Source organism: Chenopodium quinoa, unplaced genomic scaffold, assembly GCF_001683475.1.
Source record: "Chenopodium quinoa cultivar QQ74 unplaced genomic scaffold, ASM168347v1, whole genome shotgun sequence".
Taxonomy (NCBI): Eukaryota; Viridiplantae; Streptophyta; class Magnoliopsida; order Caryophyllales; family Amaranthaceae; genus Chenopodium; species Chenopodium quinoa.
In genome coordinates, this window is record NW_018744143.1 from 1 (window position 1) to 70,965 (window position 70,965).

Sequence of the window (70,965 nt, forward strand, 5' to 3'; positions counted from 1 at the left end):
AAAAGAGAATGAGAAATAGCAAACTCAAAAGAGTACATAACAGGGGGACTGCCCCAGGCCCATTTCTCAGTTCCAAACACCCTCCCTCCCCCCCCCCCCCGCGAGAATTAAATAATTGTCCCTCCCTATGCCCTACGCTACACCACACACCCTCACATACCTAGCCCTAGTAATTTTATTTTATCAAGTTCAAAAGACTTGGAAGCCTAATGAAATAGTCAAGGCAATCAGAAAGGTGCAAAACTAGAAATTTTAGCTAAAATTGATTTGATATGCTACTGCAGCTTGATTCCCGCTAATTAATAAACGGGAGATAATTCACATGAAGTTAGCTTAGCACAAAAAAAAAAAAAAAAAAAAACAAACGTAGGCAATGAATGGATTAGGCAACAGGCACCCAAGCTATTATTAAACCAACCTGAAATCCAAAAAAAAAAAAAAAAAATCAGAGACTTCTACGAGTTATTGTGTGATGCTTAAGTCCAGATACAAACATAAGAAGATTATGCAAAACCAAGGATGACAGAGGAAGGTAGACTAATGATAGGTTAGATATAAAGTTCACCTCAGAAAAAGTCCACCAATCATAACTTGTGTCAAGTTTTTGGCTTTTTCTCCATCAGATATACTTGCCTGACATAAATAGGAACAAAATTAGCTGAAGCCACAAGAAAGTATACCAAATATTTTCAGGATACAATTTGCAATGTAAAATAAACAGGCCAGTAAACGGGGATTAATTAGAACAAAAATCTACTACGGACTTATTATACTAAGCTACTCTTGATTTAGAACTACTACAAACAGAGTGCAAGAATCCATTCAAGCTGTAAGTCTGTTTCTAATGTCATTATTCCAACCTGTGAGGGTATAAAATGGAGAAGACGCTTGAATGGCGGGAAATATATGCAAGGCGTCAAAAAACGTGGCAGAGAAAGAAGCAAAGTATAGAAGAAAATCCAACTGACTAAGTGATGAAGCGGGAGACAAACAGAATAGAATTTGCAGAAATTTAGATAGAGAATTTTTTTACAAAGTTGATCATTAACAGACTAAGCTGAAGTATATACTTCCTCCATTTCTTTATTAGTGCAACATGAATTTAACCTTAAATATCCCACATGACTTTAACCTTAAAAATACTTCCTCCAAAGCATGAATTTAACCTTAAATATCTTTAATTATCTATGAATATTTTTAATTGATATTCGGAAAAATACAGATCAAGAAGAATCTAAAAATATCCCACATGACTATTTTCCTTGCATATAAATCATAGTTAATTGTCAAACTGTCAAGGAGAGTGTGTAAAAAGTGCAAAAGTTTCATAGTTGTAGTAATAAAAGAACATAGGAAGTGTTTACCAAGTCTTCCAGGTTTTTTACTATGGTTATGAGATGTTTGATATAAAATTATAAATATGTTCAAATCCCCAATCCTATGATTTAGAAGCCCAATTTAGAAATGTCTAATCAATGTGCAATATTAAACGAAGCGCGACGTATCCAAGACTCAGTGTATTCAAATATCACAACAATGCTACTGCAAATCAAAAGTAGTTTCACATGGTAGTTGGCTTCTCCCTTTTTCACCAGAACTAGCTTCAACAAAAAGGTCACAAATTCTGTTCACAACCAACTTACCCAACTCACATAAACTAATAGTCCCTTACTCCCTAATCCCGGTAGATCCACAATTGAAGACAAACATATATAAGAAAGTCAGGAATTCCCATAGAGCAGAGGTGGGCTAGGTATACCAGTACTAAACATATGCAACTTTGATGTCCCCTTCTGAATTCGCATGTGCATTAAAAAGCATTAATCCCTATAGGTATAGGATTTCCGGATGACAAACTTTGAATCAAATATGGGTAAAGCCAACAAAATTTGTTGTCACTCTATAAAGAAATCAGATATTAAATCATTTAGCCAAACAAGGGAGGGAGCAGGCTTGTTATATATGGAAATAATCGATATGACTTCAGTTGCACAATCTTTATTTGCTTCCCATTCAAAAATTTCTTTATTTGGCACAAGTATAATCTTTTTATGGAAACAATACAAACCACATAATATACAGAAAGTCACACAAAAAGAAAAAGAAAAAGGAAAAAAGCAAAACAATTTGGAGATCTGAAACTTGCAATCACTTGAATATATTTTGCAAGAATTGAAGATTTGAGCCATTAGACTAAATACAGAATTCCACAAGGATACAGACTACAGAGTAAGACAAGACCATACCCGAGAAAAGCAGAGAGACTGCATCAGAAGTTCAAGCCTGAATTCTGCAAGAAAACTATATAGTCAGCAAATGCAGATAAGATCAAACAGGGGGGGATCAAGGTTTTGTATTACTAAAACACCACAACCATTATTCTACAGTTACACCAGCATTGAAAGTAGAAAATAAAGGGAAAGAAAAAGGTTAGAAAATTCTGAATGAGACTGACCCGTGTCTCTAACGCAGAGAAAAACATGGTCAACAACAATCGAGACTAATGAACGGCCAGCTGCTTCTGTAGATCGCTGAAGATACACCAAATAGCCTTAAAATCAGCTAGACACCAATAAATTATATCTAAAACAAGAGGTCAGGCATAACCTGTTGTGCCCTCGGATCCACATCTCCTCTATTAAGGCAGACATACAGTCCTGTTAAGAAGCGAAGAAGAGCTCGGAGTCCTGGTAAACAGAACAGTAGGTAACTACAGAGAACATGTCAGGATGGAATAACATCTGTGTATGTGTATCCCTAACCTGGTTCACTCAAAGCAGGACAAACAGCTTCAGTTATATGCAACCTGGCCTCAAGCCCCAAAGGGTCGTTAAGCTGTGTCCTCTGTACTGTTATCTGATGGGAAAACAAAGTAAATGATGAATTAACATTGTAGAAACACCATTTGCAGATACATGCCAAGTCAAATGAAAGATGAAACCATACATAAGCCTGTCCCGATATCCCCTCGAGAAAGCGCTCGCCGCCAAAGAATAAACGTTTAGCTCCATCATCGTCTCTCTTATTTGCCCCCTCTTGAACACGGCCATCCATAAACATGTCAGGATGAGGAAGAAGATCGATGGACAGCGATCCCCATTCAAGTTTCTGGCAGAAAAGTAAAGAGATATTGAGATAAAATCATGCATGACATATTGATACTTCCTCCATTCCAAATTAGTTGACACATTTAATTTTGGCACAAATATTAAGGAAAAGGGAGAAAGAAAAATAAATGCCCTTACCAATCCCTACCCCTTATCCAACCTAACCCACCTAAGGACCTACCTTGACATGGTGCACGCCCAGTTGACAATAAACAAGCAGCCTCTTGAGCCCACTGCAGGGACTGCATTACCACCTCCATTTACTCATCAGACACTGCCATCCACCTTCTCACCACTAATCTTCTCTCATCTTCCTTCCTTACTTAAGTCTCCCAGCCACAACCATCTAAGAAGACACCAACTAATCTACCTAAAACCACCTAACACCAGCGCGGTTGGCTACAAAATTCTGGATATTAGAAGTTTTAGTGTCTCCAGGTTCAAATGTTGTGGAAAGCATGTCCCATTTCGCTCAATGAAGAGAAAGGGGTGTTGGCTATTAAAACTAAGGTTTATCACTTCATTTCCTTCCAAGTTTTCCTCCGTTCTCAGATTTGACCACTGCAACAATGGCAGAGCTCTTGTTGTCAACCAGTTAAACAGCCAAAGGTGAGACTGTGAGAGCTTGGAAGTAGTGGGTGGAGGAGATGTTCAGGTAAAGTGCTTCGCCAGAAAATTGGGTGTGTACCAGAAAGAGAGGAGAGAAATGAAGTGGTGGTGGTGGCAATGGAGTGGGGAAGATGATAATGTAAGAGTGAAAATTCAGAGGGCCTCTTATGGTAAAGGTATGAGAGAGAAGATGAGTTAGAGAAATTAATAAGGGTAAAATTGACATTTTAACATATAAAAATTTCCTAATAAAATAGAAACGCGCCAACTAAAAAGAAACTTCCCAAAAAGGAATACACGTCAGCTAGTTTGGAAAAGAGGAAGTATTTATACATTCAAGGACAGGTGATTGATGAATTATAATAAAACAAGGACACTTTGATAGTTACCACTAAAAAGACAATTCAGGACTATTATAATGAATATAACAAGAAGTCCTAAACCTAAAGATAAAAACAGCAACACAGTTACTTTGAAAACATAGATGTAATCCTTGTTGCTCGAGAAATCCCTTGCTTCTTTAAGATTTACAACCTGCCAGAAAATAACGTATGTTTGAATATTTGCTTTAGGTAAGAAAATCGACAGAGGAAACCATTACTAGTATACAAACCTCCCAGTTTTCATTGGTGGTGTAAAGTACAAGGTTACGCATAGTAATAGATGCCATAGGAGGTGTCCTACAAAACATAATAATGACAATGACAACAATATACAGCAATCAGCTAGAATGTAAAAGTTTAATGCAGCTTGATCTTTAATATCCAATTATACTAAAGAAAAGTAATTGATGATTGTACTAGTCAAAAGGTTGACGTTACCATGTTGCTCCACCTTGGCAACGACCACCTCCTCGAGTTTCAAGTAGAAGATTTACAGTCTGTACTTCTATTGTCATCCCATCTGCAATCTGATGCAGCAAAGATAGTCAGATACGATATAAACAGCATTGTGCTTGTTGGTATGGCTAATAGGTGTTGGAATATGCCTTAACTCAGTCTATCGTTATTATGGAATATGTTTTCTGTTTAGGCTTATTTTAAGGGCCTTTTATTTTCAGTTTCAAAAGTAATATATAAACTCCCTAAATCTTAACTTGGCGTATTTTGTAATCAGCTTATCCTCAAGATCAATAAAACTTCCTCTACTCTACGCGGGTAGCTAAAGCATCATTAATAAACCGCTTACAATTTGTCTCTTTTAGTTTATTATTTTCCCTTTACCGTTTTGGCAACAAGGGATCATAGTCAATAAATTCACTATGCCACAATGACTCAATGTAGAAATTGCCCCTTAAAGAATGAGTTAATGACACAGAAAGCTTGGTCCACCAGAAGCATGCACAAAAAAGCATGATTATAGAGAAAGTTGAAGGAACAGTGGAAAAGAACCATTAAATGCAGAGACAAGAATATATAAAATTTGGGATACAAATTTTCCTGTTAACCCATTTCAATCCCTTCTCAGACAACCATCACTAGGCCTTAGAGAGAAAAGAAAGGGTAATTGAAAAACATTAGGAAGGAAAGATCCTGAGCCCAAAGGACAATGACAACCCTAACTATTATTTTACCTTGGGCACTTATTTGATATTAGGAATAAATAATAAAAGCTACGGAGTCATTTTTATCAGGACATTCCATCACTCTGTATTCCCGTTGATCCCCTATATTTTCTTGGAAAGTGTAATGACAGGTGACAGTGGATTAGGCGATGAGGGTGTCTTTCTAGTTTCATATGTTTCTTAAGTTATTAAGCTCACCAAAGTAGTACTTTAATTTCCTTGGCTGCAGCCTGAAGGCCTGCAGCTAAGTTCACCAACTAAAACAAGCACTAAAATTCAATGGAAGTAAAAAAGGAAAAATTGCCAGATGGAAGTATCCCTGTCCATTAATGTAAATAGTAGGGACTAAATTATATAAACAATATAACAATCTTGTCAATCTAAATATGGAAGTCTGAATACTGTACGGGATACCATCACTTATAGTTCCACCATTTTTTTAAAAAAATGGGTCACTATAATATGTTCCAATACTAAAAGCATGGCTAACTTTAACTTAACGCTTTTACATCAAAGTAGCTAGATTTAATTGATGAATGCAGATTTGCAGAATATATGGGCTTACTATACACAGTAATCAAACTTATGCTAAGGCCAGTTGGGTTGCCATAACACGGAATGAAGAACAAATGATTCTTTGTATTAATCAAAGATGCCTCGAAGCAACTGGCCTCCAACCAAAAAAAAAAACTCAAATAATAGCTTAAGCTTAGAATGCTCTCTCAATAACATGTAACAGGATGGGACAAAAGTCAAAAACCTAACAATTAGAATCAAGAGAAAAGCAACAATAACAAAACTCACATATAAGGGCTCCAAGAGTCTAAGCTATGTTCATATCCAACATAAGATAAAACAAACTATGGTTTTATCTTATCTCCACAACACACGTTATACTACATCTTTTTACCAGTAAAACCTCGTTTGAACTTGATTGAATTTACCTAAATTTATTTAAATATATTTAAAGTTGTCATGTTAACTCTATAGCCCTAATTTGAACTAATTTTTTGCAAAATATTCTTTTGAAATGATAATAGCAAGGCCGAAACAGAAAAGAAAAAAAAAAAAAAAAACAAGTTTACCTTATCAGCGAATCCATAACCACTCCCTCTTCCTGTACTACTAGCAGATTGAGAACTGCAAAAACACTTCCCAAATCATACTCCCAGAAATTTTACAAAAACAACCTAAATACATAGTCCATAACAAAATCAGACTCCTTTCAATTCGAATCGATAAACAATGACCATACCTGCCGGAACTCTGACTCGTATCAGCATCCGCATTCTCTTCAAGAACCAAGTCAAGTCTATCTATTTGCACAACAATTGGCTCTACTTGCACATTGCTTACCGACGGTAGCTACACTCAAAACAACGAAATCTCAAGTCTTAATCATTATAATTTGAAGGAAATCTCCACTAAATTATCACACAACCTTACTATTGTCTACATCAACCACTACTATAACTACATTCCCATCAAAATGTCCATCCAATCAACAACTATTACACATTTACATATATATGAAGCATAAGATTACTACCTCCCTATCAAAATGTCCATCTAATCAACAATTCAACCAAACAAAAACCGAGAACGAATTACGTACCACGATTTCCAATTTCCCTAATTTGGCTGTAGTAACAGTAATCGCCGGCGGCAATCCGAGGCTCGAATGTAGCGCATCTCCATCAATATCTACATTTTTAGGAATAATCATCAAAATTCAAATCCAAAAACTCCACAAATTTAATCGAAATCACGCAATAAAATCCAAAAACATCTCAAAATAAATCGCAATTCTACCTCGTAAATCATGCTACAGCATAATTCAACTAATCACAAAACCAAAATTCGATTCATTTGCTTAAAATAAATAAATCAACAGAAAAATAACAAAAATGTGAACCTAAATTGGAAAGCTGAACAGTGCGGCCTTGAAGCTTGAACTGATCTCTAGTAAAAGATTTCAACCAATATTTAAGCGTGTATTCCAACGCTCTGGCAAGAATCGACTCCATTTTCAACTCTCTAGAAAGCTCCAGAAGCTGTTTTCAAGCTGATAAGAGGTTTATCGATGCCGGAAAATCGAAAACGGAGACCGGAATACCAGAAGCGGTTTTAAAGGAGGAATAACGGTGGTATTTGTGATTGTGTTGTGTGCATGGAGAGGAGAGTTATTGGGTTATTGCAGCACACATAAAGTGCGGGTGAGGAAAAGGAAGGAGAGAGAAAATGGAAAAAGTGAGGGTGGTGGCACGTGTGGAGAGATTTAAGAGAAAGTGCGTGGCACGTGTATACGTGTGGGAGGAGAGAGGGTATTGGATCTTGGTTAAGGGGGGAAATGTCAGAGAGGTACGGGGTTTAGAGAAAACTAGCGACGTTGGCTTTCTTAAGTGTCGGAGTGTTGTGAGAAGTTTTGTCGGACTCTTCTTTTTTAAATTCTAACAACAACATGCATGCACGGTTAAAGTCAGTAGAACGGTTGCATAAAACAACCTGTTTGCAATACAGATTAATGAGCCTGTTATATTCTTAAATTTTCATATATTTTAGGTATGATAAGTTTAATTAAGTTCAATCAGGAAAAACAAATTATGATTAAATTAGGATTATCTAAGCACAATTTACAACTAAAATAAGTTTTAATAAGGTCTAATAAGTTCACACACGTTTAGGTAATTTCTAATAAGAAAAGATTAGTTTAGATTAGTGAAAATCAGATGAATAAAACATATTCTAAACGATGCATGCAGGAGATGAATACTCCAAAAATCTAAACAAATTGACTAATTTTTGTGTCCTCTCACCCGACTTAATAGCATCGGTTGTTTATATTATTATTTTTTGTTACATTTGTCCATCTTTTCCATCAAAACTATAGAGTGAATAATTTTGTAGCTTACTAGTTAGAGAATAGAATAGTTGTAGCTTAGAAGTTTGGGTTGACAAACAAAGCTACAACTTTTGTAGCTTATCGTTGTTGATGCTTTAAGGGGATCCTCAAGTCACTTCCAAAGTTGAAGTTAGATCGAGTTAATTCATGGATATTTAAAATAAATACTATATAATAATAATAATAATAATGATATGTCCTTTCATATGTTTATTATCTTCAACTAAATGATAATGTGTAAATTGTTCAAGTATGCAACAAACTATGTTTTGAGTGCATTTCGTACAAGTTGCTTGACTTTGATAAGATCGGTACTAGCCATGTAGCCAATTGATAGGCCATGATATCCATGAATGAAGACCAAATTAGAATTACGAACACAGGAAATAAGTTATGAAATATGAATTCATACTAGTCAATTGAGAGTCCATGCCATGCATGCATGAAATCCAATCTAGAATTAGTTAAATTGCGTTGCCCAATGGCTCATGATAATAAGTTAACAAGTGTAACAACAATTTTGGTTGCCGATGATAATTGATAGTGTAGGGCAAATTATGAAAATAATTGTAATGGAGTACTATGATCTGTATTTAATTAATTTGAGGAAATTAGTTGTAGTTAATAACATACATCTTTCCACAACTACTTGCCAATTTGCTATGTGTGGACCATACGGATAGCTTGTGTTGGCTGTAATATTTTACCCAGGCTAGACGAAAGGGATAGTTTGGATTCCTTTCTAGCTAGCCTAACTTTCAAAGGTGGTATAATGTATTAATTTATTAAACCAATGCAAACTTTTGTACTCCCTTTATGTTAGGAATTAGATGAGGATCGATTGATCTAGATAATGTGTTTGATATGCGCGAAACATAGATAACAGTATAAGGTAATGTGGTGGCAGCTTGAAGTCGCAGAGGCTAAGGCAATAAAATTGGCAATCAGAATGGGTCATAGGTTTGGAATTTTGGATGCGGTAATGTCATAATTGAAACTAAGTTGCTGTGAACAGGATTTCAAAGGTGCAAAACACCTCACTGATCTGGATTATGTTATGTGTGATGCTATAGCACAGGGCTATCATTACAGCAGCTTACAATGGAGCCACATGAGACAAGAAGGAAATGAAGTAGCGCATAACCTTGCTTGTTTTATTCCTTTTAATGTTGAGCTACCTCTTAATATTACACCGTATGTAATTGTGGATACTTTGGCTATTTTATAAATAAGTTTGCTCCCTAAAAAAAAACCAGAGTATAAAAAAAACGTAAATTTTGAGAAATAAAGTAGAAAAAAGATGAGATGAACACATAGATGTACGTGGTTCGCAGGTTCGGTCAAATTAAACCTACGTCCACATGGTAAGGGATATATAGTAATTTCTTATTAGCTTTCATGAAGGACAAACAAGAGAGATAACAATATTTATGTTATTTATGTTTCCATTTGGAATATTTACACAGTTACAATACTATTAATAAAATGAAAGAATTTTCTAAATGACTCTCGGTATACTAGTATAAAACATAAGTACATAGCATAGTCATCACGTTGGGTTTTATTAGATTCGTCTCAATAACCATCTTATTAATATTCAATGTGATAATATTTTTTAATATTCAACTAAAGGTATTTATAGTCAAAGTAATGCATTAGCATATGGCACAATAAAAATGGGAAAGAACTTTTTTTTTTTTTTTGAAAGAAAATGGGAAGAACTTTTAGGAATAAAGATAGTATAATATTTAAGCAATATGTTATCTTATCATAATACCTTTTAAACAAAAGGTTGGAAGTTTAAATCTTAATCGACATCTAATTTTTGTAATTTTGTCCAAGATTGTGTTCATAAAGACTTGAACTATACGTCAAAAAAAAAAAATTGAACTAACTTGGAATTTGATATTGTTTAGAAACATACCATCATCTACCCTTTTTTTATTTTATTATTTCTTTTTAACAGTAAACTACGGGGAAGGCACCCCCACCCTATCATAGGAAGGGGGCGGGCTGTGAGGAATCGAACCCCATCATTTGGGGAAACATGGAAGGATTAACCATCCCACCATCTCCTCGTTCTTCATTCCTCATCCCTCCATCTCCGTCCTCATCACTCTAGGTGGTAAATTATTAGAGTTACTTGGGCAACTATATGTACCTACATTTGTTGCTCAAGCGGTCAAGTTAGGTTATACTTTTCGAGGAAATACAAGTTTATTACCTACAATCTAGTGACAATTGGATAAATAAGTTACTTTGATAGTTGTGTCACATCAAAAAAACAAGCAAATTTCTCACTGTATACATGGATGAACCCTGATTTTCTTGCTTCACTATTAATGGAGTCATGGAGGAAGTTCACAAGCAATACAAGAAGGCAAATCTTAACTTCAGTGGAGAAATCAACGAAGGATGAAAAGCTCACTTACTTGTTGGCGTTAATCTTAGCTTTTTTCTAAATCCTTTTTTTCGTAGAGTTTTCGTTCAATTCGATCACTTCACACGCTGAGAAATGATGGTGTTAGTGTCGTTGTTTGTAAAATCTCAATTGAAGAAGGAGAAGATGGTGAGTGGGGATTGAAGGAAGAAGTATATGAAGAAGATGAACGAGGAAGAAGATGACGGTGGACGAAGATGATGGAGGAACGAGGAGTAAGAAGAAGATGATGATGAAGGTGGGTGGATTGTAGCAGTAGGAAGAAGGAGATGAAGGAAGGAGGACTTCTTTACTAATTAAAATGCCCTTTATTTTATAGCAGAAATGGCCATTTTAACTTTTATCGGATCGGTTATCCTCATATTTTTGAGAAAAGATTTTTCGAACTCTTGTTTACTTTTAATTTTTAAATTTGTAGTTAAAACATGTATATATAAATATTGTTCAAAAATGATAATATAAGCATAACAATTATAGATTATGTTCATAGTCTTTGAGCTATATGTTTATTATGGAGTGTTTTACTCCAAGTTATTTTTTTGCTCATAAGGACCATGATGCATGCCACTCAACTTGTTAATTAATATGGACAACTTGCTTTACTTAATCAAGTTGGAAACCTTGACCAAAATTTGCTAATTTCATATTATCCCGGTTTCTAAAAATATGACCCACCTACTCTTAATTTGCTTAATGTGAAATAACATTGATTGTATTTAGTTAAACAAAATTAATACTCCGTATGTAAAGATCTTATTAGATTTGTATCAATATCACTTTTTAAAAATTTCAACTTTTCATAATATCATTGATATTATATACTTCGATATTGTTGAAGATATTAATGTTTAAACATGCTCATTGTTTTATAAATAATAAATAACCAATTTAGTCGAATTCATGCCGTTCCTAATTTTCTTCCACAATATCGACGATGACGGTGGAAGTTGAGGAAGAGCCGAGGCGTTTGCCGTGTTGAACGTGGAGACCAAGAGACGTGCGGGCAAGTTTTCCTCCCTCCACACACCATATTTTATATTCCCCCTATTCATTGATTTACTTGATTAGTGGTAATGAGGTATAGCAAGAGACGTAAACGGTAAACATTGAGTCTCTTATAATTCAAAAAAATCCTCAAATAAAAAAAAACTTCCTTCTTTTAATTTCTCATCTCTAATTAATTTCCCCCACTTTCCCTAAATTTCCTCTTTCTTTGCATTATTATCCGATCATCACACACAAAATTAAAACTAATTCAACTTTCACTTTCTCTCTCTGGAACCTTCCTCAGTACGGAAACTCATCTTCTCCAAACAAAGGGGCAAAGAACCCTAATCTATCTTTTCTTCTTAAATTATGATCGAACTTTTTTTTTAGTATGATTCGATTGTAAACTACTTCATTTTTCTTAATTTTCAGTTTTGTTTAGAGGTTTTAATTGATTGATTTGTCTCTTTTTTTTTCAATCGTAAATATTGTAAATTTGTTCATATTACTTCGAAAAATCTCTTCATTTCTTTGTTTTTTTGTCAAATAATAACTTCTTTTTCAATCCATCAAATTCAGTGTTTTTATGAAAATTTTGCTTGGTTTGATTGATTAGGGTTTGGTTAATTTTTGAAAAATTGCTGGGTTTTCTAAAAAAAATTAAAAAATGGGGAATTTGTGAATTTTTCTGGGCTTCAAAAATTGGGGAAAACCATGAATTTTTTATTAAGAAAGATTAATCTGGAAGAAATCATCTCCAATTTATTATCATATTACTGGTGGGCGTTGCTCTGTTTCCTCTTTTACTGAGAGGGCTGGTTGATGAGGAATGAAGGGAAAAAAGCTCGTGGAGGAGTGGCAGCTGCTGCTTCTTCATCGGCCCGGCCCAATGGGATCATCCCGAGCTCGTTCCGGGCGATTTCGAGTTATCTGAGGATCGTTTCGTCCGGTGCTTCAACCGTTGCTTCCACTGTCCGGTCAGCGGCTTCGTCGATTGTGGTGGATAGAGATGATAATGCTCGCCATGATCAGGTACTTGTTTTAGTGTGCCCGGGTTTTATGCTGTAATTTGCAGTTTGAAATTATGATTCATTTTATTGTTATTGCTTGAAAATGATACCGTCAGTTCAAAGTGATGCATATCTGTTGTGTTTGGAATTGAGTTCAATCATCAATGTATATAGGGCAATTGAAACAAGAGTATATGATAAATTGGGAAGTTTCTGTTAGTCTTCATGTTCTGTGAATTATGAGATGAAGAAGATGGTAATGAATTGCGGTTGAAAGCTGTGTTCTTGCTGCATTGACGGAGTTTGCATTGGATTTTCGTCCAATTTTAGTTTTATAAGACTAGACTTAGATACTTGGAGTTCAACTTGACTAGACTTGGGGCTGAAGGATACTTTACTAACAGCTAGGCAGATTACGCTATCTACTGCTGCTTTTGTGTTTTGCAGCATATCAATTTGATGGGTTGTAGCCTTGTAGGGTATGCAAGGGTTTGTTGTTTTTGAGTGGAACCATTATGCATGGTGGTACTACATGCTTGTCAAGTAATCGTTTGGTTAATGGTAATATATGGATCCATTTAGTACTTTTTGGTTGCTGCTGTCATAAGTTGAAGGAAACAAGGTGCCGTAGTTCTAATTTAATAGCATAATATTATGGGATTGTATTATTGGATGGTTGGTTTGTGGCAATGGATAGTTTGATACAAGATTCTGTCACTCGGAGTACTTTTGTAAGACTGTCCGAAGTTTAGCTTTTTTTGTTAACTGTGTGATGTAGTCTGCTACTAAATGGGATGGTGCATTTGGAGTTGCATAGTTGCTAGTTTGCTTGACTGAAAGTCTATGGTTGTTGAGTATGAACTAGTTCTTAAAACAGTAACACTAGTTATGCTTTCTTAGTCTTTAAGTTGGATTTCAAATGTAAAACCAGTCAGTGATTATGTTCTGATTTATATTACAATACTCTTTTAGTCTTTTGTACCTTTATTTTACTTTTGAAGACAAGTATTTGGAGCAGAGCTATTCACTTACTGTGTGATGCTTGAGGACATTTCTGCTCGCTAACCTTTCTGGCAAGCATTGCCACACTATAGTTCATATCATGGGGATTGAGATAATTTCTGTTAAATCACTGGTCTTTGGTTATCACTCATGCCTCAATGGGAGAAATGTTGGTACAATAATTGGTGGAGCTGTCTCCAAAGATTTTTCCGTTCGAGACTTATATTGTGGATCTCTGATTTGTAGAAACATGCACATTATTTTACAGTAGTAATTGTCTATGATTTCGGATACGGTGGCTGATGAAAATATCTTTGCTCATGTTATTTTGGTAGATGCATTAAAGAAATAATGTATGCAATGAAGGATTGACTTGTGCAGAATGGGACTTCATGGACTTGTATGTTCTTGATACTCTTGCCTCTCTAGAGGCTTGATGGCGAATAACTTTTTTTGTGCTTAATTCATGTGAATTATTATTATTTTTGCCGGTTTGTGTGTCTGCACTTATCATCTTATGTAGATTCTTATCTTATATGAAGTGGTGAAAATGCCCTTTGGGGCTTCAAATTCTTGATATGGGTAGGGCTAGGGCTAGGGTTAGGGCTGAGATGGCTGCAATAAGAACATGGAGAGAGCAAAGGTGTTTCTATTTAGGACTTGTGTATTACGAGAGTTCAATACATAATGGATTATAAAAGACTTGTACACATTATATATGCATGTAAAGGAGCCAATAATTCCATATATTTTTGTCTCGGGGACGGTCGAGATTCCTCTCATTTATTGAATTTCTAATTAACTCTTTGTTCTTCTACTTTCTTGTAGAAACAATTATGGGGGCCCTTTATCTTAAGGAAGAGAAAATTTGCTATAAATTATACTCCCTCTGTTTTCTTTTGATGTACCCATTTAATTTTTCACATTTTTCAATGCACTTCTTTAATCGTCAATATCTCCTATTCCATATCATCAAAATTTATTTAAAGTTTTTGAAAACATTGAGACCATTTAACAAGATCCCACATCACTATGTTTTTCCTTGTATGTTAGGGAGTATGAACTTTCAACTATGTGTGGTATATAATACTTCGTATAAACCTGGGAGTTTGCCATCCAAGATACAAACTCGGGGCTAATTTATAGATAATGACATGGGTCTTATGGTGTTACGGTGTTACCGATGGCGGATTGCTAATATTCCATCTTTATTGAATCTCCATGAATATTCCATCGGAAATTAAGAATCAATAAAAAAATTTCTATAAATGAAAAAAACTTCATTTTTTAAATAATGAAGAAAAAAAGAAAAAAAAAACAAAAAACCCCTAAACCTCTTCTTTCTTTTCCCTTTCCCTTTCCCTTTCCCATTGACTTGTCATTTTTCGTTGCCCCAGATTCACTACCCCTAAGGCCCTTGATCAGCTGTGCTTAGCCCTTTGCAGCTGGAGGCAGTGATTAGTGTTTTTTTTAGCAAAAGTGAAGCTTTTAGCTTGAATTGAATCATCTCTGAAGGGGTTGAAGAAACGTTTAATGATTTTTTTTTTCTTGGAACGCTTAAATTAGTGGGTTGTTGATGGACATGCTGGGCCTGATGGCTTTTAAATTTTGTTATTTGTATATTTTTCACTCAATTCATGCGCTCTATCTTTCTCTTTATTATGCTGCCTGATATTTTGTTTAAATTTTGTTATTTGTATATTTTTCACTCATTATTGCGCTCTCTCTTTCTCTTTATTATGCTGCCCTGATATTTCGTTAGACATTAACATTAAGTTAAAGGTCGCTCTTTGTCCATCATATCTTAGATCCACCTATTATCTTTTCGCAAGTCTTGTAATTGACTTTAGAAATCTAGTCTCACTATTTTAGTCTCTATTAAGTAGTGGCAAACCTACTGCGTATATCTCCTAAATGTGTTATGAAATGAGTTGGATCCATTATCTTCAGTTGAGACATTATTTGGAGTGTTTTACACTATATCATGTACATATAATTTTCCTTGAACTAATTTTATTGTTGGGCCTTTAGACCTCAAATATGTTTCGCTAGGATTCATATGGGGCGTTGTTTCTTTGTGTGCATGTGGTAATCATCTTGTGATTGTTTTATGCCGTGCTTACTATTTATTTATCTTCTTTTATCTCTTGCACTTTTTGTATTAACATATTTTCTGCAGAATAGATTTTTTTAACTTATTCATTATGTTTCCTGATTGCTAGAGAATACTCCCCTGTTCCAGAATAATTGACACATTTGACATTTTTTTTCATTATTTATCTATTGACAATAGTTTTTAGTAATGTATGAAAACAAATTTAATCATGAAATATTTTGTTTAATAGGTATAAAGTTTCATAATATCAACTTTTTAATTTTTTTTTTTTTAATTCTAATATTTAGTTATATATATCTAAGTCAAACTAGTGCATTGGCATGTACCAAGTTTGACTGTGTTAATTATTATGGGACGGAGGTAGTGGATGAATTGAGCCATTATTCTGTAAAAATATTGTTAGTTTCTCTCTTTATGTAATATGGCTGTACACATTTCATATAAGAGGTTCAGGACATCAGGATGTTTTTCTTCATTTCCCCCTCCCCCATTGTAAATGTATATCATACTAATGTGTCTGTCAATCAAGAATCTCTTAAACATCACTTCATCTACCTGCTTGTGGTTTGTTCACTGAATTCTTGTAGTAACTTAATTAATGTTTACCCAAATGAAGGTGCTTTGGGCTGGGTTTGACAAGTTGGAATATGAGGGAGACAATGTACGGCAGGTTCTGCTGTTGGGTTATCGATCTGGTTTTCAGGTATGGGATGTGGAGGAAGCTCACAATGTTCATGACTTGGTGTCCAAACATGATGGTCCTGTTTCATTTTTGCAAATGCTGCCAAAACCACTGCCAACTATGGCATCTGAAGATAAATTTTCTGACAGTCGTCCTCTGCTGGTAGTGTATACAGATGGATCTCGTCTCCTGGATGGAAAAATTGCTCCTTGCAATGGAAGCATTTCCAATGGCAGTGTTCCTGGGAATGGCCTCTATGGCCCTTCTAGTATTCGATTTTATTCATTAACTTCCCAGTCTTATGTACATAGTTTAAAGTTTAGATCAGCTGTTTATTCTGTTAGGTGCAGTCCTCGGGTCGTAGCTGTTTCGCAGGCAGCTCAGGTAATTATGTCTTATATTTTGCGATTTTTCTTAGTTTTGTATAAGTTTGTGCAGAGGATAATATTCTATAATTTTAGGTGCACTGTTTGAATGCTGCTACCTTGGAGAGGGAATATACCATCCTCACGAATCCTGTTGTGACTGGCTGTCCTGGTTCTGGTGGCATAGGCTATGGTCCACTTGCATTGGGTCCTAGGTGGCTGGCGTACAGTGGTAATCCAATAGATGTTTCAAATGCAGGTCGTGTCAGTCCACAGCATCTGACACCTTCAGCAACTTTTTCCAGTTCAGAATCAAATGGTAATCGTGTGGCTCAATATGCAGTGGACTCCAGCAAGCATCTGGCTGCAGGAATTGTGACAATGGGGGATATGGGTTATAAAAAGCTGTCTCGTTATTGCTCTGAGCTATTGCCTGATTCTAATCACTCAGTTCAATCTGGACTTACTGGAAGCAAAGTCAATGGCGCTGTTAATGGGCATAATGGTCACCTGCCTAATGTAGATAGTGTTGGAATGGTATGCATATTTTACCGTCAAAATTGCTTGTCTTGTTTTTATATTTCTGCATTGCAAATTTGCTCTTAAAATCTTCGTGAAATTGGGATTGGTTATTGAGATTGCTTGTCTTTGTGTTTTTGTTTTTATTTATGTTTTGTTTCTTCAATCCGATTCCAATTATAAAATGTAGTCTGATTCATTTGTTTTGTCATTCTTCATTGACTATTTATGGGCATGTTTGGTTTGTAATCATTTGGATCATTGTTCTGTATAATAGTTTAAACCCATTTTTTCTTCAGGTCATTGTTAAAGATGTCGTCAGTAAAAATGTGATCACTCAGTTTAGAGCACACAAAAGCCCTATTGCTTCATTATGTTTTGATCCCAGTGGGACTTTGTTGGTGACAGCTTCAGTTCAAGGCCATAACATCAATGTTTTCCGCATTATGCCTGGACATCCTGCATCGGATGCCTATGGATCATATGTTCATCTTTACAGACTGCAGCGCGGTCTTACCAACGCTGTGAGGCTGCTATTCTGTCATTGCTCACTAGCCCTTCTTGACAAAGTGTCTTCCTTGCTGATGATTATACTCCACTTCTCCTTGTTTGTAGGTTATACAGGATATAACTTTCAGTGATGATAGCCGCTGGATCATGATAAGCTCATCTAGGGGCACAAACCATCTCTTTGCTATCTCCCCTTTTGGTGGTACTGTGGATCTTCAATTTGCAGATACTAATGTTGAAAGTAATGGATTTAGTGTCGCGAGCAGTACAGTTGTTCCATGGCAACCTCAACCTGCTGGTTTAATGTTAAATCAGAACAATCTTTTTGCATCTGGTCAACCTATAACTCTGTCTGTTGTTAGCAGGATAAGAAATGGAAATAATGGTTGGAAAGGCACCGTTAATGGTGCTGCAGCTGTTGCAACAGGCAAGAATAGCTCTCTATCTGGTGCTGTTGCTGCTGCTTTCCATCTATGCCGAGGCAATGACATGCATCTTAATGAATTTGCTATGAAGTCTAAGTACCACATGCTGGTTTTCTCTCCTTCTGGTAGTTTGATACAATATGCACTTCGAGTTCCTCTTGCGCAAGATGCATTAGCTGCTGTTTCTGGAGTTAATTTTGCCTATGGATCGGCTCCAGGCAATGATTCAAAATTAATGGTCGAGCCCACTCAGAAATGGAATATTTGTCAGAAACGAAGGGAAAGAGAAGATAACTTTGATATCTATGGTGAAAATGGTATATCAGAGTCCACTAAAATACATTGCGAAGGGACTAGAAATGAATATGGTACTAGATCATACATAAGTGTTGAAGAAAGAAATCAACTTTACATTTCCGAAGCTGAACTGCAGATGCATGATCAGCAGGTCCCACTTTGGGCAAAATCTCAGGTATTTAATGGCATCTATCTATGCTCGTAATGAGAATTTTTTACAGATGAGATGTCTTACCTATTTCATCTAATTGTTACAGATTTACTTTCAATCAATGATGAATGATGCCATTAAGATAGACAATGAAAATGGTGGAGGGGAAATGGAGATTGAAAACATTCCTCTACGCACGATCGAATCTAGGTCCAAGAATCTGGTTCCTGTTTTTGATTATCTGGATAATCCCAAAACTCAACTGGCAAGGTAATCTTCCTGTCTCTGTATTTTCTCTATTGGAAGGCAGAATATAATGTTGCTAATTGTATAATTGACTTTGCATTAGCATGTCTATTTTTGCAACTTTCTACTTCACAATTCTGTGAGACTAAGATTCCAATGAACTACCATACCTGATGATATAAGAGAGAAAGCATCTGATGTTCATGTTACTCACATGTTATAATTATTTTTTATTATCTTGCTTTGTGTCTTTTAGGTATAATCTTGCTCACATGTTCTAATTAGTGTTTCTTTGTTCAGAGTTTCTGCTGCAGATAGCAAGTTTGGAGCAGAGCAGCTGCCTCAAAATGGGAATATTTTAAACAGGGTTAGGCCTTATGCTTTGGGATTGATGACTGAAAATGGTGTTGAAAACCATCGCGGCGTTGGAGAAAACAAGTATGGTATACTGAAGCCTGCAGATGCAGCAATGGGCTATGTAAATACTAATGACAGCCCTAAACGAAAGTCATCTGAGCTTCAGACTGTAAATAATAGAGATAGAGAGCACTTGAAAATGGATGACCCATTCCAAGCTTGTAAATAAATTACAGTGAAGCCTTGAAAATGGAGAATCAGTTTGAAGGCAAAGATTTGAGAGTTTGATTGAGGTAAGGATATTAGTGGTTGTTACACTTTTGTGAAGGTATTGCATTTTTTTCCCAAATTTTGACAAATACTGAAAAGAAATTTCCAGTGTCGAAATCAAAAGGACAAAAATAGCTTATAAGATTTGAAGGCCATGCAATGATGGCTTGGAAGCGATGAAAGGAAATTTTCTTTTTTAGGGAGTGGGGAGAGGGTAAAAGGAAATTAGTAATATTTTCATCTCTTTTTTCTTTTCTTGTATTTGTCAGTTATGTTTTTATAGTGGACAACACTAAACCAGTTTCCTTAATCTTCTACAGGATGCGGCTATTCTTTTATTCTCAAGGTGTGTGATAAGTTCGTGTTTATATTTACCGTGATATCTGTAGAGGACTAAGACATGACATTGTGATTATTCCAGGGCTTGGAACTTTGTTAATATTGTGGTGTTGGGCGGTTTCCTTCATATTGGATTTGTACATAATAGTCGTTCTTGTCAATAATCTATACTGTGTACATAATAGCTACTTAACACTGTCTCCAATTTTCGTCATTATATTTATTTATTCTGATCTGATTCTCGGAGCAGTCGTATTCTTTATTTATATTTCTCCAATTTACGGAGCAGTCAGTTTCCATGGTCAGAATTTGTTACAAAGTAACTCACCATAATGAAATTGAGAAGTCTCTTACTGTGGTTGGTTTGTGATGGAACATTTCTTTATTTTTGTATGCTTCTATTGTTGCTTGATATGATGAATTGAAATGTTTGGTCTTTTTGGATTTCCAACCGAATCTCTGTTACCTTTTTTAAGAAACATGTGGTGTTGGTTGAATGCAGTTTTTCAAAATACTGTAAATATTCTGTTATATTACTACAGTACAGTCTAAAAAAGTGTATTTTCTGCTGATATTTTTAGAAACTGAAAACCTTTTGCTAGTATGTCTAGTCATCCAGTAGATAATGTTGGGTATCGATTCAATTTGTATGTATTTGAACAGGTTCAGAGTAATGTAGCCCAGAGCAAACACAAGTAGGTTCTTGGATGTTCTTAATCACCGTTAAAGTAATTGTTAAGAGATATGAGATATACTCAATTTATTTTCCGATATTGATTATATCTCACATCTCTAGCAGTAATAAATGACAATCTTATATTCTTTATGAAAGTATGAAGTATATGATACACGCGCCTCGGTCTTAGTTGCATCTGGGAAAAGGATTAGTTGTGCAGGATGCAACTATTTCCAGATGCGTATCCAGATTATACTATGATTACTATATTATAGTGCATAACATAACTTTGTTTAAGACACTATAGTTCTTGTGTTAGAAATAGAAATGGAAGATGATTCTCTTGTAGTCTTGTGTAGGCATATCTTATTCTTTCACCAATGTATAATGACATTACATTCCAAGCAGCAAACAAGAATATTATTACTTCTTATTTTTCTAGTTTTGAATCATGCAAACATATCAATTAATAAGTATACCTTTTTCTCCTATCAATTCAATAAAATAGATGTACCTTTTCCAAATATGCATAATTAAAATAGTAAAAAATTCATAGCATTTCTTTAAAATGGCAAAGAAGAAAATAAATAATTTCCAAAATATACTTTCCTACCTAACAATAACATACCATATTGCGATTAATAGATGTAATACTGTGTCATATTTTAGATGTTTTTTCTCAAAAATTTAAAATAAATTTAAAAAAGTACATAGAATTAAGTGTCATTTTCCTTGTAGAAACTCTGTTTCTGTCAAAGAAGTCGAATTTACGATGAAAATATAAAAGAATCCTTTAATAGCATGCTTCCACATAAACTCATTGCATATATTCTGAAGAAAATGTAGAGTTTAAGAAAAGCAAATAACCAAACAGCTCCTTCTCATCTGCTTCTTGTTTTAGTTTTACCATTTTGTTCACCTTATAATAATAATATTAAGACCCAAAAAAAATTGTGTGACATAATTTTATGTAAGTCCAATGTCTTAATCTTTCAAACAACTCTTATGTCAACTTCATAAACTATGGTCAAATATTCAAATATTATACTATATGTTGTAAGCACAATTATATAAGATGCCTATTTGCTAAGCAAAGTTAGGTGATTGATAGGAACTTTGAACTACAACCCCATGAACTTTCCTTTACACAATTCCTATGTTTTTACATTCCATTGCATTACATACTCTCATTTTTGAGTCCTTCCTACATGACGCTTAGATAATAGAATACATCAAATTAAGTCTTTTCGGCGCGTTTAGTTGTTAAGCTTGTATTATTCGACTATCTTTGTGTTCTTTTAACTCATTTTAATTTTGGGCTAAGTAATATTACAATCACAATGCAGCTTCATATTTCGCCGAGTTTAAGGCATGTAACTGTATTTCCGGGCAAAGGAGTCAGAGAATTCATCAAAGTAAAAGCTGGTTCAAGGCGGTTTTCGTATAGGATGGTGTTGTACTCGCTCTTGTTTTTTACATTCTTGTTGCGTTTTGTGTTTGTGATGACCGCGGTAGAAACAATTGATGGCCAAAGAAAATGTTCTTCGATAGGTAATTCATCTTTTTTTCCTTCTTGAAATTGTAAGATAATTCTTATTTGTATCTTTAGTTTAGAATTAAAATATATCCTGTTGGAGTAAATGATGCTTTGCATACTTACAAAGGAACTCCTAGTTTGTACCCGGGATTGGATTAAAATCATGTACCAAATGGGAGCCTTTTACCATTGCTCGAAACATGCATAGACCAATGATTTTGGTTGCTTTGCACCCAAGTTTTATACAGTTATGCACTATAAGTCCAAAAAAACAAACATGAATATATATCGGAGTTTAAGATGAAGATTTTAGTCACTCTTCAAATATTTCAGTTATTCCAAGTCTTAAAAACGGTGTATGATCGAATACTAAACATGTTTAATGATTCAGGTTGCTTGGGAAAAAGATTGGCGCCAAAAATTCTAGGAACGTCTCCTTCAAGTGTAAGTTCCTTGACTTTTTTTTCACAATTCTGTATGACTGTATCCTAATCAGTAGGTGAAGTTCTTCCTAAACTTTCGAATATTAAACGATTATTATCTTCTACTTATTGCAGGTCCCAGAAGTCTTATATGAAGTATTTGAAGAACCAAGTAGTCTTGTAAATGAGAAAAATCCGGGACCTGATATTCCTCAGTCACTAGAAGACTTTATGACTGAAGTAAGAGAGACCAGACCGGATGCCAGAACGTTTGCACTGAAGCTTAAAACAATGGTAGGTCATAACATATATCTAGTCAAATTAACGCGCATAATTTCCCTTCAAAAGCATTCTGATTCATCAGGGGAAACAGTATAAATAAACCTGCATTTCCTTTTACAGGTGAACTATCTTGAACAAAGGACACGAACAGCCAAGATTCAAGAATACCTATACCGGCATGTAGCATCTAGTAGCATACCAAAACAACTCTACTGCCTGACATTAAGGCTAGCCAATGAGCACAGCATGAATTCAGCTGCTCGTATGCAGCTTCCAAATCCTGAGCAAGTCCCTTACCTCGTTGACAACTCGTTCTTCCACTTTGTTCTGGCCTCTGACAATGTTTTAGCTGCATCAGTTGTGGCCAACTCTCTTGTTCGTAATTCTCTCCATCCTGAGAGGGTTGTTTTGCACATCATCACCGATAAAAAGACCTTTGCGCCTATGCAGGGTTGGTTTTCCTTGCATCCTCTGACACCTGCTGTCATTGAGGTCAAGGCATTGCACCAGTTTGAGTGGATTAGTAAAGGAAAAGTGCCTGTTTTGGAGGCCATGGAGAAGGATCAAATGGCTAGGTCACAATTTAGAGGCGGATCTCAAGCAATTGTGGCTAGTGATTCCGAAAGGCCTAATGTTATTGCTGCTAAGCTTCAGGCTATGAGTCCCAAATATAACTCCATCATGAATCACATCAGAATTCATCTCCCAGAGGTATAGTCAATTTATTGTATAGAAATTGGCTTTATATGATCCTAAAATTGATAATAATCAATTCTTTCTTCATTTGACCATCCAAATTTATGTTAATTGTTCTTTGTTTCATGGTTTCAGTTGTTTCCAAGCCTGAATAAGGTTGTCTTCCTCGATGATGATATCGTGATACAAACTGATTTGTCACCCTTGTGGGACATTGATATGGATGGAAAGGTCAATGGAGCAGTACAAACTTGCAGTGGAGATGATAAATTTGTAATGTCAAAGAAACTAAAGAACTACTTGAACTTCTCTCATCCTTTGATAGCGAATAATTTTCACCCAGAGGAATGTGCTTGGGCTTATGGCATGAACATTTTTGATTTAGAGGCTTGGAGGAAGTCTGACATTACTCAAACCTACTATCACTGGCTCCAATTGGTATATATTTCAAAATTTTGATTTGTTAATTACAACATTACTACATAATCTGCTAATATTATCTACTGACATGACTATTTTTGAAAACAGAACTTGAAATCAGACCTAAGTTTATGGCAGCTAGGAACACTACCACCAGGACTAATAGCATTTCATGGTCACGTTCAAGTAATCGATCCCTTCTGGCATATGTTGGGTCTTGGATACCAAGAAAATACAAGTCTTGAAGATGCTGAAAATGCCGGTGTCATCCATTTTAATGGGAGGGCAAAGCCTTGGCTTGATATAGCTTTTCCACAACTTAGGCCATTATGGGCTAAATATATTGACTTTTCTGATAAATTTATCAAAGGTTGTCATATCAGAGATTCATGAGAGTTTCTTTCAGAGGAGAATGAGGTGAATATTCTTGTACATGAGCTAGGGGCGCACACAGAATTTTCGCCAATTCAAGGGTCCCTTATAGAGCGAAATGCAAAATGTGGAGGCAGAACAAGAAAGAAGCTATAATCATGTACTTTAACAGAAGCCTCCTTAGATTAGGAGTTTTCTTTTTTTTGTGTATTCTCTCATCTTATATTCTTTCAGTTCATAATATACTAATAATTTTGATGCATTTATTTCAGAGAAAATGATACAAAATTGCAATCATAATCAGATAAATCTAGCCTAATTAGCTTGCTTTTTTCCTGTTACATTGGAAACTAAATCCTTCAAATATTTAGCTGTCTTAGTGATGGGTGAATTCACTGCCATCAAATTGTACAAAACATACTCTACTTCAGTAATCGAAGGCCGGGAATTGAATCTTGAAACCACCTTCAATTGATTTTCATCACCTTCTTCTTCCACTAACACATTCCATTTCTCCCCACTCACAACGCCGTCTCTAACACACTTGAAAACCACTCCTTTTCTCTTACTCAAAAGCCCTCTAACTTCCAATCCTAGGAATGCATAAAGCACATCAAATGAAGCTACAAAACCACTCAAATCACCAAAACTTTCCTCTTCCTCGAATGCCCATTTCGGGTTAAACAACACCAAAGGGCTTGGGTACAAACTGTCACTAACTAACTTCATAACTGCCAACTGTGAAGAGTTTGGCGCCAAAAATACTGCCACATCAGCAGAATTCAAAATTCTGTTATTAACTGTCATAGCAGAACTAAGTTCAATGTGCTCAAAAAAACCAAATGGAAGGCCTTGAAAAACTGTTATTCCACTAGCCATTGAAGTGGGATTAGGCCAAACAAGTAAAACTCGAACCGGTGACCTTTTTTTCTTGATTGGGAGGTCCTTAAAAACATCGAAAGCGAGCTGGGTGAGTGACTCAGGGGAGTCATCAATCAATGGTATTTCCACCCTAAATCTTGGTTGTTTTTCTTTCTTGATTTTGCCAGTGAGTTTGGGGTTGTTAAGAGGCTTTTGCAAGGCGGTCGAAAGGCTACTTTTGGCTTGAAGAATAGCTTCTTCTTTGGTAATTGGAGGTGAAGGGAAAGAAGTGTCAGAGATTGAACAATGAATGGACAATTTTTGGTGTTTTGGTGTGTTTAGAGGTTTCCTAGGCAAAAATGTTTGTAAGGAAACATGATTAGTGTGGTTTGAAAAGGAAGGAAGAGAATGAGATTGGATTTTCGAGTGCGAAAATGGAAGAGGAGAGCATGTAAACTTTGTTGTTTGAATAGGGAGTTTGAGCAGATTGGTAGCCATTAGAGATTATTTATGATATTCAAGGGGTTGTTATTATCAATTATGATCATATGAAAGTGCAGCTAATATATATAGAGGATAAGGTGGAGTGAGATTCTGAGCCTCACATTTTATCCTTGATTTTCTGGGCCCTTTTTTATAACAATTTGTGCCTATTAATACATTAATAGAATTTGGACTATAAGAAACATGCCAAGTTCTAGCCCATGGTGCACTTTTTATGGAGAGAAATAAGCTCATTCCCTTGGTAGTACAAAATTTTAATAATCATATACACCGTAAATAGAATAAAAATCAAAATAAGGAATAAATAAGTCTCTAAAATTAAACATTTCTCATTGGAATATAATTGTTGCATTATTTCAACACCTCATAATTTAATTATGCGAAGTTCATGTGTTTGGTATGTTACACACCCGGAAATTATTTTTACTACTCATATTTGGCTAATTCTCATACTCAAAAGTAACACTGATACTTTGTATAATGATAATGTTAATCAATAATCATAATGAAGTAGCAAAGTAGTAATATAGAAATGAGATACTCGACTACTCTCTCTATTCTCATAAATATGGGTATTGATGGTCAAACTGTTGCATTTATGGATACTTGTATGTGCACACGCATGCGTTTGTATAAGTCATAGGTAGCATCCTAACGGAGAATTTCAAGTGTCTTTTCTACCCTTTTCACTTGGTTAATGAACATACTACATAGCAGAGAATCTATATCTTGTATTCAATTACATATAAATGTAGGTGTATCCAAGTCTATATTTGATGCTCGTTCTATACATATAAACAATTGAGTAGTAAAAAGCCTTAGATACGCCTAAGCCTTAGAGAAATTCATTATTAATCATCAGCTTTGTGTAATCTACTACTCCGTAATGTTAGTGTCGATATTTAAATTTTATTATTTTACAACACAGGTCATTATATTATTAAAAAAATCACTATGTTAAATAAACATTATTATGTTAATATATAAGTTATTGTGTTATAATAAATGTTAGATTAATAATTTTTTATGATGAATGTTTTAATATACTTGTCAATATGTATAATAATGTCACTATGTTAAAACTAGGGTCATTATATTCAATATAATATCAGTTGGCATGTGTGGACCTCAAGTCCACACTAACTTTTTGTGAACTAAATTCAGTCATACATGTTTTAATAAAGACCATTATGTTAAAATTAGGGTCACTATATTTAATATAAAGTCAACTGAGACGTGTGACCTTGTATCTACAAATATACAATAATGCTATAGTGAACTAGATCAACACCCGTTTTTTTTTCCATTTTTTTGCCAATTTCCTTCATATTATTAGACTCACTTTGTTTGGATTCTAATATTTCAAGACCTTTCTAATTTGGCGTCTTGGCGGTGCAAGCCAAGCTTGACTATTTATGTTGGTTCAGTATGTTGGACCAATAAATTTGGTATAAACTTCAGGACTACTTTTTATGCACAATTTTGTTTCTTGCATAGGCAACTTTTACGCGTGCTTACCAATCATTTGCTGCCATTTTACTTAGTCATAATGTCCTAATCCTATAATGGAGCTTCAATGGCGACTCAATGAATCATCACACCATACTTTTTAACATTAACCTTATCTTTCAGTTTTTAAAAAGACCCATTAAAATTGCATAATGTATGTTTCACCTAACATTAGAATTACAACCAAAGCTTGTTCTTAGATAAAGGTTTAATAATAACAATATGAATAGCTATCATATACGAATATGGACATACAAGAAATTCATTACTATTTTCGTGTTTTGACTTTTTCCATGTGATCAAACAACCAAAATTAAAGTAAACACATTTGATACAAGAAAATCTAATAATGCAAAAAAGCAAATCTCTTACTAAAATTAGAATATTATTGTTTAAGGCAACAACCACCTTTAAACATTGAATTTTGATAGCATTATCCTAATGTTGTTATCATATAAACTGATAAACAGCTAAGAGTTGGCAATTGACTAACATTGCATATAAAATCTTTGATGATACCAACTAGTCAAAACAGCTCAAAATGTCAACAATGATTCAAAATTCCAACTAGTCAAACCAGCTAAATACAAAAAGGTCAACAACTTATTGCCAAATAAGAGCGCTCTGCCATATACGAAGTATAACCAAACAACGATAGCAGTGCAACAAAAGAACAGGAAACTGCAGTTAACAAGCATTCCTTGGATAAACAAACACTTGTGTACCAAAGGAAAAACTTATTCCATGAAAGCAAGTGAACAAGACATTGCAATTTCTCGTCCTTCCACAGGCCTTAAAAATTTCATAGTCGCTTACATCCAAACAAATGAGACCTAGGTAAACCTGAGACTAGGAGTCAAGGGGGCAGAAGAACCGATTTACAAGATGGCTAAAACAGGGCAGCAATACTAATCAGACATTTACAATTTCATTTTCAACCACCAGAAGCGGCATTTTCATTGAAGTTCCACTGTTAACATACACATTCCACATTCCACCAATGTAGTTTGTTAGTAGACTTCAGCACAAAAGTAGTGCACAGTCAAATGGCAAATTGACAAAGGACCCTAAAAAGAAGAGAAAAAAAAAAGGGAGGGAGGAGAAAATCAAGAGGTGATGATAGTAATCCTGAACAAAGGACTAATGACATATCCAATTAAGCCACTGGTGGGCGAAGCACATGATCTTGAGATGTATCGACTGAAGCTGGAGGCATGAACTGCCACATAGCAACTCCCGGGTATCCCATGAAGGGCACCAACTTGCCTCCTGGAGCTTGAGTTGGTGGAGCAAAAGCAGGGATAGCAGTTGGGGCAGGGAGATATCCTGGCTGAGTGTTCATGGTCTTCAATTGCTGCTCTAGCTTGTCCTTCTCAGCCTTCAGCCTTTGCTTCTCATCACGGAGCTCAACCTTCTCAGTCTAGGGAGGAAAATAAACAAACTTAGTATCATTTTGCAAAGATCTTATAATAGTGCTAAGCAAAAACTGATAGTCAACACAGACCTTCAATTCCTTTATCTTCTCCTGTAAATTCGAATTCGAGTCCTTCAACTTTTGTGCCTCACTCCTTAACTGTGTCACCATTCGAACAGCATCACTCAAAATGGCTGCCTTGTCAGTCTTGGGAGTTCTACCAGGTTCCAAAATTGCACCTAATTCCATAAACCTACACAAAGATATAAAACGTTATTTCATTAACACATGCAAAGCAACAAGTGCCTATTGTGTATCCTGCTACAAGCAATTCTAATAAACAGCCATATCTAAAACCAGCACAAACCAATTAATATAAAAAACTTAAATAGAAGGAAGGAGAGCTAACTTGTCATTAAGTCGGTCTCTGCGTGCCTTCTCTCTGCAAGCTTTGGAGCTAGATGGAGCACATGATTCGGATCTTCCCCTGTAATAGGGAACATGATATGATTTACAAACATTACCAATAAAAACATACCTCACCATAACAACATTCCATCAATGCCTCACATGAGGCGCTCAATGCACAAATGTAGCGAGTTCATGGGGAAATAAATTGAATATGATGGAAAAGTGATGTAGTATGATTAAATATCATTTAAGCGCTACCACATTATGCAAATTGATACTCGATTATTATCTATTAAACAAAATAAAAGCCACTATTCATGTCTTGTCAATAACCATCACGGCAGTAAACTGAAAGCAGGACCAAAAATTAACAAGGCCACAATCTCTCACAATCCACGAACAAAGGTTCAGCTAGTTTGATTCATTCTTAATCTCTCCAACTTAGCACATTTAGAATAGATCTTCTAAGTTCAATGTAACATAACTCTATTTTAATTTTTTTTGGCCAAAATCAGTAGAGCAGAATTATAAATAATAAAGGTCCAAGAAAAAAAAAATTACCAAATTAAATGAAAAGAACATAAAGCATACCTCTTTTTTGAGTTGTTCTCCTTGGGGGCATCTGAATCACCATAAGTTCCATCAATGTCGGCACTGAGATAAACAAGAAGCAAGCATAAGAAAACACTGATATTCTGTATTGAGATTAGAGAGCATGATCCCAAGAATGCTTAACAAAAATATAGAAAAATTATTAGTTAATTGCAATCAGTTCAATCAATCAAAGCCTTAATCACATAAGTGGAGTCGGCTACATGAACCAAAATATTAACTAATTACACCAAGGATTCAGCATTAAAAGTAGTACAAGGAAAATTTCATCCCAGTGCAGAAGCCCAACTCATCCCAATATTGAGCTCTTCATCCTGACTTTAGGTGTGCATAATGGAATCCATACATAACTCCATAATCCATACATCAAAGTAATAACAAGGATTCTTGAATCATTGCCACAGGAACAATTTTAAGATATCATAAGTCACACAACATGCTACACCTCCATAATCCCAGCTAAATTTGATACTCCTCACCTAATTTTTTTCTCGAATACTGGTATTTGATCTCCCCCAACAACTCCACATGTTTTACTTAACCATTCACTGATTCAGCAATGCACTTCACAAAATATATGGATTGTTTCTTCCTAGATTACCAACTCACAAAATGTATGAAGTATCACCTCAAACTCAAACAAGAGGCGGTAAATATATTGAGATCGATGGAGCCACAATTCACTAGTATTTAAGAACTACCACACTAATCCAAAGTATACACAAAACACCACCAGGCTTCATCTTTCATTGATGCATTAAAAAACAAATAGCTTTATACAATAATGTTTAATAAAATCATTATCAAGACTGACACTAATTATATGCACGTTGCGAATTCAACAAAAGTACATGAAAATCGAAAAATAATTCAAAAAAACACAAACCCTAATCATATATTCACCAGATTCCAACAGAGGAAAGGCGAATCCAAAAATTCAACAAAAAGAGCAAAATTAAACAAAAATAAAAACCCATATAATTCATTCCAAAAAAAATAATGGGTAATTCACAAATTCCCCAAAAATTTAACTTTCAGCCACATAATTCACAAAATCATCAAGTGGGGTCAAAATTGAAAACCCTAGCCTCACATAAAAATTCACATGAAAATCCCCCAAAAATTAAATTACGAACAACACAAAATAAAGGGAAATTACCTGACATTAAATGGAACATTCAAAGCTTGCTGCAATTGACAATTATTGAAGGCAGAATTAGGGGCAGAAAAGTTACAATCAGGAACAGAGATCTGAATATCATCTATATAAGAATAATCATACAACCAATTAGGGTTTTCATGGGACACCATCTCCGGTAAAATTGCCGGGAAATTCCGGGAAAAATTGGTCGAAATTTTCCGGCGAGATTAGAGAGAGAAAGAGAGGGATTTTCGGGGGTAGGGTAGAGAGAGAAAGCTGTGGAAGAGGAAGGGTATATTTTTCTTTTATTTTTAATAAAATACAACTGTTTTTTATTTTTTGTAGTTAATTTTTTTTTTTGGAATTGTCAAAAAGAGAAGGTGAGAATCTGTGACTAGGGGTGAGCAAAGACCCAGGGTACCCGGTACCGGACCCGGAACCGGTTAGGATCCGCCGGGTCCGGACCCGGAACTGGTCCCACCGGTTCCGGGACCGGGTCCAAAATGTCGGACCCGGTTGTAACCGTTCCGGGACCGGGTCCTAAAATTTCGGACCCGGTACCCACTGGGTACCCGGTTTAAACCAATTCCAGTTCCGGGTACCCGGTCCCGGATCCAGACAATCCGGGTACCCGGAACCGGTACTGATTTAGTTATAAAAAATTATTTTTTTTAAAAAAAACCCAACAATCCACAGTCCAATACAACATTAGGCCCATTTCATCCAATTCATTTCTGCTAGGGTTTCTGTCAGCCACTAAGCCTCCTCATTTCATTGAATTCATTTTTGCTAGGGTTTTGTTCTTCTCTGTTCATTCTCAATCTTCTCTGTTCTCCTCTGAAAATCTCATCTTGTCTTCTTTCGTTCTCATCAATTCACTGATTCTCGGTCTTCTTTCGTAAGTATTTTTCTCTTGGTACTCAAAATCTCATCCTCTCTTTCGTTCTCATCAAGCCACCGAACGACTGTCTCTTTCGTAAGTATTTTTCTCACTTTGTTTGCTTTTTGTTTCATCTTGCATATGTAGATCTCTGGTACTGTTTATTGCTGCTTGCATTTTCTTTGGAGATAGTTAGAGTGTTTATGTTAATTTTTATTTTTATTTTCTTCAATTTCTGAGGGTGTTACGAGTGTTTAATATGCTGAAATCAATGAATTGGTACAAATTGACTGCACTTATAGTCTTTTTCTGCAATTTCTGGGTGTTTGAATAGATTCTTATTGAGTATTAATTGGTGGGTACCATTTTTAGTTGCTGTACATGTTTAGTTCAGTCATTGCTTTTATAGAAGTTGTTGTTTGGCTGTTAACATTGTGGTGTTGATCTCAGTACATGAGGTGGGTACACTGGGGTTTCGTTTTAATGATGTTATGTTTGCTGCTTGCATTCTCCCTGATAGAGTTAAAAACATTGGAAGAAACAGAGTCAATAACTCAATGTTCTATCTTTTGGCTTTTACCACTTGCGATGGATTAGTGGAAAAATTGCTTTAGAGGAGATATTTCCCAAAGTTCAAAAATTTTTTGTTGAATTTTTTTCCTGACTGAATGATTAAATAAAAAAATCATACTACACTACACTACAATCCCATCTTCTGATCACATTCACCTTGCATCTTTGCAATAGTGTTTTTTTTTTTTTTTTTTTTAATCTAGTTATCATGATATTGGTTTACCTTGTTTTTTCAGATTTTCAGATCTATTTCTTGTTTTATTGAGCTGGTCTTTCTGAAATTTGTAGTTGTGGAGAAAGATGTAGATGGTGATGCATGTGCAGGAACTACAGTTGGATTTCTATGTAGAATTCTGCTTGTTTAAAAGGTTTTTATAGAGGAGAAAGTGTTTCAACAACTAAAGGAACCTTCTTTTCATAAGATTAATTACCATTTTTTCTTTATTAAGTTCCAATTCCTTTTTGTATTCTTCATGAAGATGATGTACTAGGATCTGTGCATATTGTCTCTCCTTTCTTTCTTTGTGTTTATGTGAGTGAGACAATATCAGTTCTGACTGTTGTATGTATTTGTGTAATGCATATAATCACTCTCACTTTGTGTAATGTTTATGTCTTATTAAAGTTTAATTTGTTCCTATTTCAGAACTATGAGCAATACCGACAATTCGTCAGTCCCTATGGATGATGAAAGTGAGGTTGGAAACGAGAATGCAACAACCAAATCAACCAAGGTTGGTGACAAGAGGAAGTCTGAATACTGGAACCATTTTTGGGATTTTAGAGATCCAGTAACCAAAAAAATTGTTCAAGTCAAATGCAAATATTGTGAGAAAATGCTAACAGGTAATACTAATAATGGAACTTCTTCATTAAAGAAACACCTTGGTGCATGTTCAAAATACCCTCCAAATGTAGACAAAAAGCAAAAACTCATTTCTGTTTACAAGTCTCCTGAATCTGATGCTACTATAGTCTCTAATTGGAAATTTGATGAAACTGCTTGTAGACTTGGTTTGGCAAGAATGGTTATTGTTGATGAACAACCATTTTCTATTGTTGAGCGTGAAGGTTTTAGGTATTTTTGTAGTGTTGTTGTACCTCAATTTCATATACCTTCACGTTTTACAGTTGCAAGAGATGTGAAGAATATATTTGTTTGTGAAAGTGGAAAATTAAAGAAATTAATTGGGTGTTTGAAATCGAGAGTGTCACTAACAACTGATTGTTGGACCTCCATTCAAAATTTTAATTATCTTTGTTTGACTGCTCATTTTATTGATGATAATTGGAAGTTGCATAAAAGAATTTTAAATTTTCAATTAATGGATAGTCATAAAGGTAAGGAAATTGGAAAAGTTGTGGAGGCATGTATTCTTAAATGGGAGATTGAGGATCGATTGTTTTCTTTAACTGTTGATAATGCTAGTTCAAATGATGTGGCGGTTGGATATTTGAAAACACATTTTCATGATAAACTTGTTTTGGAGGGTTCATTTTTTCATATGAGATGTGCTTGTCATGTTCTAAATTTGATTGTGAAAGATGGTTTATCTAGTGTGAAGTCTTCGATTGCTCGAATTCGTGCTGCTGTTAGATATGTGAGGAGTTCACCTTCTAGAGCTAAATTGTTTGCACACTCTTCTATGTTGGTTAAAGTTTCTTGTAAAGGTTCAGTTTGTCTTGATGTGGCAACTAGATGGAATTCTACCTTTCTCATGCTTGAAACCGCATTGAAATTTGAAAAAGCTTTTAATAGGTTTGCGGAAGATGATCCTGATTTTAGTAGGGAACTCAAGGATGGAGTACCTACACAAGAAGATTGGGTAAATGCTAAAGTGTTGTCTTTGTGTTTGAAATTATTTTATGAGTCTACAAAGAAAATGTCGGGTAGTTTATATGTTACTACAAACTTGTATTTTCACGAGGTTTTGGAGGTGTTAAGTTGTTTGATAGAATGGGAAAACTCTACAAATATGGATATTCGTATTATGGGTAGACAAATGAGGGAAAAGTTTGATAAGTATTATGGGGATCTCGGTAAAACTAATATCATGATGTTAGTTGCGGTTGTTTTAGATCCTCGATATAAGCTTAGGTTTTTGAAGTATTCTTTTAAAAAACTTTATCCTAACGACTTTGCCAAAGTCGATGTTATTTGTGACAATTTGTATGACAATGTTCAGAAGTTATTTAACCATTATGATGCTATTATTGCTTCTTCCTCTTCCAAGAATAATCGTAATATTAATGTTGCCAATGTGGATAATGGTTCTGAAAACTTGAGCTCTTCAAATAGTGAGCAAATGAAAAAGTTTTATGATGATTTTGATGAGGAAGAAAGTGATTTTATTGTTGAAAAAAGTGAATTGGATTATTATCTTGAAGAAGCTCGGGAGAGAAGGGTTGAAGGGGAAATGTTTGATATTTTGGGTTGGTAGAAAGAAAAAAGTGACAAATACAAAGTATTGTCAACATTGGCTAAGGACATTTTGGCTATACCAATTTCTACGGTTTCTAGTGAATCCGCATTTAGTACATCGGGTCGCATACTTGATCAATTTCGTAGTAGTTTGGGGCCAAATATGGTGGAAGCTTTAGTTTGTACTCAAGATTGGTTAAGGGCGTCAAATGTATGCATTGATATTGAGCGCTTCCTTGAGGATGTTCAAAAATATGAAGAAGGTAATACACTAATACTTCTATTATTTTGTATATTTATCTATTTTATTTCTCTAAGTTTATTACTTATATTGTTTACTGTTTTTTTTAGAATTGGATGGTAGTGACACTGGCATCACACAAGTTAATGAATTTGTTGGAAATAATTGATGTGACAAAGGTTTGTATAATTGTATTCTTAATTATATTGTATGAAAAGATATCAAATGACAAATATTCTAAGGACATTTTGGCTTTTGTTTATAGGGAATTTGTGCTTTCTTGTTGGCTGCTGCCTCTTTGCTTTGTTGTCTGCTGTATGCTGTCTTTCTCCGTTGCTTAGATGGTTGCTGACTTGCTGCTGGTCTTGTTGCTGGCTGATGGTGTGCTCAGCTGCTGCCTGCTGATGGTGTGCTCAGCTGCTGCCTGTTGCTGCCCTTCCTTTTCTTCCCTTTTTTTTTCTGAACTTTTATTTAAGTAGTTGTTTTGGTTATGTTTGGATGTTTGGACTTTGCAGCATTGTTGAAGTTTGTTGTACTGATATTTTAGGTTGTTGAATTGGTACTTTTTGGCTTATTAGTTTGTAATATTTTTATTTTGAAATATTTGTATTTTGCTAGCCTCCAAAACTAATTTAGGGATATTATTATGTTAATATAACTAGCCTGCAAAATTCCATTATATATAATAATATATTATATAACAATTATAAAGAAAAAAACAGTATTTTACTACGTTGAATAATACCGGGTACCCGGTTTTGGAACCGGTTCCTACCGGGTCCGGGACCAGTTCCAAAAAATTTGGATCCGGTATTAACCGGTTCCGGGACCAGTTCCAATTCTTGGGACCCGGTTATAACCGGTTCCGGATCCGGGTATTACAAATATGACCGGGTACCCGGTCTTGCTCACCCCTATCTGTGACATTTGATGAAAAGAGTGAAATTTTTTGGAGGAATTGTTTTTTTGGGGATTCCAGGAAGCATCAACCAACAATCAATGATTTCACTATCTTAAAAAAGAGGAACCTTCTTTCAAAACTCAAAAATTAAAAAAAAATAAAAAAAAATAAAAAAATAAAAAATAAAAGGGGAACCTTCTTTCTTCTTTGGGTGTGATTGTGTTAGATGCTGGATAGATTCATTAAAAATGAGTTGTATTCGGGTGAGAAAGGTTTTGACCTTTTGGATTGAATATGGGTTGGGTGTATTCAGACATCAGTCCAATTCGGGTTCGATCAGGGCAAATTCAAATGTATTGATAATAAACTTATACTTCCTCCATAATTTGTTGACTAAAAGGGAAAGTGATGCATCTAAATTGAATCTTTCCTTTGTAAGTGATGCATTTAAAAAAAACGGAGGAAGGATATAATATCATTCAAGATGTAGCAATTTCAATCCATATTTAGTTTCAATTCATTATATTTCGAACTCAAGTCAAGTCAATTTCAATTTGTGTAAGTCTTAGATCATCTACTTTTGGTTTGATTGGGGTTTTGGTTATTCAATATATGATGAGTTAGTTTTGTTAGATATAGTCTATAGACATTGCAAAATTGATCCGATGTAAAGTTTTGGACCCATGTATATACATTTGATGACTCTAATCTTGAATTGGAATTGACTTAACCTAAATTCACCTATTTTAAATAACTATGGTTCTAAATCTTGAAATTGGTATATATATTTTATAATATAAGATCTTTGATAATAAACTTAATTAATTGATCCATTACTCAAATAAGTAAATTGAACATTTCTATCTCTCCTAATTAAATGTTTTCAAATTAATCCTAGTTAGTAAACACTAAATAACTAAAAGTTAAGGAAAATTTTAATCATATTGATTCGACTTGCTTTTACTTGTATATCCATGTCAATTCTACTATTCCACTGTCAATAAGCCAACACCTTTGTATGAATAACTTTTTTTAAAAAAATGTTATACGTGACATATGATTGTACTCCGTAATTTGTATGTCTTGTTGAGATAGGGTTACACACTTACACATGCACTCTGTGACATATGATTGTATATAGAGTCGTCAATTTCTGACTCGAGTCGTTAAATCTGACTGTTTTGAACCGATCAAAAAGAAACTAAATCGTTAAAAACCCGTTTTTGGAAAACCGACCCGACCCAATTTTTTCTAACCCGAAACTGAACTGAACCGAATTTGTGCGAACCGTTACTAACCCGACCCGTTATCAAGCCAAACCGTTACAACCCGATTCGATTACATCTGAAACTGATAGTAACCCGACCCATTTTAAACCAAAAACCGTTTAAACCCGGCAAAAATCCGATAAACCTGAACTGGTCCGACCAGTAACCCGTTGTGACAGAACCGTTTCCAACCCATAACCCGTTGAGATCGAACTGTTTAAGACCCGTAACCCGTTGAGACTGAACCGTTTACGATCGATAACCCGTTATGACTGAGTCGTTTACAACTCGTAACCCAATATGTTTATGATTTGATCCGTTTCAACCCAGTACTCGATAAACCCAATTTATTTATGACTTAACTTGATTATAACATGACGTGTTCCTACCCATTATCTGACTAACTCAACTCGATTTTAACCCAATATGATTTGGACTGAAACCCGCTTCAAATTGGGTAAACCCGTTTTCAAACCGACCAAGTTCAATCCAAACCGATTATGACCTGAACCGATAATGACTGGACCCCCGATTTCACCCGATCTGTTTTGAACCGAAACCTATTTTAAAACCGACCCGGTTTAACTCAAACTGATTATGACCCAAATCGATTACAACCCGACCCGATTAGAACCCGAACTGTTTTCAACCGAAACCCACTTTAAACCGGCTAAACCCATTTTCAAACCTACCTGGTTCAACCCAAACTGATTATGACCCGAACCAACTATAACCCAACCCGAATAGGACCCGACCCAAATAGAAACTGCAATAAAAAAAAGCCAAATCGAATTGACCTGATGATTTTCAAAACCGACCCAAACCGACCTACTAATCATTTCAACCAGTTATAAACCGACTCGCTATAACCCGAAACTGATAAACCCAACCCAAACCCGAATTGCTTACTCGAATTGACACCCCTAATTATATATCTTGTTGGGAGAGGGTAGTTGAGAACATTGTTGGGAGAGGGTAGTTACATTACTTACATATGCAATGTGTTGCACAAAAATGAATTTAGGATATCTTGAGAATCCTTTTTTTATGCATTTAACCCAAATGCTTTGGGTCTGAACAAGTTCTGATGGACTTGAACCCAAAATTACTTTACTAGAAATTGACCAAAAGTCAAATAAAAAAAAAAAAAAAAAGGCACTAACTTACTAATTAGGAATTCAATTTTAACGAGGAGGTAAGTTTTAGCGTGTTTACGTCTATTCCCAATTTTACATACTTATAGTTCTTAATTAAATTGATATTTAACTTCAAAATGATACTCCAAGTTATATTGCATGCATATGTTGAATCGACAACTAATATAATGCTTTGAGGTCAATTTTAGTTAGATCAATCATAATCGAGTTATCTAATTTCAAGTACAATTTGAGTCTAAATCAGATAATTCGATTTGATTAATCAACTACGGAAATCTTATTATCTTATAGGAATATAGATGTTGCATTTGTACACAAAACACCTTTATGACTTCTTACTACACTTCTCAATGTCATTTGAGAAAAATCTTTGAAGTGGAGCCTAATATAATTTCATCCATTCAAACATAATTTTTTTTTTTTTTGGAAGCCAAACATAACCTTGTTGTAAGATTATTTTCCCTTTCCCTAGCTAATAAGAGAATGAAAGGGTCGGATTATGTTAAAGGGATGTAAAGAGCCATAGAATAATCATGTAGGGACAATATTACAAGTAAGTGCACATTTACTCTTTTTGGGAATTAGAGTTGAAAAACAAATAATGAAAATGGAAGGATAACGCAAGGTGAAATTTTAGTCACGCACAAATTATGAAGAAGTTATTGGCCATCAAATGATTATATTAATACAAAAAGGGTGATGGTTATTTATTTATGCGATTTAGTGGCTAAATGTATATATGTGTCTCACGTACATCCTTTTCTTTTGATTGTTACTATTTTATGTGCACAAGTTCTCTTAGCATGTGGTCCATTTATATTGGAACTTGATTCTTCTTTACTTAAGAAGATGCCAAGAATTGTTTCAAGTTGCAGTCAAATAGTATTAACCTCTACAAAATGGAGTCAATCAAATTATGCATTTTTTTCTAAGATATGATCGATTAGGTTTTTCAACAGGTCTATAAAAACATGCATCATGTATTAGAGAGAATGAGAATATTATAACATGAGTTTATGTCTAGATTGTCTGCGCTATAGTACAAACTACCTATTTTATGTATTCTTGACAACAATAATGATTCCACATTAATTACTACACTAATAAATAGAAACAAGTCTTTCTGATTAAAGGACAACTCAACCAAAAATTTAAACTAATGGTTAAAGCCTGTAATTGATTTATCTTTCGTATAATATATCCATCACTTTCGATCAATAGTCTAAAAAAAGTCAAGAAGATATGTACGAAGTAATGACTACAATTAACATGTAAGTTTATTTAAAACTCTTTTCTTATGTTTATTTGAGAATGATACAATTTATGAACCAAGACCTCAAACCCTAGGCCCTATAAATAAACTAAAGATAAGATAAGAAGGGCACCCTGAGAATTTTGTTGTGACAAGGAACATTAACTAATCAACTATCATCAATAATTGTTACCGGTGTAGCAACACATCGATGTTCACTACAAAAATAAAAGCTTTTTAACAATTATGTTTGGCAATAGATTTTTAAAATGTTACTAAATAGCAACGAAAATAATTTTTTTCATTGCCTAATTGAAAGCGACATTTTATGCTTTAGTTTTTTTAATAATTAATGGCTACGTGTTTTTGATCTGTTGCTGTTTAAAACAAATTGTCTTATTAGTTGTTATTAGATAACATCATATTTTTGTCTCGTTGCCATATAGCAACAAACTATGGCAACTGATATTTTATTTGTATTGATTTAGAAACAAACAAAAGGCAATGAATTTTTAAATTGTTGTCATTAGAAACAAGTCGTCTAAACTATTGTTGCTAGATGATAACGAATTTTTTATTTGTTGCCATTTACCAATGTCAGTTAATGACAACGAAATTCTTATTTGTTGCCATTGTAGATACTCTTCTTATTATTTGTTGCTATAATGACATCAAATTCTAGTTTATTGCCATTGAAAACAAGTTGTGTTACAATTATTAATTTATAGTAGGCCACTTTTAGCTATTAAGTATAATATTATTTGGAGACACTCTTCTTATTATTTGTTTCTATAATGACATCAAATAGAGACGGATTTCAATTCCGTCTCTAATTTAGAGACAGATTTTTTATTTCGTCCCTAATTTAGAGACAAAAATTTCAATTCTGTCTCTAATATTTTGTTCACTTATTATCAATTATGTGTATAGAAGTAAACAAATAGTACTTGGTATAGTTGGTAGAGTTTCACCATGTGACTTTGAGGTCACAGGTTCGACTCCTACCAACTCCGAATTCTTTAGACCGAGGATTCAAAGAGCCTTACATGCAAAGCTGAGCTGAGTTGACCCGGGTGAGGTTTCTGATTGGTCAAGGGATCGGGTTGTAGTGTTGATAGCAACCTATATTAATGATTTGTTATAACATTAATAATTTGTTGCTATTTTTAGGAACCAACATTAATAATTTGTTGCTACTTTTAGCAACAACCAATGGTAATTTGTTGCCAAAGTTGGCAACGCATGCACCAAGAACAACAACCATCATGGAAACTATATTTAAATGAATGCAATATTGCAACAAAATTGTTTTGCAACTGGTAGCCAAAATTTCATGGCAATGAGCCTTTTAGCAACAACAAATTTTCATTTCCAACCCATTGCTAACTAGAGTTGACAACGAATTTTTGGTGAATAGCAACAAATTTTAGTTGTTATATTGACTTAATTTTGTAGTGGTTGCCTTCCTTTGCCGATTTCTCTATCGATAATTTGGATCTCTTTAGCTGTTTTTAAATTATTAAACAAGCCTAATCACACTTTCAATTTACAAAAACTAATTTTATATTATATTGGTATATTGTTGTCTCAAAGTATTCTAAAGTAACCAAGAAACCAACAAATTAAATTTCTCCAAGTTAAAAAACCATTACTCTTGAGGCCTTGATTAGTGGTTGTGCATGGTTGTGGAGGTGGCACGTTGATGAGAGAGAGAGGGAGATAGTTTTTTCAATTTAAATGTTACTTAAAACTAGTTTTTAAAAAAGCAAACCTTAGTTTCAACATTAGATTATTTTTAGTCAATTAAAAGTTGAGATTATTCTTAAAAAAACAAGTGAAGTTTGGAAACATTCATGTTAATTTGACTTTATGATCAAACTATCAGATGCTTCTATTGTAGTTGTTGACTACGGTTGACTATGGCCGAATACGTCAATATGTTAAATCTAAACCATTGATTATATTAGTTGTCTAATCTTACTATATATACGAAGTATTAATTAGTAAAATTCACGATTCTTTTATGTTTAGCCTTCATTAAAATATCTAGAATATGTTGATCTAGCTCAAGCAAGATTACAATTTTCAATAGAAATTATTGTTAATAATTCCAAGAAAAAAAAAAAAATTATCCAAACCAAACCTAAACAGTCCTATAAAGTTGAAATTACGTTGAAAGAATTTACTTAGAATTGAAAAGACCTGTAATGGGGAACTTCTTTTGATATGATCCTTTATTTACATGGAGCTATCTTATATATTCTTCTATGTAATTGACCCTTGAAGATTTTATTTGTCCTTTGAAAACCATCCTTTTTTTAGCTGGTGTGTTTATTTGTCTAATCACCATCAATCTTTAAAAGGAGCTCCTCCTCATATATGTGACAATACTAGTTTAGTGGGTTCATATGTTTTAGGTTTATTACACGTAGTGATAGATGTATACATGAAACATCATACGGAGTACACATTTTCAGTACTCATACATAAACACATGAGTAGAAAAAGTTGTCACATTTCCTTACCTAAGCTAGTAATGATTTGAGTTCGATATTAACGCTATATCTAAAATTGAGTGATAAGAATAGCTTACTTATAACAGTCAAACTTGAGTAGCCCTTATAAAGACTAATTGAATGTCTTAATAGAATTTGAGTATTTTGATGAGAAAGGGTGATCAGAGTGTTGATAAATTGGAAATTGATTTACAAGGTAAGAATACTCAATCATTTATAAAGACGGGACATGAGCTAAACAACTCTATACTGAGATTCAAATAAATGTAAACATTTCTTTTTCTTTTTAAACATAATTTTTTTGTTGGAATGTTGCACATATAATAATCTCCGTTTTCATTCAATTGTCACACTGTCAATTTAAATTACGATATCAATGTGACAAGTATGGAACATTTGATAGAGGGAGTATATCAATAGACATGCACAACTAGACTGGGTTGGATAAAAGCTACAAGCCTGTTCCACAACTCTCGTGGGTTAACTCCTATAAGCTTGTCCATTACAGCCTCATTAGTAGCACTGTAAAATGTCAAATCGAAATCGTTTAACTGCTCGAAACCAACCGATCCAAATTAAATGAGAACCAAACCGATTAAAAATCAATTTTATAAAAAAAATCGAAAACGACCTGAATCGTATTTTAGTAAACCCAAAACTGAACCGAACCGAATAATGTTAAACCATATAAGAACTGAACCCGTTAATGAACTGAACCAGTTCTAAACCAAACTGAAATAAATTTGAACCGAGAAAGAATCGAACCGTTTCTAACACGAAACCGTTTGAACCGAGTTTAGAACCGTTTACACCAAACCGTTAACAAACCGCAACCCGTTTGCACCTAAGCGTTTAGAAACCGAACCACTTACCAAACGAACCGTTTATGAACCAAACCGCTTATAAACCGAATCGTTTACAAACCGCTTACTATAAAGCAAAGTTTAAATCACGGTAAATGAAATTTTAAATGAAATCTAATTATGCACACATGTTTACTACGAAGTACATTATTGTTTTTACTAACTTTTTTGTATGTAATTATGACTTAAGAAAAAATAATCTCCGTCTTCTCTTTAAACAACATCATCTAAGTGCTTCATATATTGTCCAGAATTATATTCTTATGATGTATTGTTGTAATTCTCGAATTTTTTAGAATGAGATTGCATTATTTGATCTTTCAAAAACAAATTAAAGTCAATACAAACATTATAATAAAGAATATTATTAATCAATTTATCAATTGCAAAAGAAACTCCAATTCTAGCTTGAAAAACAAAATATTTGTGTACTTGTGTATGTCTTTAACAAGATTTTTTTTTTTGAATTTCAAACCGAAACCGTTTAACTGCCCGAAATCGACCGATCTAAATGAGAACCGAACTGATTAAGAAATGATTTTTTATTTTGAAACCGAAAACCGACCCGTACCGTATATTGAAGCCGAACCAATCCACATAAATGTTAAACCGTTTAAGAACTGAACCCATTAACGGACCGAACTAATTCTAAACCAAACTGAAATAGAATCAAACCGGAAAAAACTGAACCATTGATAACCTGACCCGTTTCTAACCCGAAACCATTTACAAACTGCAACCCATTTGCACCGAACCGTTTACGAGCCAAATCGAATTTAAACGACCAAAAATAAACCGAAACGAACCGATAATAATTTTAACCGAATCGAAACCGACCCGTCAGCCAATTAAACCAATTTCAAACCAACTTGTTTCAAACCGAACCAAAATCGAACTGTTAAACCATTATGGCAGTGCTTTGAACTGAATTTAATTAATAAATAATTATGTCAAACCAAAATCTTTTTAATTAATAAATAATTATCTTTTTAAATAAATCTTTGAACTGATTTTGACTTGGTAAAATTTTGTTTGCTTAAAAACAGGATGCACGTTGGACTTGGGAGTCAAGTTAGTGAAATCATGTTTCTCAACTTCCTCCACTTACATCCCAACTTCCCAGTATAGGTGAACGTGGGATTGAGGGGGAAGTGGGAACATGATGGAAGATTGGATAATCTCCCTATAAAAATATATCAACGTGGCTTTTTGAATGTGTGGAAAATAATTTGAGTATTCTGAGCATAAGAGTTTCTAAGTGTTTTCAAAGTCGAGTTCCTTCCATCCTTAAGTTTCTTGAGTGCATTAGGGAAATCCTTGTAATTACTTTGTAATTGGGATTGGGGTTTGTGAGAGTTGTAAAGTGTGAGGCTTGAGAGAGTTCTTCATACTGTACAAATGATTCGGAGTAGAATCACAAAGAGAGAGGAACTGCGATTGAGGGATCGTAGTTGGGTAACTTGAGTTCCTCACGGAACTTGAGTCTAGGCAGAATATTAGCGATTGTAATTCATCTTTACATAGTGAAATTATTCATTGCCTATCTCGAGTGTCTTCTCTCTTAGTAGATAGTTTAATTCCGCAAAATTTTCTATAGTCTACAATTCACCCCCTCTTGTAGTAGACTTTGTTCTATCACTACTCATTAGTCACTCCCTCATCATCAAAAAGGTTAGCAAGGCCTTTACTCCCATCTTCTTTGCTACATTATCAAATTAGCCATAGTAAAATATAATCTACCTCTACATTCATACCACAATTTTTTAACGGATTGATTCATCTTTCGAATTCAAAATATCGGAGTTTTTTTTTTTTTTTTTTTTTAAGTGTAGATAATTAATCTCTAATCGTCGAAGCTGGATTAAATTAGCTAGGAACCTACAATTTTGGATCCGACCAAACTTAACACACTTAATGATCATATGCATGTGCTTCGTATTATTTACCTACAAAGGCTACAATGACATTTACCTAAAGTGTACCAAAACTATAGTGTAAAATTAAACTCATTCATGGCTTTTTTCATATTATAAAACTTTGTCAGGTAATCAAACTCTAATCATTTGTCAAATACATCAACTAAGTAGTTAATGCATAAGTAATCTCTACATTTGGAAATTTGATGTGACCATTATTTTTTTCTCCACTGACATAATTAGTGTTTTACATCACTAATCCATTTTTCCAAATGACCAAATGAATGGGAAGTATCCTAAATTAATAAATAATCTATTATGTTTGCTACCATTTGTTTACTTTAAGCTTTAATTTTGTGAGTGATTTTGTGTTTTATAGGTTTCAGTTGTCAGCACTAGAAAAAGGGTATTTAAAATATAAGGCTACTTTTCATAATCAATTAATTAATAATTTAATTGGCTATTTTTATGATTAACCTTGATGACAATATCTAAATGCTACAAGCTGATGATGAGCAATGCCCTTTACGTGTAAGCGTTTAAGATGTAGCGTCATAAGAAGACTTTAGATGAGATGGTGATTGTTTGACTTATGAAATGATACAATAATTTACAATTAAGCTATCCAGTAAATTCCATTTTAATATATTAGGTTTAATTTGAGAATTGGGAGTTAAGATGAGTTTAGCCCCGATTCGATTAGTCATCAGTTTTGTTCCAATACATGAGATTCGTACATCATATATATCTTTTTTTTTTTACCCCTATACATCGGAAGTCTAATAGTGTTATTAAATTTCTCTCAAATTCCGAACCCATCACAGTTAGCTCCAAATTTTATAGAGACTACCACAAAACAATGCTTTTATTATAATCACCATACCTTTAAATACATTTTCCTGTGTTAAAAATAAAATAACCCATTAATTTGAAAAGAAAAAAATGAAATATTGAAAAGAAATTTACTAAGCTACCCTCAATAAGTATATCAATTTGGGTGGTCAATAATACACAATAACTCATCCAAAACTTCACAAACTTGAAAAAAATAATGTCCAAAGATGATTGAATTACATCCACTTCATCTAATCTTCATACACTACTAAAAAATCCTCAAACCTCATGGCTCAATTGGGAAACTTATATGGTATCACAGAAAGTTTACCAGCAGCCATTCCTAACGTTCCCTACAATTTAAGGGCACCTACTAAAAAATCATGCAACATAATTTGTCATGCCAAAAAAATAGAGGATTTTCATCAAAATACTTCAAGAAGGTCTGTTATTAGCATTGCTTCTATTGCTCTTTTTACACAACTTGGTACTAATAATGCTTCTTTGGCTGAGGAAGAAAATCGGTTGTGGCTCGATTACCCTCTTCCCGGATTACGTCCGGCCGAAAATAGTAAGTATTGGCCTTTAAGATTGTTCATTTTCTATATTGTTTATATTTAGGGACATGTGAAAGTATTCTGACTGTATAGTGAGAAATTTTAAAATAAAGACTCGAGATTGGATTATATATTTATCAAATTTCGATGATTGGCTATGACTTACTTAGCCCCATATAAGCTATGTACAAATGTAAAGAATTTGAAATTCAGCTAAGACATAATCCAAGATAATGTTTTTTAAGAAGAGCTAAACATTTGTTTAAGAAGCAGAATCATGATCTTCTTAGACAATGACTAATTAGTACCTAATCAAAATATATAAAAATATGACTAGTTGATTATTTGGTTTAATTAAAAATTGACGTCAAATAGACTCAGAAATTCAAACAATTCAGCTAAGAACATAAATCAATAATTATATGGTGAGTTCAAGCTGTATATGATAGTGACTAAGAAAAAAAATATGTCAATTTAAGCCAGTTTCAAGCAGGTTCATTGCAGCTTGTATTTTATCAATGTCGATTTAGATGTAGCTAGTGAAGTTCCGAACTAGATTCGATTGTTCAAATTTCTTTTTTATTTTTTTATATCATGAATTATTAGTCACATATATTATTTTAATGCTTCGTATATTTGATGAAAAATGTCACATTTTCTGAAAAGTAGTTTGGGCTTAAATTTTCCAAAATGTCACTTAGTGATGAGCATATAATATAACGGGCTAAACTAATTTAAAGTTTCTGTCATATAAAATCGTGTCATCATGATTAAGAGGAGTTGTGACAATGTAATAGATGTGTCCCGTCTTCTTTACACAAAAGAATGTATTGGCTTATTTGTCGGGTTTAATCAAAACCAACTTGGTTGTGCATTATTGCAGAAATCGCCAATGAGGAAACAGGAACAAGGTCATTTCTGAAGAAGGGACTCTACATGGCTAACATTGGAACAAAAGGAAGTGCATATAGGCTTGGGAAATATGCCTTTGATCTCATGGCTTTGGGAGATTTAATAGGCCAAGATACTTTGAACTACGTCCGAAAGTACCTCCGTCTTAAGGGCACTTTCATGTACTATGATTTCGACAAGGTCATCTCTGCTGCACCTGTTGATGATAAACAGCCTCTCACAGATCTTGCAAACCGACTCTTCAACAATTTCGAAAAGGTAAACAACATAGATTAAACATCAAGATAAATGCTTAGTTTGGTTTGGTGAAAATGATTTAAACACAGCAACACATCCAACCAAACAGAATCATAACTCAACTGTCAATTTTATTCTAATTACAGATTTATGATTCATCAATATGTTGGCAGATTCAAGAAGCTATAAAACTGAAGGACCTTGCTCAAACACGATCTACTTACGACGACACAACAGTCATCCTGCAAGAGGTGATGGATAGATTTGCATAACTCAACTCTGCAGATACTTTTCTTCCATTCTTCTTTGTCCTGTAATTGTACAAGTAATTTCCGAGAAATGAACAGAACAAAGACACGATCATACAAGTACTAAGCAAGATAGAGATCACTGATATATATTTATCCGTGGTTCGAGTAAAAATACAAACAGATTCACATAAGTATTAAAATTATAAATACACATGAGGAGAAAAAATAAACATCAACCTCAGTGTAACGTTTAAAAAGATGATTAATACATCCAACTGAGCAGAAGCCCAATTTCAGAAATTACATATTCAACATTTCCATTTATACTAACTACTATACAAAATCATTTCTCACCTAAGTTAGAATTATCGATTGATGTTTCTTTCCTTGTTCTTCCCTGCTCTTCTAGTCTTTATTTTATGCTTCAGAGGGTGAAGATTAGCAACGCAAAATACAAAATGCACAACCTGCTGTATCACAGGAAACAAAGCTGATCTTGATCAGAAGATTAACCATAGCTCAGACGAGAATCTGAGGACCGCATATTGGTTTGTCGCCGGGGAATTCCAATCTCACAAGCATTAACTCGGGCTGCAAATCGGAGCGAACACAACGACTCTCCCAACGAGGAGTTTTCAGGAGAGATGTTAACAAACATCAAGGTCTTCGAGTCCCCACCAAGGCAAGGCTATTCCACAATTGAGCAAATGATAATCAAAACACCATTCATTGAATTTATACTACGTATTAGACAAAAATATTCAATCATCATAATCATTACTGAATGCCTTATTCGTACAAGAATTTAAACTTAAGCAACATCTTTGCATCCCAACTACATTCAACATTCCTTGTCGCATTTTGGCATTCAATCTAACAAATAATATAGTATCGGTATATTACACTACCTATGTTTTATGTGACAAAAGATACAGAACACATACCTGTAGGAGATAAGTCAGTTTGGAGTTTCTAAATGGCACATGATCTTCCCTTTTTGCCAAAGCGAATATGACATCACTTAGAGAGGATAAGCTTTTATTAATGGCCTGATAAATAGAGAATAAAACCATATTGTTTTGAGATGCAAACCAAGTATGAATCAATAACTTCAATTCCAAATAAGAAAGTAATGCAATACCTGAGTTTCCTTCAATCGATCTCCAGTAGACCCACTCTTTGAAAGACGTTCACTTCCGGCAAGGTCAATCAAGTTAAGTACACCTTGTACTTGTTGCTCAGTGCTCTAAGGAAATTAAGAAAGTGCACAATTAATAAAGATCTTAATCTGTAAATCTGCTAAACACTTCAACAATATGATAAAATTTGGGCTATTGTAAAATCTTAAATACCTCATTGACACCAGAGATACGTAACGTGAAAACAAAGTGACTACGTGATGATTGTTCATTCATCAGCGTCTTGCCCACTGACCTGCAAGAAACCACATACAATATAGCTCAAAAACTTCAAACCATTCTCCACGACAATGAGAGTGAAACTTCATAAAAAGCTTTTGACATTTTTTTTTAGGGTAGGTAAGATGAAAAACTTTGTACTCCTCACTTTCGTAACACATTTTTTTCACTTCTTCCGTTTTTAATTACAGTAAAGCATTGTGGAAGAGGAGAAATAAAATGCTTATGGTAAAATAATTATGCACTGATTTAGCATAAAAAAGATAGTTACCTGCTTTGGGCAGCCTTATCCAACAAATATGCAACTTCTTTAGAGCTTCGAACATCAACTAGGGTAAGATCAGAGACGTGTGTGTTGCCATTTGCATCATGTTTGATAGTGTATTGTTTTCCAGGAGTGCCATTATCAAATGAGTTTGATTTATGTGGAGACAACAAATCACGGATGGTTTCATTATAGATTTCCAACATGGACACCTACAATGAGAAGAGTAAAATAAGGAATACATCTTGGTGATCCAAAAATGACAGTACTTCACCTTTATGCCTACTTTGTGGAAAAAAATAATGATGTCAAGCATAGATGTAGCAGAGAGATTCATTATTCACCTGCAAATCATATTTCCAGCCTTGCGCTTTCAATGACTGTCTTGTTTCAAATATCTGCTCTAATGATCGAGGAATCAATCCCTTTCTATCTGGGTTTCCAGGATTACCCATCATGGTAAATGTTTTGCCTGAGCCAGTTTGACCGTAGGCAAAAATGCATACCTGAAATTAGAAGTAATAAAAGGATATCACAAGTATATAGTTCAGTATAATTTAACAAATTTCCAAAATCGCAAATTGAAGTAACATGAGAGAAGCCATTGTGCATGGTACAAGGATTCCAGAATACAGATTTTGTTAACATTGAAATAGGAGCACGGACAACTGTAAATCTTTGTGGAATCAATCAGAACTATCCTCTTCCTATATACTAGGAAACAATGCCATAATGCCATTGCACCATCCCAATAGAAAGCCACTTTTCAGTATTCATAAGTTTTACTTTGAACTTATTGATACTACTGGTAAGTGGTAATGACACAATTAACTAAGGATTCTAAAGAGACAAGATTGGCGTAGTGGAGATATAAAATTCGTGAAAGGATAGAGGTGGAATTTCAATTCAATACCTTAAAAAAGACCATCAAATTATTGTGGACTAATATTTAAGAACAAAGGAGGTACCAAGAATATTTTATCTTAGCAAAGGAAGACTTTGAACATCAAATATATCGTAGATATAAGAGGTATATATTCACCTTATAGCCATCAAGTGCACTCTGAACAAGCTGTGAGATCTCCACAAATACATCTTGTTGAGAAGCATCAGGGACAAATACCTTATCAAACATGAAGGAATGCTTTTGCCCTACGTACAAAAGTAAAAGCAAGAAGCACAAATGATTCAGGATCTAGTCTAGGTACCAAAGAAAAACAATTAGACCATAAAAGAACACTTTGTAGATAATTCTTCAATATACCATTTTGCAACAAGTCAACTCCCCGTCCCAAGGCTTCCGTAGCGGTGGGGAAACCAATGACTTTAGTATCAGTATTAGAACCTTCATCAGGTAATAAAGGCCTTACTCGGCAAAAAACACGAATGTTCCCCTTGAGTTCCTGCAAATAAAAATGATATAAGTGATCCTGCATTTTGACAATGGCAGCAAAATTGTTCATGAAATGGGTTGTACCAATATAGTATTGTGCAACTTTTTACGCAATTTCTCTCCCTCGACAAGTTTCACCTCCGCATCCTCCAACCGATTCCGCAAATCACAGATAATCATGTTTTGCTCTTCATATTGCTTTCTTGTCTCCGTTGCAGACAGATCACTCATCTGAAGCCACAAAAAAGTATTCATTCAATAAAAATAATTTTGACCTCCTGTACCCTCTCAAAAGAGCATAATTTTTAAAGGGGGGAATACAGAAATTTTGCACAGGGAGTAAGGATAGAGTACATAGACAAAATGTAAATGATAACGTTAAATCAGATTACTGTGAGCAGTGCCATATCATCCACTTGTTTTATCGAGTAGTGCCATATCATTCAATTGTATCATCAAGAGCAGATTACAATGGAACTGGATGAAGAGAAAAAGTGCGATTAATCACCTGCAATTTTTTGTGCGCAGCTGCTAACTGATCTTGTAAGGTTCTGACTAGGTCACTCTGCGTCGAACACTTGGCCTGCTAGGAAACATTAGTATAAAAGTGTGAGAACTCAGAGAGGGGGATGCATTTCGCAAGTGGCCAAACTGCCAAAGTGTTAGCATGATAGACCTCTAATTCATTTGATTTCTCTGTGAGGCAATCCAACTCGGAAACAGATCTGCCAGTGAAGTCTTTGTACTTGCTTAGTTCATCTGTCAAAGTCTGTACTTGTGATAATTGGCGATCACGATCATCTCTAACCTGTTGTAGCTCTGTCCTTAGACATCCCACCTCATTAATTAAAGCCTCTTTTTGCTTGACAGCCTCTTCTTGATATGCCTATTAACATGATCCATGCAAGTGCAAATGAGTCACCTCTACAATATGACATTACATCAAGACTCCCTGAGCTTTAGGAGATCTATGCACGTTAATAGTAGCTCTACGTGATTTTTGAAACATAGAGGAACAAACAATCCTACAATTTCTTCCGTATGGACAGGTTTACCATCAGAATGCTTGCCATCTACACTCAATCACTCAGTGTTGAACAGACAACCAAAGGTGTATCTTTAAATTATGTCAGCAAAACATAAGTATCCCACCCAGAGCTCAGCACGTCAATACAGTATATTCAGGTGATAATTTAAGAATGTAAGACCAAATCTATTTATAACAATTATACTTATGTTATAATAATAAATTCAAGACAATTCAGTGAGCCCCTTAATGCTAGAGCCCCTGAAGAGCAAGTCATGCATTTGACAAATGACTTAATGAGGCAAACCATTGTTTAAATCATGTTCCCAGCAAAATATTGAATCCTAAAGATAAAGCTTCAAGAATATAATAAGAATGTCATCTTCAGTCTAAGAGTTTTGCATACAAAAGAAAGCAGTATTCTGGCATTATTCTTGCCTCCGAGGACACAAAAATATGGGGATAATGTTATATCAAAGGGATATAGGGGCCAATATGAAGTAAGCCAGAACTCCAACTGAAATATGTCAATGACTGAAGTATAGTAGATTATAATACCATAATTTCTATAGCTTCGATATGGATAGAGCACAACGTTATCTGATCTTAGAAATGAATAAGTAGCAGAAACATGTATCTTTACTCACCTTGGATGAAGTCAACTGCTCCTGTAATGAGCTGTACTGTCCCCTCAACGTGCTGAGGGTTTCGGCTACAGCAGCTTTCTCACTCTCAACACGTTTCAAGGTCTCATTGGCCGTAGAAAGTTCCGTTTGAAGCTTGCTGTTATACTGCTGCAAACTAGTATTGTATTCCTGTAATCTCTTGTACATGTCGTTGAGTGAAGCTATCTGCACACAACATACAGACGCAGAAAAACAACCATCTTGTTTCAGTTGACTATCCAAAAGAAGAAATAGCAGCACAATGAATCACCCCATTTGTCAGCTTACCTTTTGATTGGAAGTTTGCTGTTCTTGACGAACTTTTTCAAGGTCTTCGGACAAACAAGTTTGCAATCTTTCTGCAGCAATCCTAGCCTCTTTATCCCTTGACAAGTCATCCATCAAAGCCTAATCATGGTGATCAACTTTAATACAATCACAAAGAAACGCAACGTAATTTGACATTGGCTGATTTGAATTTGGGCTCACCATCTTATCTGATTCCTCTTTTGCACATTTATCCTGCAACAAATTGTAGTTCTTTCTCAACTCCATGATAATTGCATTCAATTCTTCCTCTTTGTTTTCCATCAGCATCTCTAAAATGGTAAAACATCCAACTCTTATCAGATAATTTGTTCGCCTTCCAAAATCTATACCAAACCCAATAATTTAATACAATGTCTAATCAATCATACCCATCTCTGAGCATTTTATCTCAGCTGATTGCAGCATTTCCCTGAGATTATCTTGCTCTAAGAGATACCCTCCTTCAACCTCTTGGAACCATCTGATACAAAGCCGAAGTCTTTTTATGTAATCCAACATTTGTTCACATCTCTCCTAAAGTAATCCAATTTCACCAAAAAAATATATTAGAATAAAATTCATTAACAACACGGCTGCACGAGAATGATGAACAAGACCAAACAAAAAAAGAAGAAATTTACTTGTACAAAAAAATCATCAACTATACATAGCCACAGCCCCATAAATTCCAGATTTTAAACAAATATTCAAATCTGAAAAACAACCCACAAATTTGTTTTCTTTTTTTTACCATAGCCAAAAGATTACAGTACTTAAATAACATAACACCAAGTAAGATAAACGTAGTGTAACCATAAGAAAAACAGAAATAAATTCAACAAATCCATTTGAAAATTTAAATTTGGGTGAACCCCACAAGCTTGTAATTTCTTTTCTTAATTTATTTTCTTACCTAAACCATAAACTGTAAATCTAAGGTACATAAATTAATTTCATATTATAATTTTATAAAAAAAGTTTAAAACATAGGAAAACCTCATAAATCCTAGCAAATTTTTTGGAAATTTGAAATTGAGTGAACCCCACATACCTGTTCCCCCTTTTCAAACCTTAACCAAACACTTAATTGCAATACAGTGATTACACAGATAAACTAAATCAAAACACAAAACACTTGAAAAAATAATCAATAAATCCTAATTTCTTCAATTTTTTAAATACTACAGTACCTTATAATTGAACTTGTTCTTGGTTCTCATCCTCTCATTCAACAAGACCTCGACATCTTCCTTGTTAAAATCAAGGGCACCAACATCCGAACCAGAATTGCTGCCGGGAGCACTCGGCGGGGCGCTAGCTGCAAACGATTCCCGGCGGCCATTGGAAAACGATTGCCGGGGCCGAATGGTGCCATTTGATCTAGGTCCCACCATACTATCTCTTCTCCTCTGCTCCAAACTCTCAATCCCAACACCGTTAAACTGATTCTGAAGTTTCATCATCATATACTATCTACCACCTATACATTTCTATTCAAAAACTCCAATTCATTAAAAAATTGCATAATATTGTTGCTTTCAGGTTAATTAAATAATATAAGACAACCCATTATCAATATTTTAGCCAAGTTTTGAAATTTTCAATTTTTCAGTTAATTTAAACACAAAAAATTATAACTTTACCATAGATTGAACCCCATTCTCTATAATTTAGACATTATTTTGAATAATTCAATTTTTTGAATTATTAAAACAAACAAAATTAAATTAGAGACCATTGCTTTAATAATAATATAGATTTAAGTATTTAACCCCTCAACGACTATTGATAATGAACTATTTTTAAATTAAGAAATAAACCTAGTCTCATTTTCATTATAATTAATTCAGTTGAATGTTTCATATATTTAAAACAAACAGTAAAACAAAAACTCAGGAAAATGCAATGAAATTTACATAAAATGAGCTAAGAAAAAAAGCAGAAAATGGGACACATTAATATTCATAAATCATAATAATAATTACTAAGAATTTCCAAAATAAGTAAAAGAGAAAAACTTTAAAAGAAATAAACAAAAATGGAACTTACAAAGATAAGGGTTTGAGTCAGGGAGAAGTGGGATTTGCAGAGGAAGCCAAGAAGAAGAAGTAGAGAGAGAAAGACAGAGTGAAGTTTGAACTTTTAGGAAGACAGAGAAACTTAAAATTAAATTTTTAGAAACTAAAAATAAATTATTTTTTTGAAAAAATAAAAAATCGAGTAGTGATTTTACTATTTTTATGTTGGTGTGGGGTCAAAGATTGTAATCAAAGCAATCATGTGAATCGCAACCGTTGCTTGCTTATGTGAGCAGTACACTACAAGAGTGATCATCTCATCCTAAAGTTTTTTAAATTATAAAATTGCTAAACATTTTGTATTTTTGTACTATTTTATTATTTTTTATACTATTTCCGTACTCAAGTCTTGTTCTATCCTCCTTTTTCAAATTCACTCCACATTGATGATTAGCTAAAAAAATTCACTCCACGTATTAGATTTGTTTTGTGTAATTAGAAATAATAGATGGTGTAATGTACCAATTTGTAAAATTGGATGTGAGATGTGTCATTATGTGGCATGTGTCAAGGTCGTGTGCTTTGGGTTTGGCTAGGTTAAATTTTAGTTGAGTACTCGTTATATGTCGTGTTGAAATTTCAAAGGAGTGACATCTTAATTATCAAACTCAGAGCAAGGGCGAGAACTTGAGCACAAGCACATTCCAAGATCAATGTCGTTGTGTTGTGATGTGTTTTAGTGCGTAAACCAAATTTTACTTATTTCACCGTACGGTGTTGTTTTGAATCATATCGGTGTTGTGTCGTGTTTGTGCTCCTCCGTTCTCCAAAAAAGTTGACATAGACCTAACATGTGCAGCACATCATGTTGTGCTTACCCTATGTCCATGTCATGTCGTGCTTTTGATATTATATCGTGTTATGCATGTCATGGACTAGCCCGACTAGTGATATTTTTACCACTATTGTATGTAGTTGTCTCAAATCATATGTAGAACTTATAATGCACAAGAGCATTACTTTAGTAGTGAAATGACATACATATCCTTCATATATATTAAGTTTATCTTAAGTCAAACAAGCTTAAATTAAAGTGTATTTCATAAAAGTAAATGAATTAATATGTCTTAGCCTCGTAAAATTTACAGGAATAACTTTTACCAAATACATCTTTTTAAAAAAACTCTATATAATAATAAGTGTTACAATACAACTTTAATAAAATGGATGAAAATTGTTTACTCCAAGTCAATTTTCCAATTTTAAGGGGAGTGATTTTTGTGATAAATTTGAGGTAGGATATTTATGTGGTACATGCAATTGTGCAGTCTATTTGGCTCTATGCTTAGATTCGATCAAATTATTTGTTGCCTATAATAACCCTGCTAATTCAAACTTATCCCCATAGCGCCCCGCTGACCAGAAGAATGTTCATTAAACATTTCCTCGATTTCATACGAAGTAATTTATTAATGTTATTTATTTTTGTGATTTCAAAAATATTTAATTTAAACTTTAATATATAAAAATTAAGGAAAATGGTATACATAGCTTTTAGGGCTACACATAAGCATTAAATACACTCTAGAAAATTGTTTAAATTTAGGAAATCATGACAAAAACACACTGATTTACGCGTGTTTTTAAGTACTTATCTGTATTTATTTGTACTGTACTTTCAATTACTCCTTACAAACAAAAAAATATGTAGTCCAATAATCCATTTTGTACAGCATATTATACAGCATAATCAATAATTTATATGTAAGTACTTCATATAATTTGACAATTTCTTACTCTTAAGGGAGTTAAAATTGTTTGGTTGAACTTCTTGGAATAGGTTGGAATGGATTTAATGGATTTATACAGTCTAACTTAATTAGATCACCTTCGAGAGTAATAAAAAATAAATAAACAAGAAAGAGACAGGCTAAGTGGTCTGCTCATAGTATATCAAAGTACATTGGGGGTTTTGGAATATCATTTAGGGGTCGTTTGGTTCGCTGGAATGGGGAAAGGGAATGGGAATGATTCACTTTGTTAGTGTTTGTTTTCACTTATTTGTCATTCCTATTCCCCCGTTTTATTTTTGGGTTTACCCAAAAATCTCCTAAACCCATTCCCCACCCCCCTACCTTTTGCATTCCCATTCCCCTACCACCAGTCCACCACCATACCCTATCAACTGCATGCACCTCGTCGGACCTCACTTCACCTCGCCGGAACTTACTTCACCTCGCCGGATGCTCGTCAACTCTCCCCCGACCCTCGCCGCCCCTCCTCCTACCCGAAAATCCTCCCCCACCCACGCATAACCCTAAAAAAACCCTCCCCTCCACCGGAACAACCGGCCGCACCTCACGGAAGTTCATCGCCCCTACTCCGACCTTCGCCGCCACCCCTCCCCTCACCCTGATAATGTCTCCCCTCCCCGGAAACCCCCCCCACCACACATAACCCTAAAAAACCCTCCCCCTCCCCTTAGAACAACCAGCGGAAGGGTGGCAAAAGGGCGGCTAGGGGAGGCGGTGGGGTGGTTGGATGGTTGGGGTCTTCAGAGGGCTGCTGGAGAAAGAGGGAAAGAGAAGTGAAGAAGTGGTGGACTGGTGGTTGTGTGGTGGTGTATTTTTTTTATTTTTTTTTAAAGTTGTTTCCTTTTGTTTTGTAAAACAAACAACTTTGTAAAACAAAGGGAGTTGCATTCAATTCCTCTCCTTTCCCTTTCTTTAAGTCATTCCCTTTCCCTTAGGTGAACCAAACGAGCCCTTATTGTAATCTTTTTTAAATAAAAACATACGGAGTACTTATGTAAGGGGTGTATCTCTAGTCGCAATTTCGTTATTATTTGCATTGGAAAAAGCATTTTATATTATTTTATTTGCTGACTGTGATTTCCACTAAAAAATGTGAAGCATTCTATTAATTCACGCCGTGCAACATTCATTTGTAATTAACATGCTATTCTTCTTCTTCCTCCTTTTCTCACATCAAGCTCCATTAAAGGAGCTCGAGCTTTCATCCTCACCCATCCCCCACCAATACCACCATTTTCGGCGGTTCCACCGCCGAATAAAACGAAAACCCTAAGATAAAGAAGAGAAAAAAAAGGGCAAGATCAACCACAAAGGGTAAGGGTGTCATGTTCCTCCATTAAAGTAGCCTTTAAGCTTCTGAAACTCCATTGAAGATGCTCTTCAGATTCTTGGTGTTATTCACAGAAAATACAGACCTTTTGTTACATATATTTCAGCTATTGTGCTCGGAAAACACCACCACCCGCTGCTTAACATTACAACCACCCGCTGCCTAACATTACAACCACCAACAACCTCGCATATCTATAGTACAATTCCCGAATAATAAGTTCAATAGAGGATGAGAAGATCAAGGAGGAGTAGTGAAGAGGAAAGAATATTATACAATTTTGGTTGAGGTTGGAGTAAATGGGACTACCGGGACTTAGAAGGAAGTTGTTGCACTTTACTAACGTCGTCAACAAAACTTCGTTAACCCAATTCAGCTCTATTCTATGTGATATTACAGAAAGACAATCGTACCCGACCCCCAGCTACCAAGCTTTAAAATACAAAACTATCCCCTTGAGATGCATTTATCAAGAAGAGAAACATGAATTTACCCCTTGTATAATACTATAGACTATAGAATTTTACACTTCATTTTATTTTTGATAATTTACATGGAAGAGTTATATGGCATAATTACAACACAAACTATTGGGTGCGGTAGTCTGCACCCAATAGTTCGTGCGGTAGCGACGTCGGAAATAACCCTTAATCGAAAAAAGCAAAAAAAATACAATTGGAGGTGCTAATGGCGCGGCAGCGGCGACGACTTAAGGTAGAGGTGGTGGTGGTGCGGCTTCGGCTTAAGGTAGAGGTGGTGGTGGCTGGGCGGCGTTGGCTTGAGCGAGGAAAGCCAAGGGGTTCGATTTGCGGTGCCTGAGAATGGTGGTTGAGGATTTCACTACAAAAAAAATATATTTTCGTAGCGATTATTTTAACATTTCGTATCTATTGTAATTGCTAGAAAAAAAAAATCACAACGAATGGTTATTCGATACAATATCCGCTGTTGTCATAGCCTTTAGTAGTGTTTTTCGCTTTCGCTAGTGTTGTCCTTATTAATCGATACGGAAAACAACATTCAATCATGGTGATTATTGTAGCAATTATAATCGCTACAAATGTTGAACTCATTTTCTACCAAAAAAAAAAATCCCTACATATGATCTATACAAGATTCGAACATGCAAGCTCAAGCTTTAATATTAAATGTTTATCCAAGAAGTTATGACATAATTTATGTTCTCTTTGTCAAACAAAATTTTAAAATCTAGTGTAAAAAAAGGCTTTTCGTATCGATTTTTGGGTTTTAGTAGCGATTGTAAACGATACGCTTTTCCATAATTTTATAAATGTGCATAAAAATGGTGAATAAATATTATTATGTTTTTCGTATCGATTTCGTATGGGTTTACTATGTCGATTGTAAACTGATACAGATTCCACTACTATTTCACAAACATATGTGCATATTGCGAATGTAAAATCGCTACGAAAAGACAATTTTCTTGTAGTGTTTGTGGGCGGTGACCTGGCGTAGGATTGAACGACGGTGGCAAAAAAGGCATGGCAAGGGGTGGCCGGACTGTCAATTTCAGTGTTCGAAACCCAGATCGTCAAATCGGTGTTTCTACGGCACCATTGAAGCCAATGCTATTTACGATCAATAGAGTATTGAAGGGGTTTATGAAATTCAATTGAAGATGCATTTAAGGGTCAAATTTAATGACTCATCTGTTGAGGAGGAAATGAGGGGGGAGTGAGGAACGAAGGGGAAGAGTAGGTTCGTTCAGTTGAGGCTTGAAAAACTTAAAAGAGTTTATTTCGTATTTGGGTGGTTACAAATGACACATATCAGCCATTAAAATGAACGAACATATCAGCCAATTGATGTCTTATATTTGTCAATATTAAGGATATATCAGGGACATATCAGACATTAATAAATATGTATTAGTCAACACAAGGAACATATCAGCCAACAAATGAAACATATCAGCCAACAAAAGGATGAAATCAGCCAACAAAAGGATGAGATCAGCAAACAAAAGCAACAGGTAAGCCAACAAAATAAACACATCAACCAACAAAATGAAACATATAAGCCAACAATTAAAATATACATATCAGCCAACTGATGTTTGATAGCAGCTAACAAAAGTAACATATCAAAAAAAAAATTAAGAAAAAAAAAAAACATATCAGCTAACAAAAGAAATATATTAGCCAACACAAAAATCATATCAGCCAATAAATGAAACATATCAGCCAACAAGTAAAATATATCAGCCAAGCATGCCTCACCAAATTTGCGTGCGGCAGTCTGCACCCAATACCTTTAATTACAAGTTGGGTCGTTTGGTTCACTAAACTGGCATGGATTCTATATCCTATACCAATTTAAAGTTGTTTGGTTTAACCATGGAATGAATTCTCATACTTGAGTGGTAGTATGGATTATGAATCCTTAAGGGGGAGGTGGGTATGAGATTTCAATGGAATGGGGTGGAGTTAGAATCCCCCAAACATGAGATCCATACTTAAATAGCCCAACTAAACAAATAAGACCATGAAATAAATTCTAACATGACCTATGTTGGGTTATACAGTTATAGTGTTATACTAATAGTAGGAAGTAGAACACTTCAACAAAAACTACATTATTTGGTTTTACTATTGTAATAGTCTTCAATTCAATTAAGATTGGTTGATATTTTGACATTCCTTTTTTCGTTTAATTATTAATATTTGTTTCATCCCCCCCACCCCCACCACCCCTTTTTCTTTTATTATTAATTTGTTTCATTCCCTGTGAGAATAACCACCAAAGGTAGATAGGAGGTTGCTACTTGCCTTTCCGATTATGAACATAATAAATTTATGATCCTAATCTAATTATGAACCTACACTTCACAATTTACTAATTGCACTAGGTTAGCTACATTATGGGTCATGGACATGCATGGACATGAGAGTTAGGTACAAATAAGTTTAATCAATAAAACTTAGTTTTGATATGGAGTATATATATGTAAAATTTTGTTTTAGCCGGTAAATCGATCAATAGTTACCTTTTTAAAAATACATAAATCTAGTATATTATTAAAATTTTGTTTTGATCAATGGAAGTCAATTGTGAATATTAAAAAACACATGTAAATAATCAATTTAATCAGTAAAAATAATTACAAATTGTTAAAAAAAAAAAAACTTTTGAAGAGAAAATAATTAAATTTATCAAACTGTGTAATCAAATTGTTGGCATCCTAAATTCTGGAATCCTTGCTTTCTTTGATTAATTGAACATTAAGCAACATAATGCTATCAACAAATTAATGTTGTACTTTCTTCATATATAAAACTCATGATGTTGATACTATTTGGTCACCACAAACTGAAATTCCCTGGTCAAATTAACCTTACCATGATGACTTTTCTAATACCTAAGAATAAATTATTCATACTAACTATGTTTAGGAGTATAATCTTATATGAAATCCAAGATATTATACTAGTTTAAGCAATAATTATACTTGTTTAATCAATAATTTATAATATAATATACGGAGTAATGTTTAGTGTCCTCTAGGCAAGTATAGCGTTATCCAAAGAACAAGTTGTATAAATGAAGGAATTAAGAAATGAGTAGCAAACGTGTGCTTCAAAATGTCAAGCAATCTGATTTAACGTGGTTGCATTGTTGGCTCTGATGGAGACTAAAACATGATGGAAGGTCCGACCATGAAGGCATGGACTTGCCCCCTTTTTATGTCTTTGTTGGAGCCAACTATGTCACTTGGAATCTTAAGACTATGTCACACTACAACTAATTAGAATTTGGATCGGTATGTTTTGTATATAATGAGTGTTTTATACTCCACATACAACACATTTTGTTGTTTCCAAATAGTATTAGTAGTCAATCGTTTCTAAAGTTGCTTCTTATGTGATTTGAGATTATTGAAACGTGTGTATATATATATGTTGTAGACATTATATATGTATACAAGTTTATGCTAAAACATGATGATTTTTGCTCGGTCATTCCAAAACTTCATATTTTATAGATACGTACTTCGTATTATTTACTAAATTTTATTACGTTTTTGAAAAATATATATATTTTTTTCAATACGAAGTATAAAATAGGGTATATATCTAAAACTAGTAGAATTAGAAGTGACGAATACAATGTAGGTGGGTATAGGGCAGGATTACACAAAACTGCACATCCATCCCACCATCTATAGCAGGTAAGTATAATTTTTATCCCCATTTCCGCTTCATGTCATCACCCACCAAACTTTCACCCATCCCCGCCTAAATAGGGTGGATAAATACAAAGCAAGTTTCTACTTAAACTCGCTCCATATAATATAACATAGCCAGATAGTCTTACACAAGACCTAGATTATATCATTTTATCACTATTGGTAGCCAAAGTAATTATGGGTAGCATAAGATCAAGAGGAAGATATATGAAAAGTTAAGCCGACAAGATCTCCCAAGGTCTTAGGCATCAAAGTTAGTACTACCACTTTTAATTTACAACTCCAAACACCCAAAATTAATTATTGAAAGTATATTGATCATATATCTTAATCTTTCATTATAAGAAATCTTTTATAGCACTTTCTCCTCTATTCCTCTAATGGTAAGGCTAACAAACATGTGAACTATGTAAGCATCCACTTTTAATTTTGCTCAAAATTAGAAAGTTGGTACTTCAATTCGTCAGCTGGTGCTTTGTTGCATTCTTCCTACTAATTTATCAATCTTTTCTCTTTTCCTTTTTTGTGTAGCTTCTTCTTCACCTTTCTCTCTCCTTATTTATGCCAAACGTATTGCAGTGAATCATTGTTATAAAAAGGATATCAAAGGCATATGATTAATTGAGCTGTTTTCCATGTACTCCTTGCTTTACTGCTCCCTTTACCCTGAATTAGTCGCATCACTTTGATCACCATATGATTTTAGGCAATGTCGTTTTTACAAAATATTGCTCTGTATTTAATTTAGTGGTAAGAACTGCATGTATTTCACAACCTTGAGTTTTGCACTACGTAAGTCATATATTCGGGTTGTGAAATTATTTTATCGTTAGTTCTAATGTTGTCCGAGTACCTTCTTTTATTACCTAATGAAAAATCCCAAATAAATTTTCCTAAGGTTCACATCAATGCATTCACAATCAAACAAACCTTTTGGGGTCGTTTTGATGTTAACATCTTGTCTGTCTTAGGTATTGAGGGGCCAGTTCAATTGGAAGATCTAAACTTAGGTTTTTGCTAGTTCAATGTCACATTGATTGACCACCTTTTGGAGTTATGCTTAAGTGCATACTGGACTACTGGTACTACGTAACGTGCCACCACATTATGGAACAAGAGGTGCATGTACGTACCTTAGATGGAGATTGCGATGTATAACGACTAGAATCCTGTAGATAAAGATTGCAATGTACTTCATGTTAGACTATAACCCCTTTCTCGGCCAATTATCTACTGGTATAAAAATAATATATTCGTTCTATATAAATATGGCATTGGAGTGAGTTGAAATATGATAAGACATAACTTACCACTTAAAAAAAAATAGCTCACACAAGAATGTAGTATGAACAAAACAACACAAATTGTGCACACTAAGCCATGGGCCACATTTTTTTTCGTAAAAAACACAACAAAGCACAGCTTGACATGACGAAATAAGCTATTGGACCATGCCTTGATCGTCCTTTTAAAAGGGATTATACGTAGCTAGTGGACTCGGCCATGGACTAGCCCACAATTATCATTAATCCTACGTTGGTTTGAATATATAAGTGTTGATAAAACTTGGGGAGATTAATTGTATTTATATTTGGTATAATACATTACAATTTATCTCCACTAACGCTTTAACCATACACCCAATCCATTTTGATCCGCATACAAAATTTGACTCTTACAAAAATTTAAGGCCATGTTAACAACACTTAGTTTAGTTTCTAATTTAGATTTCAGGTCGAGTCATTTTTGACAAAAATTTAGCCTGGAGGACAAGCCACGCAAACCGTAAAAAGGACTTTAAATATACGTATTAAGCTCTTGTATCGTAGCTGTCAAGTATTGGGAAGTTGAAGCCGGCCATAGGCCTAGTCATAGTCATGGTTGGTTGACCATTCCAAACCGTTTCTTTCTTAAGTTCACACTTTAATATATACTCTTATTTATACATTGGACTTAGGAAGTTAATAAAATATACAACATACAATATAAACCAAGTTTTATCCTAAAGTTTTTTTTAATCATCTCTTGGTTTTGTAACCACAAGAATAAAACAAAACTAGATTCTCTAGTTTATGGAGTTAGTTACATAATGCACTCTTTATTATTTTTCCTCTAATTAAAACATTATTGTTAAAATGATTATATGCACTTTTGGGCTGTTTAGTGCTATCTGGAGCAATATACAAGTTACAATTTGTATGTATGTAATGATTAATATATTTAATGTTAGTTGACAATTAATATTTCCCATTAATTAGATGATGATAAATTAAAATATTGGCTTTCTCTTGTTCTAAAGTCTAAGCAAAAATCAATCACATTTTCTTGCCTGTTCGCTTAATTAGTGTTTAAACAAAGCCCATAAGAAGTTGATGGAGATGATTACCAACAGAAGGGTTTGCTTAAAGTTGGCCCAAAGTTGAATTGAAGTATTTTTTTTTATGTAAGCATAGTTTAACAACCCAAGAATACACCTACTCAAAAGTAAGATTAACGGAAGTTTAGTATGTTGCTAATTGAATTGTGAAGCTAGGGATATATATGAACTACATCTTTAACTCAACACAACTACTTAAAAATGTACTACATTTTTAAAAAAGTCGCTAAGAAGAGTTAAGGGGTACATATTATATGAACATATCTAAAATGTAACAATGATCGTTTTACATGCACAACACACTCACGAACAAATTGAAGATTGATATCGTGATATGTTTATTATGATAAAGTTGAGTTTGTATATCTAGTTACAAAGTGGTTTTCACAAACACAGATCGAATGGATGATGAATCACAAATCTGAGTTCGAAAAGAAGGGATCCTACCCAAAACATATCAACAAAAACTGAAAAATCATTGAAAAGAAGCAAAAAGTGGAGATGCGGGGTATCGATCCCCGTACCTCTCGCATGCTAAGCGAGCGCTCTACCATCTGAGCTACATCCCCTATTGATAAATTATCTTTTTTAACGGCATTTAGTTTTTACAACTCTTCTTTTTTATTTTGCCCCAATATTTAAATGGTATGTAATACATTTTATTTTGAATACATAATGGTAATACATTTTTGTTCGTATACTAATACTTATTTTTTCTTTGATTTTTTTTTTCCTTCCTTGTGTTATGATCAATGCAAAATAAATCTGCGCTTATTTTAGCAAAACATTTCTTGCGATTATGAACTTGACAACTCTAGAAAAAAGAGGCTCACCTTTTCATGACTCAAAAAAAATATGTAATAATTTAAAGAGGGAACTTATGACACTAGCTACAAACAATGGCGGAAGCCCATATACGCCAGTAGGGGTGGTGGCCCGATGTTGTCAAACTTGTTCTTCGCCGACGACCTAATATTTTTGCAGAGGCCTTTTTGGATCAAGCAGGTGTGGTTCGTGATTGCCTTGGTCGATTTTGTGTTGTGTCAGGGCAAAAGGTTAGCTTACAAAAGTCAAGAGTGTACTATTCGCAAAATGTAATAGAGCAACAGCAATCCCAAATTAATACTGCTCTAGGTATGGACTCCATGACAGATTTGGGGCTAAATGGGTCTCTAAAGGTTCTGCAGTAGCAATCGGATATGGAAGGAGTACTCTTTTTTATGCATATTTTTGACAGTTTATATTTAGTGGAAGGATTTGAGTGATTTTAACGGTGGAAACACTACAAGAAAACACCTTGATTCTGACGGAAAAAATCCGTCGGAAACATCGGAAATTCCGTCGAAATACGGTCTTCTGACCCACCCTTACCCCACCCAGATCCACCACTGCCCAGTGCCCACACCCCTGCTCACCACCCCAACCCACCCCACCGCCACCCCCTAACCCACCAGACCCCACCTCACACTAACCCATGCTAACCCGCATCTCAACCCACCAAAACCCCCTTTTCTGACCCACAGCACCACCAGCCCCAACCCAAACCAGACCCCCCACCCCCCCCCCCAACTCAGACCCGACCAAACTTCCCCCACCCACCATAACCAAACGTATCCCACCCATCTAACCAACCACCTAACCCACCCACCAAGAAAATACGAAAAAAAAAAAAAAAAAAATCGGAAAACGCCAAACTAACCTAGATCCAGCCCCAATTCCCTTATCCACAAACCCACTACCACCAAAACCACAACCCCCAAAATCGAAACAACAACCAAAAATCGAAACAACCAAAATCGAAACAACCAAAAATCGAAAAAAATAAACAAAAAAAGTTGAAATCAAACAAAATAAATAAATATACAATTATCTTCTGAAATTAATAAAATAACATTACAATTATATTAAAAATTTAATTATAATCAGAATTGTTTTTTTTTTAAAAAAAAAAAAAAAAAACTAGATCTACAGTTGTTGTTATTGTCGTTGCTGCTGGGGCTAGTGTTGTTGTTGTCGTTGCGGTGGTGTAGTTGCTCCTGGTGTCGTTGTTGTTGTCGTCGTTGTGCGGTGGCCATGGTGTGGTTGTTGTTGTTGTCACCGTTGAAGAGAAGAAGAGGAGAGAAGGAGGAGATCGAAGAAGAGGAGAGAAGGAGGAGATCGAAAAAGGAGGATATCGAAGAAGGAGAATGAGAGGAGAATCATAAGAGAGGAGAGAGAAAGAGAAGAAGAGAGGAGAGAGAAGGAGAAGAGAGGCGGAGAGAAGAGGAGAGGAGAGAGAAATGAGAAATAAAAGGGGGGGAACCGGGTTTTTTTTGGGTTTTTTAGGGTTAGTTTTTTTTTTATTATTTAATTATATTCCGACGGAATATTCTGTCGGAAATTTCCGACGGATTTTATTTCCGCCGGAAATTTAATGTTTCGACGGAATAATCCGTAGGAAATTTCCGACGGATTTAATTTCCGTCGAAACATTAAATTTCCGATGGAATATTCCGTCGAAAAGCCCATAAATTTCGACGGATTTTATTCCGTAGGAAATCCGTCATAAATTTCCGACGGAATTTACTGGATTTCCGACGGAAAAACATGTTCGTCGGAAATGGTCCGTCGGAATTCGGCCTATTTCTAGTAGTGAAATTTGAAGAATAGTAACGACTTTTAAGTTTGATCTTAGGAGCAACGATCCTAAAACCCTAGTTAACAACTAATTGAACCTTAACAAAGTTCTCTTCGAGTTGAAACTCAACAATCTAATTTTTTATTTCATAAACGTCCTACTATAATTGTTGACATGTATCAAATTATATAGGAAACATAAATCTAGTGAATTGCTAAACATCGCCTACAAATTACCAACTAAAGCCCACACATTTCCATTGAATTGACAATATTGCCCTTGACAAAAAAAACACTCTCTCATCACCCAAACAAAAAAAATCTTGGCCACTTTCATTCTACGTTTTTTAAAAAAAAAAAAATCAAAATCCGGCAATGTCAAGGCGGCAAGGCAAGGAATTGGCAGCGGCGGCAGCGGGGAAAAGGAGGTCTCACGGTGGCAAGGTTGGTTTTTTTTTCCGTTAAAAAAAACAAAAAAAAAAACGTCGTGGCAAGGTGGGGCGCATGGGGAGGACGCCACGGCGGTGGTGGTGGCGCCAGAATCAGACGCCGGAACCACGGCCATGGCGTCTGGATCTGGCGCCGCCACCACCGGTGTGGCGTCCTAGCCAAGCGCCGCCACCACATGAATGGCGTCCTGACCAGGCGCCGCCACCCATGGCGTGGCGTCCCAGCTATGCGCCCCCCCCCCCCCCTTTTTTTTTTGAAAATCAGAATTTTTTTTTTTGGTTTTTTTAAGTAATTTTGTTTGAGTTTTTGTTTTTTTATGGTTTTTTTAAAATCATTTTTTTTTTGTTTTTTTTTAAAAATCATAATTTTTTTTATGTTTTTGTTGTTTTTTGTTTTTTAAGTAATTTTCCTTGGGTTTTGTTTTTTTTATGGTTTTGTTTTTGAAAATCAGTTTTTTTTTTTATGTTGTTTTTTGAAAATCATAATTTTTTTATGTTTTTGTTTTTTTTATGTTTTTTTGAGTATTTTTCTTTGGGTTTTTGTTTCTTATGGTTTTTTTTTAAAAATTAGTTTTTTTTTATTTTGTTTATTTTTTTTGAAAATCATAATATTTTTTTATGTTTTTGTTTTTTGTTTTTTCCCCTAATTTTTTTTTGAAAATAAATTTTTTTTTGTGTTTTATGTTTTTATTTAAGTTTTTTTCAATTTTGTTGTATTTTTTTTACGTTTATACTTCCTTTACATTTCTTTGTATGTTTGTTTTGTACAATTTTTTTTTATATTTGTTATTGCAATTTGTTAGTATGTTTCTCTGTTTAGTTGATATATTTTTGTTTAGGTTTTTTTTTCTTTTCTTTTATGTTTATATAAATTTTGTATGTGTTGGTTTTTTTTTTCTTTGTTTGTGTATATTTTATTCTGTAATTTATTTTAAGTGTTTTGTTAATTTCTTTTTCAGGGTAGTTTGCTAGTATTTTTTTAGTTCATTTGATTTGGTTTTTGGTAGTTATTTTCTTATAATTTTTTTAATGTGTATACATTTTTTAATTTTTTGAAGGTGTCGCATTTTCGTCATGGTGCGGGGAAGAATTTAGACCTTATTAGGTCTGGAAACTACTCGATGGAGAGCTCGGGGCCCAGACATCTTAGATTCCGTGGTATTTCGGCCTCGGCACGTAGAGAACGGGTTCACCATCGGGATGAGGATGAAGATGATGAAGATGATGATGATGATGATGATGAGGAGGAGGAGGACGCATATGAGGATGTGGACGATGGGAGTGGACCATATGATGATTACGGTCCAGTCAGTCAGAGGCTAGATGACATGTACGAGACGCATAGGGTAGATGTGCGTAAGGGTAGGGATGGTAGGTTTGTGAGTAGATCTGGCACATCATCTGCATCCACCGTGTCTGGGGCAAGCAGAAAACGGTCGAGGGTCGTTAATGATTCTTGGGTGGTTAAGGGTGCGGTGCCTGGGGGGCCTGTAGACGGGAGTGTGATTCCTAGCTTTCTAGGACACATAGCTAACCGTATCTGAGAGGACCAGGAGAGGGGTTTGGTGACGGGCATTTTGAAATGCCAAACCCGGGAAAAGACTTGTAGCGTTTTGAGTAGATGGGCTGAGGCTTGGCCGGTGGAGAGCAAGATGTTCGACCGACTGCAGGGCACTGGGGTGAATCACCTTCCTGCCACCATGCACGATAAGATTGATTGGACGCTGATCACGGCTTTCATTGAGCGATGGCAGCCGGATACGAACTCTTTCCACCTTCCATTCGGTGAGATGACGATCATGTTGCATGACGTCGAGGCCATTCTTGGGATTCGCACAGAGGGTAAACGCCTTTCTGTTGTGACTGATGCGGATCAGGCAGATTTGCTGGCGGAGCTGTTGGCGGTGGACAGGGCTGCGCTGTACACATGGGAGCTTGGTGTTTGGGACCACGGAGGTGTGAAGATCGCATCCGTCTTGCAGCGTTGTTTGCACCCCGGTGCACGTAGGACGCACGATGCACAGCTGGCTGCTAATGTTTTTCTTCTCCTCGGGTGTACCTTGTTTCCGGATAAGAGCGGGAACAAACTCAGGCCACGCGACATAGTTGATGCGTGTGAGCCCGACAGTGTTGGTCAGTTTTCTTGGGGGTCGGCTACGTTGGCGTATCTGTATCGCCAACTAGGATTTTCGAGTCGGGCTGACGCGACAGATATCACTGGATGTCTGACTTTATTGCAGACCTGGATATATGAGTATTTTCCTGCATTTCGACCACACCGTGACCCGGTTCCTATTGGTGATGGGATGCCCCGTGCCTGTGCGTGGAGTCCGCGGTTGGAGAAGAAGTCTGTTGACCGCCTCCGATCGATACGGTTATCGCTTGATCGGATGTCCCCCTTAGAGGTAAAGTGCATACATTATTTCAAAATTTGTAATGTACTGCATTTATTATATGAATCTTACTAATTTGAAACATTTTGTGCAGGTGAACTGGATGCCTTTTGGCCAGAACCCTAGTAATAGGGTACCCTGGACCCTCTACATGGGACTCATACAGTATCGTGAGATCGTGGAGGCGTACATGCCTGGGTTCGTCTAAGTTGTCCCTCCTCCACCGGCGTGGCCAAGTAAGGCGGTCCGATCTGCGTCGTCGAAGGAGTACGTCGTCCAATGGCCGGATAGCATGATTGCCACGTGGGAGCAGTTCCCGATGGTTGTCTGCTTATGGACTGCGGAGCTGCAGAGGCCGCCTACTGGGGTTCCTCCCATGTGTGACCAGCACTACATGGAATGGTACAACCGGTATTCGCACCCGAGGTTGATTAGAGACCTCGACCATGGCGACGACGCCGATGATCATGATCCACCGCCAATTGTCGTAGATGCGGTATGTCTGAACAAAAATTTATTGTTGCGTTTTTTAAAAGTTTTATATATCGTTATTCAATTTCATCATTTATTTTCTTTTTTGTGTGTAGTGGATGGGAAAGGTAATGCAAGGCGTACAAAAACTCTCCTTGGAGAAGGACAGCATGAGTGCAGCAGCGAGAGCTGCTGTTGAAGAGTTGGAACAAACCCTTGCGCATTGGGAGTCGGCGGCAAAGAGGGATTACTGATGTTATTGGCATTTTGTTTGTTGAACATTTTTTTCATTATCAAATTAGTTTGTGAAATAGGACATTATCTTTGTGGTTTGCAGAAATTAGTACAATCGTTTTAGTTTCTAACATTTAAAATTATTATCATTTTAGTTTCTAACATTTGAAATTATCGTTTTAGTTTTTAACATTTGAAATTATCGTTTTAGTTTCTAACAAATGTAATCAACAGTACAATACGAGGATAATAAGCAACGCAAAAACTAAAAAGCTACTAGGGTGTTCCATTGATGGATCCGGTCATGATACAACGCATCCCAACCCTCTACGCTTGCTGTGCGAATGTCGTACCACCGAGGTATGATCAGTGGGACAGGAAAATCGGATGACAGGTCCAGTCGGATGAAATGTTTGTATGACGACCCAAGAAATGCAATAG

General features: G+C 35.0%; 7 protein-coding genes and 1 non-coding gene across 10 annotated transcripts; 3 read left to right on the top strand and 5 right to left on the bottom strand.

Annotated features, from left to right (window-relative positions):
* Positions 1-6: 6 nt before the first annotated feature.
* LOC110693134 (UHRF1-binding protein 1-like) lies at positions 7-7,722 on the bottom strand. Its single transcript, XM_021870252.1, has 13 exons — positions 7,196-7,722; positions 6,896-6,984; positions 6,536-6,645; positions 6,366-6,420; positions 4,538-4,626; positions 4,330-4,396; positions 4,188-4,250; positions 2,947-3,108; positions 2,763-2,856; positions 2,608-2,687; positions 2,456-2,531; positions 2,247-2,290; positions 7-633 (listed from the first exon to the last, which is right to left on the bottom strand). Exons 1-13 carry the CDS (start codon positions 7,305-7,307, stop codon positions 562-564), a joined length of 1,113 nt encoding a protein of 370 aa, XP_021725944.1. The 5' UTR covers positions 7,308-7,722; the 3' UTR covers positions 7-561.
* Positions 7,723-11,645: 3,923 nt separating this feature from the next.
* Positions 11,646-20,268, top strand: LOC110693135 (autophagy-related protein 18f-like). The gene is made up of 8 exons (XM_021870253.1): positions 11,646-12,641; positions 16,354-16,803; positions 16,881-17,321; positions 17,603-17,827; positions 17,919-18,710; positions 18,793-18,956; positions 19,233-19,582; positions 19,880-20,268. Exons 1-7 carry the CDS (start codon positions 12,432-12,434, stop codon positions 19,516-19,518), a joined length of 2,568 nt encoding a protein of 855 aa, XP_021725945.1. The 5' UTR covers positions 11,646-12,431; the 3' UTR covers positions 19,519-19,582; positions 19,880-20,268.
* A 1,377-nt stretch (positions 20,269-21,645) lies between these two features.
* On the top strand, positions 21,646-24,565 carry LOC110693136 (probable galacturonosyltransferase 12). Its single transcript, XM_021870254.1, has 6 exons — positions 21,646-22,125; positions 22,503-22,555; positions 22,669-22,827; positions 22,936-23,526; positions 23,647-23,949; positions 24,040-24,565. The coding sequence occupies exons 1-6, from the start codon at positions 21,915-21,917 to the stop codon at positions 24,322-24,324; spliced, it is 1,602 nt and encodes a 533-aa protein (XP_021725946.1). The 5' UTR covers positions 21,646-21,914; the 3' UTR covers positions 24,325-24,565.
* A 20-nt stretch (positions 24,566-24,585) lies between these two features.
* Positions 24,586-25,715, bottom strand: LOC110693137. Its single transcript, XM_021870255.1, has one exon. It carries the CDS (start codon positions 25,660-25,662, stop codon positions 24,619-24,621), a length of 1,044 nt encoding a protein of 347 aa, XP_021725947.1. The 5' UTR covers positions 25,663-25,715; the 3' UTR covers positions 24,586-24,618.
* Positions 25,716-27,894: 2,179 nt separating this feature from the next.
* LOC110693138 (transcription factor ILR3-like) lies at positions 27,895-31,610 on the bottom strand. Its single transcript, XM_021870256.1, has 5 exons — positions 30,774-31,610; positions 29,594-29,656; positions 29,001-29,078; positions 28,682-28,844; positions 27,895-28,597 (listed from the first exon to the last, which is right to left on the bottom strand). Exons 1-5 carry the CDS (start codon positions 30,923-30,925, stop codon positions 28,334-28,336), a joined length of 720 nt encoding a protein of 239 aa, XP_021725948.1. The 5' UTR covers positions 30,926-31,610; the 3' UTR covers positions 27,895-28,333.
* Positions 31,611-45,627: 14,017 nt separating this feature from the next.
* LOC110693140 (photosynthetic NDH subunit of lumenal location 3, chloroplastic-like) lies at positions 45,628-47,680 on the top strand. Of its 2 annotated transcripts, none has more exons than XM_021870259.1 (3): positions 45,628-46,149; positions 47,019-47,305; positions 47,431-47,680. In XM_021870259.1, exons 1-3 carry the CDS (start codon positions 45,867-45,869, stop codon positions 47,554-47,556), a joined length of 696 nt encoding a protein of 231 aa, XP_021725951.1. In that variant the 5' UTR covers positions 45,628-45,866; the 3' UTR covers positions 47,557-47,680. The 2 variants fall into 2 exon arrangements, with proteins under 2 accessions (XP_021725951.1, XP_021725952.1); XM_021870260.1 differs by having other exon boundaries at positions 45,676-46,149; positions 47,458-47,680.
* A 21-nt stretch (positions 47,681-47,701) lies between these two features.
* Positions 47,702-54,807, bottom strand: LOC110693139 (kinesin-like protein KIN-14N). Of its 2 annotated transcripts, none has more exons than XM_021870258.1 (17): positions 54,662-54,807; positions 53,803-54,102; positions 53,002-53,146; positions 52,793-52,902; positions 52,592-52,711; positions 52,286-52,489; positions 51,288-51,497; positions 51,120-51,194; positions 50,696-50,842; positions 50,483-50,621; positions 50,261-50,370; positions 49,563-49,724; positions 49,225-49,430; positions 48,888-48,969; positions 48,677-48,781; positions 48,480-48,584; positions 47,702-48,223 (listed from the first exon to the last, which is right to left on the bottom strand). In XM_021870258.1, the coding sequence occupies exons 2-17, from the start codon at positions 54,076-54,078 to the stop codon at positions 48,044-48,046; spliced, it is 2,376 nt and encodes a 791-aa protein (XP_021725950.1). In that variant the 5' UTR covers positions 54,079-54,102; positions 54,662-54,807; the 3' UTR covers positions 47,702-48,043. The 2 variants fall into 2 exon arrangements, with proteins under 2 accessions (XP_021725950.1, XP_021725949.1); XM_021870257.1 differs by having other exon boundaries at positions 51,120-51,197.
* A 10,050-nt stretch (positions 54,808-64,857) lies between these two features.
* Positions 64,858-64,930, bottom strand: TRNAA-AGC. Its single transcript has one exon. It is a non-coding gene; the product is annotated as a tRNA-Ala (tRNA).
* Between the last annotated feature and the right edge of the window lie 6,035 nt (positions 64,931-70,965).

Bases quoted from the DNA above. Each gene is read 5' to 3' on its own strand.
- LOC110693134 (XM_021870252.1), bottom strand. From the start codon at position 7,307: ATGGAGTCGATTCTTGCCAGAGCGTTGGAATACACGCTTAAATATTGG. The intron at 4,251-4,329 runs GTTTGTATACTA...ATTTTCTGGCAG, and splicing joins CCACCAATGAAAACTGGGAG to GTTGTAAATCTTAAAGAAGC. The intron at 2,688-2,762 runs GTTAGGGATACA...TCTGTTTACCAG, and splicing joins TCCTGCTTTGAGTGAACCAG to GACTCCGAGCTCTTCTTCGC.
- LOC110693135 (XM_021870253.1), top strand. From the start codon at position 12,432: ATGAGGAATGAAGGGAAAAAAGCTCGTGGAGGAGTGGCAGCTGCTGCT. The intron at 16,804-16,880 runs GTAATTATGTCT...CTATAATTTTAG, and splicing joins CTGTTTCGCAGGCAGCTCAG to GTGCACTGTTTGAATGCTGC. The intron at 18,957-19,232 runs GTAATCTTCCTG...TTCTTTGTTCAG, and splicing joins CCCAAAACTCAACTGGCAAG to AGTTTCTGCTGCAGATAGCA.
- LOC110693136 (XM_021870254.1), top strand. From the start codon at position 21,915: ATGCAGCTTCATATTTCGCCGAGTTTAAGGCATGTAACTGTATTTCCG. The intron at 22,126-22,502 runs GTAATTCATCTT...TTAATGATTCAG, and splicing joins AAGAAAATGTTCTTCGATAG to GTTGCTTGGGAAAAAGATTG. The intron at 23,527-23,646 runs GTATAGTCAATT...TCATGGTTTCAG, and splicing joins TCAGAATTCATCTCCCAGAG to TTGTTTCCAAGCCTGAATAA.
- LOC110693137 (XM_021870255.1), bottom strand. From the start codon at position 25,662: ATGGCTACCAATCTGCTCAAACTCCCTATTCAAACAACAAAGTTTACA.
- LOC110693138 (XM_021870256.1), bottom strand. From the start codon at position 30,925: ATGGTGTCCCATGAAAACCCTAATTGGTTGTATGATTATTCTTATATA. The intron at 29,657-30,773 runs GTAATTTCCCTT...TGTTTATCTCAG, and splicing joins AATGTTCCATTTAATGTCAG to TGCCGACATTGATGGAACTT. The intron at 29,079-29,593 runs GTATGCTTTATG...TCCCTATTACAG, and splicing joins GAGAACAACTCAAAAAAGAG to GGGAAGATCCGAATCATGTG.
- LOC110693140 (XM_021870259.1), top strand. From the start codon at position 45,867: ATGGCTCAATTGGGAAACTTATATGGTATCACAGAAAGTTTACCAGCA. The intron at 46,150-47,018 runs GTAAGTATTGGC...GCATTATTGCAG, and splicing joins ATTACGTCCGGCCGAAAATA to AAATCGCCAATGAGGAAACA. The intron at 47,306-47,430 runs GTAAACAACATA...TTCTAATTACAG, and splicing joins TCTTCAACAATTTCGAAAAG to ATTTATGATTCATCAATATG.
- LOC110693139 (XM_021870257.1), bottom strand. From the start codon at position 54,078: ATGATGATGAAACTTCAGAATCAGTTTAACGGTGTTGGGATTGAGAGT. The intron at 51,498-52,285 runs GTGAGTAAAGAT...TCATGTTAATAG, and splicing joins AGCAGTTGACTTCATCCAAG to GCATATCAAGAAGAGGCTGT. The intron at 50,371-50,482 runs GTATATTGAAGA...TTTTGTACGTAG, and splicing joins AGTTGACTTGTTGCAAAATG to GGCAAAAGCATTCCTTCATG.